General features: G+C 48.7%; 2 protein-coding genes across 21 annotated transcripts in view; one reads left to right on the forward strand and one right to left on the reverse strand.

Annotated features, from left to right (window-relative positions):
• The first annotated feature begins 17,069 nt into the window (after positions 1-17,069).
• Dbx1 (developing brain homeobox 1) lies at positions 17,070-29,518 on the forward strand. 2 transcript variants are annotated; one of them, XM_004851554.3, is made up of 4 exons: positions 17,070-17,454; positions 17,972-18,073; positions 19,879-20,081; positions 20,354-21,344. In XM_004851554.3, the coding sequence occupies exons 1-4, from the start codon at positions 17,070-17,072 to the stop codon at positions 20,747-20,749; spliced, it is 1,086 nt and encodes a 361-aa protein (XP_004851611.1). In that variant the 3' UTR covers positions 20,750-21,344. The 2 variants fall into 2 exon arrangements, 1 of the variants encoding a protein (XP_004851611.1); XR_002397144.2 differs by lacking the exons at positions 17,070-17,454; positions 19,879-20,081; positions 20,354-21,344 and adding an exon at positions 29,329-29,518 and having other exon boundaries at positions 17,833-18,073.
• Positions 29,519-43,929: 14,411 nt separating this feature from the next.
• The window catches only part of Nav2 (neuron navigator 2), a 665,125-nt gene continuing 638,466 nt past the window's right edge, over positions 43,930-70,588 (reverse strand). For 18 of the 19 annotated variants that reach the window (XM_087211232.1, XM_087211229.1, XM_087211228.1 and 15 more), the window contains 12 exons: positions 70,187-70,340; positions 68,986-69,148; positions 68,185-68,285; positions 65,814-65,909; positions 63,425-63,593; positions 60,750-60,985; positions 58,456-58,610; positions 58,148-58,219; positions 56,516-56,712; positions 55,602-55,720; positions 49,769-49,972; positions 43,930-47,296 (listed from right to left, as the gene is read on the reverse strand). In XM_087211232.1, the coding sequence (XP_087067358.1) occupies positions 47,171-47,296; positions 49,769-49,972; positions 55,602-55,720; positions 56,516-56,712; positions 58,148-58,219; positions 58,456-58,610; positions 60,750-60,985; positions 63,425-63,593; positions 65,814-65,909; positions 68,185-68,285; positions 68,986-69,148; positions 70,187-70,340 (1,792 nt within the window). In that variant the 3' untranslated portion in view covers positions 43,930-47,170. Of the gene's footprint in view, positions 47,297-49,768; positions 49,973-55,601; positions 55,721-56,515; positions 56,713-58,147; positions 58,220-58,455; positions 58,611-60,749; positions 60,986-63,424; positions 63,594-65,813; positions 65,910-68,184; positions 68,286-68,985; positions 69,149-70,186; positions 70,341-70,588 lie in introns of those variants that run through there. The other variant, XR_015451332.1, reaches the window with a different exon arrangement.

Below are 70,588 nucleotides of genomic sequence, written 5' to 3' on the forward strand. Positions count from 1 at the left end.
TTTGTATGTATCTAGATATAGCCCAGCTGGAGTTCTAGACAATACATATATGGTTTTCACAATCTTGTGTGGTAAATAAATATACCCATTTTAGACGAGACAGTTGGAAAAACTAAGGAATGGAAAGGCTAAGAAACTGGGCCCAGTGGCACACAGTTAGTAACTAGCGGCACCTTTATATCACACCGAGGAGAAAAGGTACAAGGTGATTGAAACTGGGTGGCCAGAAAGTCACATTTCAACTGCAAGTTAAAGGGAAGGATGAATGGAATTTAACTGAATGAAGCAAGCAGGGGAAAAGCCAATGTAAAGATACACTGCTCAGAAAGAGCCTGGCCCCTTAGAGAGAGGAGACTGGGCTGGCAGGAAAATGCTGGAGAAGGGGAGGTGAAGGTCAGCAGGGCCCTTTCTTTCTTCATTCCAAGTTACTCCAGTGTTCCCCACACCTGGAATAGCACCTGCCCTGCCAGGACATGGAGGACCCCAGGAAACATCTGAAGGAAAAGTGAGGTGCTAAGATCTGGTGTTGACTTTGAAATCTCTCTCTTGCTGGAAATGTGCCTCTTGCCTCTCTTTGGTTCCTTCCAGTGACATGGAGTTACTACTTGTTTTCTTCCTCTTGGCAGTCTTTCAGCTACTGTCTGTGGCAGTTATCTCTCTAGGCTACCATCTCCTCATGCCAATGGTCTCTGCTTCTTGGACTTAGTTTCTCATGTTCAGGAGCCCTCTTCAATGCTGCCCAGAAGAAATGCAATAATGGAAATACCAGGTCTGTGTCATCTGTTGTAGTAGCCACAAGTCGTGTGTCGCTATTGAGGATTAGAATTGCGGCCAGTGTGACTGAGGAACTGTATTTTTAATCTTATTTGATTTTACCTAATTTGAACAATGGGTAATGGCGCCTGAATTAGACAGTACAGCTTTACTTTTTCACTTTGACTTTGTTTTCTGATAGTAAGATGGACATCTCTGCATTTGCTCTGAGCCTCCCACTTTCCTTACATTTGTTCTACCAAAACAATTCCAATCCCCCACACCCTGTTGGCCTGCTGTCACCTGTCTATTGACTTAGTACCTACAGTCTAAGGGTTATTTAGAGAGCTCTTTCTTTGGCAATCAAGGGAAGACATTACTTTAAAAAAAAGCTTAGTTATAAAAAATATCATCTTTAGATCAAACAAGGATCAAAAAAAAAAAAAAAGTAGATCAAACAAGGATCTTGCTGGCCCCTGAACTAAAGAAAGACCCCCTCCAGCCCTACTCATGTCTGTGGGGCCAAGGGGACGTGCTTACCTGCAGCCTGCAAATTTCTGTTTAGACCCTAGAGTTCTTTGCCCAAATGGGACCAAGACTTTTTTCAAAAACTGCACATGTCCCTTCCCAGATCTCTTTTTCCAAGGATGGACAATGTCTCTGGGGAGCCCATCCTCAAACCTGAGGTGTGGCTAGAATGGCTATGCAGGGACAGGGGATGGATCTTGGATATTCAGACTAGATATCCACACTCCTGCATATATGGACATTTGTGATGTAGAGTGGGCCACAGGCTGCTGTCCACAGTCATGTCCCAAGCGTCACAGATGTTAAGAGGAGATCTGTAAGGAGGTGGTTAGATGGACATAAGGCTAAGGAAGAAGCCTTTGGAAAATGAGCACAATTTTAAAGACTCTACGGTGATGGGAATATCGAAGCTATGCAGAGAAGATAATGGAGAACAGGTCTCAGTCCGAGTCAGGGTGCCAGCAGCAGATATACAGAGCTGGTGGAAACAAGGGATATTAGTGCGCCCAGAGATTAGCAACAGTGGGAGCCAGTATATCCTACTGAATCCCTAGGAGCATGAGGATAGGAAGTTGGCAGGACAGAGTCCTTGGATCTTGGTAACCCTGACAAAAACACAAGGCAAGAAGGGAGTGGGAAGAATACATACTTCAACCTCTCTTTCATCCCTTCTTCCCTGGAGTTGGTGCCAGTGCTACTGGCTGAAGCCAACTGGAGGAACCCAGCCAGGAAGGCATCCTCAGGTCAGCACCGGCCCTACAGGTCAGCCCCTCCAGGGGGAAGGACTGTGATTAAGGAGGGAAAACAGAAAATAAATAACCAGCACAGCCCTCAAAATTCAGGAGTGGACTTAACTCAGCCGGGATGGGAGTAGAATGGAAAGGCAAGTTTTTCCTGCAGATGGAGGCCTAAAAGATACTTCTCTTACTGATTTGTAAAAGGAATATCACATTGACAGAACACGCCAAATCAGCCCGCTGCAGATAGGCAGTGACCTGGTTCCACACTACAAAGACGCAGAGGACACCAGACCACCAGACCAAGGTACTGAGTCCTGCTGCTCCCGGCCCAGAGGTAGGGGCTTCTGAGCCACCGTCCCACTGCTCCTGGTCCAGAGGAAGGGGCTTCCTGGCCACCATCCCTCCCGCTGCTCCCAGACCCTGTCCCACCTCTCCCAGCTCAGAGGAGGTAATCCGTGCAGGCGCTAACAGCCCCCCGCCCCAGTCGAAATGAGAAAACACGTAAATAAGTCTCAAAACCAGACTTCCAGATCACCTACAGCAACCCCAAAGGAAAATGAGATGGAACACTCTGATACTCAACCACCTGGACCCACTGAACTGGCAACCAAAGGGGATTTGGAAAAAATGAAATCAGAAATAATTTCTCAGATAACAGGAGAAATTGTGCCCCTAGTGCAAGACATGATTAATAAATCTAGAGAGGAGCTCAGGAACATGATGGAATCCCAACATAAGAAACAAATGGAATCCATAAAACAGATGCAAATAGATTTCCAGGACATGAAAAACTCCATTGAAAGTCTACACAGCAGAATGAGCCAATGTGAGGACAGAATTTCAGATATAGAAGATAAGATTGCAATTAGTGACCAGGAAAAGAAAAATTGCTTCAAAACTATAAGGGAACATGAGAAATCGATCCAGCAGCTGCTAGATGATGCAAAGAAGAATAACATAAGACTGATTGGGCTCAATGAAGAAACAGGAGAGAGTGGAGATGACATCAAAAATCTCTTCGCAGAACTAATGGGAAGAAAACTTCCCAAACAGGGGAAAAGAGCTTGACATACAGATAAATGAGGCATATAGGACTCCAAATAGCCTTGATCAAAAAAAATCTACACATAGGCATATTATTGTTAAGATTCCAGAAACACAACAGAAGAACAAAGTTCTCCAAGCAGTCAGAAAAAAGAAACAAATCACATACAAAGGAAAGCCCATCAGAATCAATCACAGCAGACTTCTCAACACAAACCATCAAGGCAAGAAGAGCTTGGAGTGACATATTCCAAGCCCTAAAAGAAAACAGCCTCCAACTCAGATTGATGTACCCTGCAAAACTATCTTTCAAAATGGACGGAGAAATAAGATATTTTCATGACAAAGAGCACCTTAGGATCTTCGTGAATACCAAACCAGCACTCCAAAGAATTTTGCACAATATCCTAGGAACAGACATTGAGGATCACAACCCCAGAAAGCAAAGCAGAATGAACCCATGTAGCATGACAAGAAATTAAATGTAAAGGGGGAGAAGCCAACAAAAAGAAAAAGTCATGGCAATGACAAGTCAATACGTTTCAGTTATAACCATCAATGTTAATGGTCTCAATTTACCAATCAAAAGAAATAGACTGGCAGAATGGATCAAGAAGCAAAATCCAACAATATGCTGCATACAAGAAACACACTTAATTCAAAAGGAAACTCATAGACAGAAAGTGAAAGGGTAGAAAACAATATTCCATGTGACAGGAACTTGAAAAAAAGCAGGAGTAGCTATCCTCTTTGCAGATCAAGTAGATTTCAAACCAACACTGATTAAGAGAGATGAAGAAGGACACTACATCCTTGTAAAGGGAAGAATCCAAGAGGAAGAGATGACAATCATAAATATCTATGCACCAAACACTAGTGCACCCAACTATATAAAAGGAATATCACATTCTCTGACGCCTTCTCCTCCCTTCCTGACATTGACCATGTAGAACTGCAGAGCTGGTAAGATTCTAAGGTTACTTCTGGTTCCATTTCCTGCATTAACCTGTAGGCTACCCTAGCCTTAGGCAAACAACCCTCCCACAACTTCAAGTGTGACAGGCTTTGAACTATTTCCCTCTTATACATGGGCTTATGGTTCAAAAAGCCCTTTTCTCTGCTAGGGCCCTTCTTGGGCAAAATCAAGACTCCCTACCTATTAGAAGAAAAACAACTTTCAGAACTAAGTTAAGCTATGTAATAGAGGACTAGAACAGTGATGGTGAATCTTTTAAGAGAATAAGGGCCCAAATTGCAACCCAAAGCCCACTTATTTATTGTGAAGTACCAACACTTCAATTAAACCTGAGTACTGAAGTTTTAGTTTAGAAAAAACAACTGCTATCTGATGCTCAGCTGCTGGGACAACTTGACTCGCATGCCCACTGTGGCACGTGTGCCATAGGTTGGCCACCATTGGACTGGAAGCTTTACCTCTTACCTCTTGTCAGTATCTGTCTGGACTAGAAAAATAACTTTGTTTCTAAAAGAGCAACTAAATTTTATTTTATTTATTTTTTTTGGTACCAGGGATGGAATTTGGGTCCTTGTGCTTGTGCAGCAGGCAGCGAAACCACTGAGCTAAATCCCCAACCCATGCAACTAAATTTTAAACAGAGACAAGTTGAACTGAAGCACTTTGGATGTTTGGAGGACCCTCACCCACTTCTCCAATTTACTGTCCTTTTCTGTAAATAACTTCCCTTCCCTTTATTTCCTAAAATGTATATGGTTTTCCTTTTTTTACATTAAAAAAAGTAAAAGGAGATGATAAAGCAATAATCTGGTTTAGAAGAGAACTTCAGGCCCTAAAGAAACATCTTTTTCCTTTATGTGTTCTTAAATGTTGGGAAGATCAAGGTTGACTATTAAGATACCAAGTATCTGGAGGTTACTCTAAAGATTGATATGATGCTGGAATATAGCAGCACAAAGAGGGGAAGGAGGTGGGAAGTGGATCCCCAGGACCCAGGAAGGGCCTGAGGCAAGAACTGAAGTCTACAGGGAGAGTGAAGAGAGAGACTTTAATGAAGAGGAGGGAGGTACCAAACAGCACTCTCTCCCAGAGCCCGGACTCTCCGTGAGGGAACGGCAGACCAAAACTGCAGACGCACAGTGACTACTGACAACCCCAGAGGCCTCCACGGAAAAACACACCAGTGGAACAGAGCAGTGGATGAACTGGACTGAAATGGCTGATGAGTTATCCAGATTCAGACCTCACCCAGGAGAGGGTGATTGGCTGATAGCCATCTTGGAGAGGGGCCAGCTGAGTTTGGAAGTTAGAACAGCTGTAGGGAGACTCCATCTAATGGCTTCTGGTCGGTACGGTTCCAAGTTCAAGTTAACAGGAGGTCAGGGAGCAGAGTTCAAGCTGGCAGGAGACACGTAGACTATTTAGGCTCAAAGAATCCAGTTTCAGCCTCATAGCCAGAAACTGCCCTGAACTTCAGAGGAGCTAAAGAGGCAGGGTGGCTGGGATTATCCACTACCCCATCCCAAAGCTGCAGCTAGCTTGCTGGGATTAATCAAATTGGCCCTGGACTCTGTTTCCCCACATTGCCTAACAGTGACAGCAGAGACACACCTTGAATTGGACGTTTTTCAGTTTTGTATCTTTGTTCTTTCTGTTTTTCCTCCTACTTCTTGTTTAGTTTTTTCTTGACTGTTTGAACACATTTTCTAGTTTTTTTTGTTGTTGTTCTGTTCTTGTTTTTATTTTTCCTTTTCTCTTTCCCACCTGTTTCCTAAAGTTTGTCCTCCAGCCTTGCTTCTGACCTCTTCCTCTTCTTCTAGTTCTGTTGATACTCCTTAACCTCTTTTAAATCTTCTCCCCTAAGGTTAAAAAAGCCATATTAAGGGCTACAGTTTATCATTTTCTAAGTTGTATTTGATTCTATTGTTATTGTTGATTGTACAACTTTAGCCAAGATGACATAATTTGCTAATCAATTGTTCCTCCTGGTATACCAAGACTAAGATTGCCTAAGTGTCTTAAAAAAAAAACAAAAAAAAAAACCCTGCAGGCCAATGCCAAAGAACTTGCAGCTGGGCCAAGTAGGCAGAAACTTCTCATCCCCAATAAATTGAAGAGGTAGTATCCTGCAAGAGACTCAAAACCCAAAAGCTAGCTACACCTGGAAGACACTTCTGAGAAGTAGTCATTTCCTAAGGGTTCTGAATACTGGCAATAAAGCTACTCACCATAAGCAATCAACTCAGGAATCAAACTTTAAAAAAAATAAAAAATAGAAAATATGAAGACATTTAAACAAGATGCAACCACCACAGACGTTCAGCTCACCAAAGACAAACCCCAGGGGACAATGAAGTGGAACAGTCTGAAAGCCACCCACCTGGGCTCTCTGAAGTGGTAACAACAGAAGTAACAAAGCAGATGAACAAGACTCTAGAAAAAAAATCAAAGCAGAGATAATTTCCCAGATAACTACAGAGATGGTGACCAGAATGAAAGATACAGATAAAAAAATAGGAGGAGCTCATGAACATGATGGAAGCCATGAATGCCCAGCATAGGAAAGAAATGGAATCCATGAAACAGATTCAAACAGATATCCAGGAGATTAAAAATTCCACTGAAAATATACACAGAAGAATGAGCTAATGCAAGGACAGAATATCTGATATAGAAGACAGGATTGTGATTAGCCATAGGGAAAAGATAGATTTCTTAAAAATAGCAAAGGACCATGAGAAACCAATCCAGCAGCTCCTAGATGATGAAAAGAATAATAACATAAAAATTAAATTTAAAAAGAAGAATAACATAAGATTGATTAGAGTCAATGAAAAAGCAGGAGATAGTGCAAATGACATTAAAAAAACCCTATTCTCAGAAGTAATGACAGAAAACTTCCCAAACAGGGAAAAAGAATTTGACATACAGATCAGTGAGGCATATAAGACTCCAATTAGCCATGATCAAAAAAGGTCTTCCCCCAGGCATATAATAGTCAAGAGTCCAGAAATGCAACACAAGGACAGAATATTAAAAGCCATTAGAGAAAAGAAAGAAATCACCTATAAAGGAAAGCCCATCAGAATCACAGCAGGCTTCTCAACACAAAATCTCAAGTCAAGGAGAGCTTAGAGTGGAGTATTTCAAGCCCTAAAGGAAAACAACCTCCAAGCCAGATTGATGTACCCTGCGAACCTATCCTTCAAAATTGATGGAGAAATAAGACACTTCCATGACAAAGAACACATGAAGAAATTAATAACCACAATACCAGCACACCAAAGTGTTCTGAAGGATATTCTAGAAAGAGACAATACGGATTACATCTCCAAGAACCCCAACAGAATGAATCCACCAGGCAAGGCAAGAAATTAAACAGAAAAGGAAAGAAGGAAGACAACATCAGGAAAATAACATGACAGAGATAAGACAACACATACCAGTTATAACCATCAATGTTAACTAATGGTCTCAATTCACCAATCAAAAGAAACAGACTGGGGCCAGGGATTTAGCTCAGTGGCACTGTGCCTGCCTCCCAAGCACAAGGTCCTGAGTTCAATCCCTGGTACCAAAAAAAAAAAAAAAAAGAAAAGAAAAGAAACAGACTGGCAAAATGGATCAAGAATCAAGATCTAACGATATGATGCCTACAAGAAACACATTTAATTGAAAAACAAATTCACAGACTGAAAGTCGAGGGATAGAAAACAATATTCCATGTGACAGGAAACCAGAAAAAAGCAGGGGTAGCTATTCTATTTGCAGACAAAGTGGATTTCAAGCCAAGACTGATTAAGAGAGACAAAGAAGGTCACTACATCCTGGTAAAGGGAACAATCCAAGAAGAGAAAACAATCCTAAATACATATGCACCAAATAACAGCACACTCAACTACACAAAACAAATATTAACAGACATGAAAAATTATATAAGCACTAATAGAGTTGTAATGGGGGACCTCAATGCCCCATGGTCACATATAGACAGATCAGCTAGACAAAAAATCAACAATGAAATATTAGAATTGAACCAAACTTTTGAACAAATGTACTTAGTAGATGTCTACAGAGTGTTCCACCATACAATATCAGAATACACATTCTTCTCAGCTGCACCTGGGACTTTCTCCAAAATAGAGCATATACTAGCTCATAGAACATGCTTAAGTAAATGCAAAGGAATTGAAATAATGCCATGCATATTATCAGGCCATAGTGCAATGAAATTGGAAGTCAACAGCAAAAGAAACCACAAGAACTTCATAATCACACGGAAATTAAATAACACCCTCCTGAATAACCAATGGGTCACAGATGAGATTAAAGAAGAAATCAGACAATTTCTACAACTAAACAATAATGATAATACAACATACCGGAACTTATGAGATGCAATCAAAGCAGTCCTACAAGGGAAATTTATAGCAGTGAATTCCAATGTCAGGAAAACAAAGTGGGCTCAAATAAACAACCTAATGCTGAACCTCAAGCTTCTAGAAAAAGAAGAGCAAGTCAAGCCCAAAGCTCGTATGAGGGAGGAAATTATAAAAATCAGAGCAGAAACTAATGCACTGGAGACTAAGAAAACAATACAAAGAATCAGGGAATCGAAGAGTTGGTTCTCTGAAAGATTAAATAAAACTGACAAATCCCTAGCCAACCTTATAAAAAAAGGAAAGAAAAGACTCAAATCCATGCAATTAGGAATGAAAAGGGTAAAATCACAATAGATCCTGCAGAAATCCAGAAGATCATCAATATGTACTTTGAGAACCTGTATTCTAATAAGATGGAAAACATAGAAGAAGTGGACAATTCCTAGATACATACGAATTATCAAAACTGAATCAGGAAGATATAGAAATTCTAAATAAGCCAATATCAGCCAATGAAATTGAATATGTAATTAAAGAACTACCTGAGGATATGGCTCAGTGGTTCCACTGTCTGCCTTGCAAGCACAAGGACCCAAGTTTGATGCCCCAAAACAAAAAAAATCTTCAAATAAAGAACTACCAATGTGTATTTTAAGTACACAAATATATGTATGAAACCTGTGTGAACATACAACATCAGCTGTAGCAAATGTGCCACTTGGTGGGGGAGGAAGTACTTGTGGGTAGGGTATATGCATAGGTGGGACAGGAAGTATACAGGGCTCCTTGTACCTTCTGCTCAATTTTTCTGGGATCACAAAACTGATATTAAAAATAAAATCTACTTTAAAAATTTAAAAAAACAAAGAAAAGACCTGGCCCTGATGGATTCACTGCTGAATTCTACAAGAAATTTAGAGAAGATATAATGTTGCTACTTCTCAAATTCTTTAATGAAATTGAAAGGGAAGCAATACTCCCAAATTAATTCCTGGAAGCAAGCATTACCTTGATTCCCAAACCAACCAAAAAGGAGAATTACAGGTCAATCTCCCTAATGAACATAGGTGCAAAAGTCCTCAATAAGATACTGGCAAACAGAATGCAGCAAATCATCAAGAAGGTTATACATCATGACCAAGTTGGATTCATCCCAGGGATGCAGTGATGGTTCAACATACACTATATTAACAAAGCCGAGGGCAAAAACTATATGACCCTCTTCCTAGATGCAGAAAAAAGCATCGACAAGGTCCCACACCCATTAATGATAAAAACCCTACAGACAGTTGTTCTAGATGGTCTTTATCTCAATCTGATAAAAGCCATCTATGACAAACCAACAGCCAACATCATATTAAATGTAAAAAACTGAAAGCTTTCACTCTAAAATCAGGAACAAGACATGGATGTCCACTTTCACCACTCTTGTTCAATATAGCTCTGGAAACATTAGCCACGGCAATTAGACAAGAGAAAGAAATAAAAGGAATAAGGATAGAAAAGGAAGAAGTTAAATTATTATTTGCAGAAGACATGATACTCTACACAGAAGGCCCCAAGAACTCCACCAAAAGACTTTTAGATTTGAGGACCAAATTCAGTGGCATAGCTGGATACAAAGTCAATACTTAAAAGTCAATAGTTTTCCTGTACATGAATAACAGATTCACACGGAGAGAAATTAGAGAAACAATTCCTTTCACAATAGCATCCAAAAAAAATAAAGTACCTAAGAATCAATCTAATGAAGGAAGTAAAAGACCTTTACATTGAAAGCTATAATACTCTGAAAAAGGAGATTGAAAAGGGTATAAGAAAATGGGAAAGACATCCCTTGTTCTTGGATAGGAAGAACCAATATAGTGAAAATGGCCATACTTTAAAAATTGTTATACAGTTTCAATGCAATCCCAATCAAAATCCCAACAGAATATCTCACAGAATTAGGAAAAAACAATCCTAAAATTCATTTGGAACCAGAAGAGATCTAGAATAGCAAAGGCAATTCTGGGCAACAAAGGCAAAACGGGGGTATCACAATCCCTGGCTTTATACTACAAAGCTACAGTGATAAATACAGCATGGTACTGGCAAAAGAATAGACCTGAGGATCAATGGAACAGACTAGAGGATGCAAAAACAACTCCAGACGTATTCAGCCACCTTATCTTTGACCAAAGAGCCAAAAACCTTCACTGGAAGAAAGATAGCCGCTTTAATAAATGGTGCTGGAAAAACTGGCTTTCCACATGCCCAAGATTGAAACTATACTCATATATATATATACTCACTTTCACCATGCATTAACCTAAAATTAAAATGGATCAAAGATCTAAATATTAAAACAGAAACACTAAATCTGCTGGAAGAGAGACTAGGTAGAACACTTGAGGACATAGGAGTAGGCAAAGACTTCATGGATAAAACCTAGACCACATGGGAAATACTACAAAGAACCAACAACTGGAACCTTGTCTTATTAAAAAGCTTTTGCATGCAAGAGAAACCACTAATAGAGTAAAGAGACAACCCACAGAGTGGGAAAAATTTTTTACCAACTATTCAGATAAAGGACTATTATCTAGAAAAAAAAATACATATATCTCAAAAAAATCAGACCCCCCCCCCCAATTTAAAGACCCAGTGGAAAAATAGGCACCTGGAATAAAACATTTCTCAGATGAAGAATTAGAAATGGCAAATAAATATATGAAAAAGTGTCCACTATCACTGGTCATTCGAGAGATGGAAATTAAAACAACACTGAGATTACATCTCACTCCAGAAAGAATGGCTGCTGTCAAGAAATCAATAACAAATGCTGGTGGGGCTGTACGGGGAAAAGAAACCTTTCTCCACTGCTGGTGGGAGTGTAGACTGGTGTAACCACTGTGGAAAACAGTGTGGAGCTTTCTCAAAGAACTAAAACTAGGGGTTTCATTTGACCCAGCTATTCCTCTTCTTGGTGTCTTCCTGAAAGAATTAAAAGAATCATACCACAGCAATATATGTACACCCATGGTTATAGCAGCACAGTTTGTAATAGCTAAATCTTGGAAACAGCCCAAATACCCATCAACTGACAAGTGGATAAAGATGTAAGGTTTTGTTTTTTGTTTGGGGGGGGTTTGGTACTGGGGATCAAACTTGATGCGGGTTTTTTATACAATGGAGTACTAGTCTGCCATAAAGAAGGATGAGCTTCAGACATTTATAGCTAAATGAATGGACCTTGAGACAATAATCTTAAGAGAAATAAATCAAACACACATGTTTAAATACCACATTGTTTCTCCAATGTGAGAAACTGAATGTGGAAATAAGGACTGAGTTGTATAATGGATATTTGGTAATGGGAAGAAAGTGTTCAAATCGGAAGGGGAACAAGGGAGGAGGGAGGGAGAAAGGAAGGAATGGACAAGAAAAAAGTGAAAATAGAAGAAAAATGGAAACAAAGCTTTCGTACATAGGGAGGGGAGGGGGCTTGGGGGGGATGGGATTTTTAAAAAGTTTGATGTAACCCTTGAAGCCACCTTCTCACATCCACTCAGTGTAAGCAAGACTGGGCTTCTCAAGTCCTCCGCTGGGGGTAAGGGGACAGAACATTCGTTTCTCCAGGGCCTGTCACCAATACACGAGTTCCTGGAATGACCGCACCTCCACCCCCATCCAGGCCACCTTGATCTGAACACAAACCCAGCCTCCTGAAGAGGCCTCTGGTTCCCATCCTTGAGACTGGAAAGATCAGAGAGAGAAGACTGAACTGATTTGATGTTCTTGTTTTTCTCCCATCTTTCCGCTGACAAAGCAGCAGCTTTTTTGAGGCCAAAGAAAGATCCTACACCTCACTATCACCCATCAGTGACCTTCACTTGTGTCCAGCCCTCTTTAACCAGAATGGGGGTGGGACTGGAGATCAATAGCTCCAGCTCAGCGTGAGAAGGTGGGGGTGGGGGTGGGATGATGGGACAGGGAAAGACAGAAAGGGGCAGTGGGTAATCAAAGCGGTTAAAAGTTGAGGCCCAGGGCAAGGGGAAGAAGCAGAAGCCAGAGAAGATCCTCCTGTTTTCACCTCATGCCAGCCACACTTCCAGGCAGGACGAGGGCTGCCGAGGCACTGTGGGCAAGTCAGCCATGCTTGGGCTAAGGTAGGGTGCAAGTGACACCAAGTGGATCCCGAGGTGGAGGAACAGAAGCCAATCCACGCAATCCTTCTGGGGCCAGCCATCTGCCCTGTGCCCCCCGGCCTGTCTTCCCGCCACCATGGCCATGCTCCTAAGATGGAGATGTGGTCCTTCTGGAGGTCACCCCAACCAGAGGCTGGGAGCAGCGGTGAAGTGTAAGGATGTATTGTTAGACCTTACAAGGTCAGATCTCAAAGGGCCCTTCCAGCACTCTTCAGGGAAACCCCACAGCCAAATGTGAGTGAAAATAACTAATCCTGCAGTCCGCAAAGAGCTGGCTGGGCAAGGTAAAGCAAAGGCCATTTCTTTTCCAAGGAGAGGGAGGGTCTATCAGCTTTGAAAAGAAATAATATGAAATTAATTTCCCAGACAAGGGCGCATGCTGGAAAGAAAAAGCACGCAAGTCCCCGTGCACCAAGATTTAATTTTGATTCATTTGAATGCACACCCAACACTCATCGTGTTAATGTAGCCAGTGTGGAAAGGAAGGCTCCAGGGGGACTCGCCAAGCCAGCACTGCGCCTGGCCTATGTAGCCCTACAGAGATCCTCTTTCTTCAGTGTAAAAAAAAAAAAGAAGAAGAAGAAAACACAAAAAAACCCACAAAAAAACACAACACACAGTTAACCACCTGTCAGGCCTGACGATACAATGAGGCCCCTCGAAAAAGAGCCTTTCATGCATGCGTAATATATTTGTTCAGCTATTCACTTAATGAAGCTGATAAATGTGATGCAAGACAATAGTCAAGTTAATCTATTTAGTAAAATGTTTTGAGACTTTCAGGCTACGTTAAAGAGGGGACATTTTCATTTAAATGCACTCATCTCCTCTCTTGGGCTGCACAAGGGGGTTCAGGCAATCTATGTGAATATAATTTCTTATAAATGTGTCTTTAATGGGTTTAATTCACCCTTGCCAGCTGTTTTAGGGGCTATTTTGTAAGAGCAAAACAAACGTTTCAGGCTTGGAAAGCTAGTTAAAATTAGTCTCGGTCAGCGAGGCCAAGCTATATTTCCTGCAAACCATCTGCTTGATTGGCACAATAGAAGGATTTTCAAGGAAAAAGAGGGGAGTGAGTCTGAAAGGGGTGGGGGCTGAAGGGGAAATGCTAGAAAGGACCGGGGCAGCCGGTAGCTCCTAGTGGCCTATTCTAAAGGTGAGCCCCTTGGAGTGGTCTTAATGGAGAGGCCGGCGGTAGGAAAGCTCCTTCAGCTGGCGCCTCGCCGCCCTCCTCCTCGGCCTCGCCGGTCAGCTCGTCTTTGCCCCCGGGTCCCCAGGAGCCCGGCCTCGGGCGCTTGTCGGCCGTGCGCCGGGCTGACCTTCCCCAAGCGCGCTCGGACTCTGCGGGCCGCTCCGGAGGCCAGAGCCAGAGCCTGGGGCTCTACGGCTTGCGGAGGGCGGCCTTAGGCTCAGCGGTCCCGAATCCCACACTTGCCGTCTTTTCCGAGGCCGGAAGTTCTTGTCCCGAGCTCACCTCCCCTTGTCCCTTGGGTAGCCCGCGCTGCCCGGAGCGGGGTGGGTGGGTCCCAGCTGTGGCTGTCGCCAAGCGCCCTCTCCACTGCCTGGAGGAAAGGGTTCTTGGCCCTTCCCACCGCCCCAAGTGAACCCCAAAGTTATTTCTGCAAATCTAGGCTTCACGGGGTCCCCGGAAGCGAGGGCAAGCGCCTGGAGGGTGGCCAGGGACTCGATCCCCTCCAGCCGCCGATCGGGCTCCCGTAGGCCAAGGAGTCCTGGCCCCTGGCCAGGGCCTCCCGTTCTCTTTTCTCCCTCCCGTGTCCTTTTCCTCGGAAAGAGAAATCGCCCAGAAAGCGCGCGGTTCCTTCGAAATAAACCTGAAGATAACGACATTTCCATGACTGGCAGGAGCAGGGAGCCCGGGCTGGGCCAAGCGGCGTTAGTCACAGGTCTTAGCGGCCCGAGGCTAGCGCGGAGTTCAAGGAGACCACTTAAAGTAAGACCCTCTCGTCCGATTTCTTGCTTCCTGGGGATTTATTTTTGCCTTTCCACGGGCGCCGAGCGCTCGCCTCCCCTCCCCCACCCTCAGTTTTCTTCGGTGCTTGCGGAATTCTTTAGGGGGTCATGGAGACGCCTGCGGGAAGCGGGGTCCACGTGGATGGCAGCAAGGGGGCGACCCACCGTCCAGAAAAATGCCAGGCCCGCCCTTTAAAAGCAGAGAAGGTGGCAGCAGCAGGTCCGCCGTGGGGCAGTGGCTAGGCTGGGTGGAGGGGCGGGGGTCGCGTCAGCCGAAGGGGTGAGAACTGTGACACCCGCGAAGGCCCCCGCCCCAGCAAACCCCAAACTGAGCCAGAGCGTCTGGAAAAGGCGCGAGTGCCTAGGCAAGGGTAGGACCTGGTGACCGTTAGCCACCCACGTCTCCTTCCACAAACTCGCAGGCTTCCGGGCTCCAGACTGCTGGGGAGTAAATGGGAGACACCGGAAGGTGAAGGAAGCCGGGAGCGAGGAAGACAGCCGACCCTTGGGCGTGGAACTAGAGCGGTTTAAACTTTCTCACCTATTTTATTGCAAAACTTGAAGGAGAGAAACCTTTGAAGTCCTGCGGCAGACCTCCTTCTTCTGTTCCAGGCACTGCCAATTAACTCTAGCTCCGCAGTCCCCCTATTTAAAAGGCCACTTACTTACACGTCGTTCCTTTTCTGATTGGCTTTCACTCCTGCCCTGCCTGCCGGCCAGGACTCCTCCGAAAACAGACCTGGGCCCGGAAACTCCTCAGTTGCGTCATCGCTCAGCGTTAATTCGCCTCCAGAGCCCGGTCCTAAATAACTTTTTAATTTGAATCAAGGGAGAGCTTTAGCGCGTTCGGTTTCAGGTTTAATATGATACAAATCGCAGATGCACTTTTATTGAATAGTTAAAGCAGCGACATGGAGATCATCAACACAAAACGCCCTGAACAAAACTATCGAGAGAAATAAAGCTAGTTAATAAGATTTTTGAGAAAGCTTTGTGTTAAAAGCAAAAAGGAAAACCAGCTGAAGGTGACAGTTAGTTCATGGTTAATAGGATCAGGGCGCCCTGGCCGGGCTGCACACTTCTCTTGGGGGAGGTTCAGCCACACGAAAGAAATGAATGGGACATTTAACACATCTGTTATCTCGGCGAGCAGCGCAACGGGGTGGAAGCTCAGCGGCACCTCAGGCCCAACCGGGAGGACAGCAAAGGGATTGTCTGAGACTATTCTCGTGGGAAGTGCGTCAGATTTAGGAGAGGCTTTCCTGGCACGCATCCACATTTGGGGGAACCTTGTCCTTCCCTCTGTATTCGTTCGTTGCTATTAAAAAGCTGCAAAACCTAGACCACGTTATGCACCCGGGAACAGGTAGGGTAGCGTGTTTCAATTTAAAGCACCTGGAGCTCCTGGAGGTTGGAAAAACGCTGGGACGTCGCTGCAGGTGCGGCGTCATCTTGCCAGTGGTAGCCTGTGTGCCCCAGCTAGGGGCAGCCCCCCCCCCCAGTTCTTACCCCAAGAGAGCCGTGTGCATTCGTGCAGGGACTGCTAGAGAAACTGCCTGTCCGAACCCGTTTGCCAAGGTGCCAGGAGTTTGCAGGTGTACCCACTAACTCGGGCACTCGACGAGTCTTCCCAAATGAGATAACCCCAGGCCTTGGCATCACATCCAACTGCCCCAAGCATCCATTTGCAAACCTCCCAGGGCCTGGGCCGTGAGAGTGGAAGTTCTAACTTTGATTTAGAGCAGCCCTCACATCTGCCTGAGGCTTCAGCAGGAGGGACACACAGGGCTAGACGCTGGGGAGGGAGCATATTTTCGTGATTGAGGACTTGAAATTTTCCACACCCTCTCTGCAAGGGGAGAGCTGTTTTACTGGTAGCCTGGAGATGTATTTCTATGAATATTTATTGATTGATTTTCCGGGCTCAACAGGGGAGCTGCAAATAAATTTAGTGCGTTCTTTAAATAATTCTTTTTCTGTGAGGCAAGATGTCATCTGAAACTTCTAAATAGGCATTTAATTAGCCCGGGTGTTGCTTCGGAACAAAAAACCCCCCGGCAAGAGCTTTGGGGGCGCACAGTATTGCAAAGAGGCGGTCGATATGCAGAACTGACGCGCGAGGGCCTTTGTTGGCGGCCCATTGTGCGGGCCTTGCTTATGAAGACTAATCCAATCATAAATTGCACCTCTGCGCCAATCAGAGGGCCCGGAGCCTGCAGCGCATGAAGCTCGAGTGGAGAACTTTGTTGAACTTCATTGTCAGAGCTGTCACTTTTCAAAGCGCTGTAGCGGGCGGGCCGCTATAAAACCATCACCTCGGCCAGAGGGCCCCGGAGGACTCGCGGGCGCCCAAGAGGGATCGTTACTTGGAGACGTTGGCTAAGCCCGAGAGAAGGGCACCCGGGAGCTCGAGGGGCGGGAAGAGAGGCCTCACCCTCCGGCCGCGGGGAGAAGGGTTCTGCCGCCCGCCCGCCCCGCTCCGACCATGATGTTTCCTGGGCTCCTCGCGCCCCCCGCGGGGTACCCGAGCCTCCTGCGGCCCACGCCCACCTTGACGCTGCCCCGGTCCCTCCAGTCGGCGTTTTCCGGCCACTCGAGCTTCCTAGTGGAGGATCTGATCCGCATCAGCCGGCCCCCCGCCTACCTGCCCCGCAGCGGGCCGGCCGCCAGCCTGTCGCCCCCCAGGCAGGGGCCCCCCGCGGCCGCCGCCGACACCGGGGCCTCCGACCCGGGCTCCCCAGGCACCCCGGGCACCCCGGGCACGGGCAGCCGGCGCGGCAGCTCTCCTCAGACCGCCCTCTCCCGGGCCAGCGAGCCCACGTTTTTGAAGTTTGGGGTGAACGCCATCCTCTCCTCGGCGCCCAGAACAGGTAGGCGAAGGAAGAACACCGCGGGCCCACTTAGGTGCTTTCGGACTGAGTCTCCTTCGGGAGCGAGCGCCCGCGCGCACCTCTGTGCACACCCCGAAACCCCGCGTCTGGCAGGGGGAGCCCGAGATCCACGCAGGAGGCGCGGGCAGAGCTGCCCCACCCTCGGAGTGGACCTGAGCCCGGGATCGGGGCGGGGGGCGGCCCCGGCGCTGGGGTTTCTGGGCTCCGACTTCCAGCTGTTTGCCCGTCCGAGAGGAGGCATTTATTGAATTAGCGGGTGCTGTGGCTCTGCCAGTTTCTTTCCTCCCACTCACTCCAGCCCGGTCTGTCTCCTCCGTGGCCAGGATGGAGGGGAGAGGGGGCGGCGCAGAGGACCCGGGGGGAGGAGACTGCGCAGGAAGATTCGGTTTACTCGGCCGGCGCGTTGGAAAACGACGCGCGTGGAAGCCGAGGCCCCGCTAGATCGCGCGCTCAGCGCGCTGTGCGTAACCATTCTCCGCCTTCCTCCCGCTCCCAGAAACCGCCCCCGCCCTGCTCCCGAGCCTGCCTCCCAAGACGTTCGCCTTTCCCTACTTCGAAGGCTCCTTCCAGCCCTTCATCAGATCCTCGTATTTCCCAGGTAGGCCTGGCCCGCGTCCTGCGCGAGGCTGCCCCGTCGCTCCCGGCCCGGAGCCGCATTTCTCCGTCCTCCCCTCGGGGTTACGCTCTGGTTCAGAGGTTGCGAGGCGTACAACATTCGCGAATCCGTCGCGCCAATTTGATGCCCTATTTAGCACAAGCAGTGACTGCTTGACACTTTGCACCAATTCCCTGCTCTACAAATTAGCAAGAATTGTCATGGTCCCAATTTGAGGCGGTTCCCTTCCCGGCGAGGAGCTGTTGGCATCCCTTCACGCCGCCGTTTTCCCACAGAGTCGGTGCACCGGGCCACGGTTCCTCACAAAGGTTTCAGCACCATGACCAATCGGTCAGCTCCTCCGGGCAGCCACACACAGACCGGCCCTCGCCCTCCGCGCCGCCCGCCGGAGACACCTACCAGCCGGGGCTAATTTCTCTTTCGGACTCATTCAGGGCTGGGGCTTTTCACAAGACCACATGGGGTGCCCTCTTGTGTGGGATGCCAGGGGGAGGAGGCCTAGATCCTCCGCTCACCCCGCTTTCCACTTCCTACCCGATTTCCCAGCCCCTTCTCATACCCCGCCGCCCCACCTTGCCGTATCTTTTGAAAGAGCTTTGGGCCTGCAAAGAGGCACCTGGAGAGGGTCCCAGTGAAGGGCCCCCGCGGGAAGGAGAAGCAGAAGGTTTTCATCCTGGACTATCACTGGCTCAGAAACCCTGCAGCTGCTGAAAACTCCGAGGGAGAAGGGAGAGACCCCGGAGAGAGCGAGGCCCGGCATGGTCGGGGGGATGGGTAGCACCGGGCCCGCTCCCAGATATCAGCGAAAGAAACGGCGCAGTTGATTTTTTAAAGGGGGAGAGAGAATTCCCGCCCCCCCCCACGCACACACACCCACGTTCATGCTCCTTGCTGATAGAGGAATGTGCTCCTTTTCTCCCTCATCCCAATGCACCAACAAAAACAACCCGAGCTTTATAAATAGCTTTTCATGTCCATTTAATGAGAACGATTCGGGCCGGAGAAGCCTCTGGCATCAGTATTCTCCCAGTGGTCTTGGCCTGCAGTTGTGTTTAGTTTGAAAGTGTAAATCTCTTTTGTGCCAGTAATATATGGCTTTCGCTGCTTGTCCACAGTCTTTTTCTGTTAGTTCATTACTACACAATTACCATTCACGCTTCATTAGGGTCTCTGTTTCTTTTTGGTTTTCTCTTTCTCTCCCTTAAAGCGAAACTCTCCCCCTCTTTACCATGCCAATACCCAGTGGGAAGCGGTCAGTGTGCTAATTAGCTGCCACTTTTCCTGTATTCGGGCCGAATTCTTTACGTTTTGTGGGGGAGGGGAGGAAAGATTACTATTAAAAAGACGAATACGGATTAGACTTTTTAAAAAAAGAATCCAAAAGCGGATTTTCCCTCGTTCTCTCTCTCAAATCAGCGAAGTATCCTCTTTGCACTGAGAGAAGGCGGAAGCTACCAAGGTGATAGAGGTGTGGGGTGGGGTTTATTTTTAGTTTAGGGTTTCGTTGCTATTCTGAGGAGTCCACACAGGTTACTTTCCCTGGTACCCCGAATGGAGAAACGCCACAGGGCATGCTGGGGGCTGGTTTCACGGTTTTCCCTAATCCGGGGCTGCACGGTTGAAAGGAAAAGTTATTTGGGCGGAAAGCGGCTTTCACTGCCGCAGGCTGCAGGTTTGTGGCCGGCTCTCCAGGGGGAGGGGAAGGAGGGCTTTGAAGAGATGAAGGCGTCCGAGGGGAGGGGAGGGGAGGAGGGGAGCCTCGCTCACCGGCCTCGCTCCGCCCGCAGCGTCCTCCGGCGTTGTGCCCATCCCGGGCACGTTCTCGTGGCCGCTGGCCGCCCGTGGGAAGCCACGCCGCGGGATGCTGCGCCGGGCCGTGTTCTCCGACGTGCAGCGCAAGGCGCTGGAGAAGATGTTCCAGAAGCAGAAGTACATCAGCAAGCCGGACCGCAAGAAGCTGGCAGCCAAGCTGGGCCTGAAGGACTCGCAGGTGAGGGCAGGTGCTCCGCAGCCCCAGTGGGCTGCACGCCCTCCCCAGGCCCGGTTGATCCACTTCTGCAGAGGGGGAAATTGAGGCCAAATGCAGGGTGCGTGCTCGCGTGGGCAGGGTGTCCCTGGAGCAGAGAGGGCCAGGGAGGTGGCAGATCAGTGGAAGTCACTTCCATGGGTGCAGAGAGAGCGAGGGCTGCGCCCTCCCGCGCCACGGTCCTCCCCGGGCCCTATTCACTGGCTCCGCGTTCCTTTTGCCTCCCTGCGACCCAGGTGAAAATCTGGTTCCAGAACCGGCGCATGAAGTGGCGAAACTCCAAGGAGCGCGAGCTCCTGTCCAGCGGGGGCTGCCGCGAGCAGACGCTGCCCACCAAACTCAATCCGCACCCGGACCTCAGCGACGTGGGCCAGAAGGGCCGCGCGGGCGACGAGGAAGAGGACCAGTGCCCCGGCAGCCCCCGGCCGCTCCCGCTCCCAGCCTTCGGGGCGACCCCCGAGCCCCGGCACCCGCGGGATCCCCGGCTCCCAGGGCCGCTGCCCGCCTCGCCCGCACGCTCGGGCAGCCCCGGAAAACCTTCGGACTTCTCCGACTCGGAGGACGAGGGCGAGGAGGAGGATGGCGCGGAGGAGGAGGATGAGGAGGAGGAGGAGGAAATCACCGTGTCCTAGACCCCTGCAGGCCTCCGTGCGGTCCGCAAGGGCCCGGCCCTCCGTGTCCGGTCCGGAGACCTTTCATCACCCCACCCCGCTTCCCAGCAGCCCTCTCCACGGCTTCCCGGGGTGCTTTCCTCCCCCGACAGCCAGCGGCTCCTCCTCCTGGAGACTCCAGACCCTGAGTCCCCCGGCTGCTCCCCTGGAAAGCACAAGAGCTGCAAAACAGAATGAGCCCAAGCGAGCCTGTGCCTTCTGGTCCAAGGGAAATGCAGATATGGAGTCTTTTTTCCACACGCTCTGTGGTGGCAACAAGTGAGTCCCCTAACTAGGAGGAAGAGTTCCTCTCTATTTCTGCTGTGTATGTTTTCATTTTTATCTTTTGGTGTTTTTGAGACAGGGTCTCACTATGTAGTCCAGGCTGGTCTTGAACTCACTGTGTAGGCCAGGCTGGCCTCGAACTCGTGGCAGTCCTGCCTCCACCTCCTGAGTCCTGGGATCTCAGGTGTGCACCACCACACCTGGCTGTTGTGTGTTTTAAAGCTTTTTCTTTTTAACTTCTACATGCATAGTATATGCACCAAGCACTCTATCTTGAGCCCTTTTATTCTTTTTTTTGGGGGGGGGGAAGTGTCCCTGAGCAGCAAAGCCAGCAGTGGATAGCAGTAGACAAAGAGCGACTCTTGGACCTCTTTGATTTTTTTTAACTGAATTCTGCTGTCTGCACAGCTCTATGAACTGTACTCTATCTTGTACATTTGTTTTGTATGGATATTTTATACCAAGGTTATTGTGAATGAATATAAAGGATTGTCTAGATTTTTCTCTCCTCTCGCTTTTCGCAATGGTTTTTTAACTTTAAAAAGGTAGCTGTTTAATTGCATAACTTATAAAGAAATATTTTGTATTTTTACCATGTACAGATTTTTATATATGTGTATATGTATCAAATGAACACATGCCAAATAAAAAGTAGAGTGACTACCGTGGTCATTAATTCACAGAAGGTGAGAGCTGAAAGAAACAGCTCGTCTTGTCCAAGTACTGGGTTTTACAGAAGGTAAACTGAGGGTCAAGAGAGAGACGCTTGTCCAAAGCTACCTGGCTGGTGGGTAGCCATGCTGGAAGTACACCTTATCTCTGGGCCTCAAGCCAGTGCCTTTTCTGCTTTGCTGTATCATAAAATAACTATATTTACTATGTGACCCGTAAAGTGGTACCAAAAGTGCAGTTTGCAATTACCCTCCCTTTCTCCGAGACTGAAAGCATGGGCCAAAAAGAAATCAAGGGAGGTCAGTGTAATGGCTCAAGTTGGCAGTGGTTTTCCCTTGTCCCTTTGCAAACACATTTCCTAGTCCCCGGTAAGCTTCAAAATTGGTGGAGTCTTCCTTCACTTTTTGTGTATGACCAGGTTTTGGTTTTTTTGTTTTTGTTTTTGTTAGTGGGATCGAACTCAGGACCTTGCACTTGTCAGGCAGGCGCAGCGCCACTGAGCTACATCCCTGGCGTGTATGACCAGGTTTTATCACAATATCACCTACAGTCATTGCATGGGAGCCCAGATACAAACTCTGGGGTCTGTAGGTGAAAGGAAAGCTCTTTAAAGACGACTTTATTCAGTAGGAATGATTTATGTAGCCAGCAGCCTCGGGAGTAGAGAACTCAGGGTAGAATTTTGGTGAAGGCTTTTCTATTTTTTGAGAGATTGGTCTTTGCCACATTAGCCACACAAAACCATGCTTCTTTGTGATCCTCGCACACACAGCAAGAGTAAGAAAAAAATTTTCAAGCTTGAATTTAGATAGTATGAATTATGGTGGAGATGTGAATGTAGTCTACTTAGAGGATTCTTCTTTTCATTAAAAAAATCCTCCTATTACTAGTTCCTGCTGGTGGAAATGCTTGTTGGCTCTATGCATAACAATCCTACTGACCTTATTATTTGGCCCATGTATTTTTTTTTGTACCAGGCATCAAACTCAGGACCTTGTGCTTGCAAGGCAGGTGGCAGCGCTACTGAGCTAAATCCCCAGCCCTGGCCCATGTATTCTTAACTATTTCTTCAGCGTTGTCTCCTTCAGACTCAAAGCTATAAGCCTACCCAAGATGACAATGCCTGGCACCTATCGAGGGCCTTTAGATAGACTCTGTAGAGTAACTGTTCACTGCTGATCACAACTCTGAACCTCTTCAGCCAGAAGTAGCCAGAACGGTCTTCACCCACGACAGTTAGGGGTATTTCTTCAGAGGGGAATATTGTAGATAGGTAAGTTAATTAGACATCTTGTAGGCAGTTAGACAGGGCCAGCCTTTGTGGAATCAACATGGAGGACACTCAGAAGCCAACATGGAGGACAATCAAGATACATTCACTGGGGGGCCGGGGATTTAGCTCAGTGGTTTCGCCACCTGCTGTGCAAGCACAAGGACCCAAGTTGATCCCCGGTACCAAAACAAAAACAAAAACAAAAACAAAAACAAAAATGATACATTCACTGAAGGCCAGCATTGTAGGAGAGAAACTACCACACTCACGTAGGATAAATAGCAGTGATTGATATTCTAAATAGGTATCAATCACCTGGCTGGGGGACCGAGAGATCTTCCAAGATCCCTGACCCACCCCTTACTGAAAATCCTTGCTCATTCCTTGCATACTTGCTCTATGACTTGCCTCCCCACTGGATCCCCATTTAATCAATATTACCTAAGTGACTACACTTGTCATAATCTTATGGGTTGTTCATAGTTCTGTCCACCTTTGTGATTTCTCATTGGCTCAGTATTACCTAAGTAACTGTACTTGTAATCTTACTAGTTGACTATAGTTTTGTTCCACCTTGAACCCACCTCACCTTGTGGCTTTGTCCCATAAAACACCTTTGAGAAGCAGGGTGGGCAGGTAACCCACTTTCCAGTCCCCCTTCTGTCTCTCTTAGACAGAAGCTTTCTTTCTCAATAAATTCTTCTTACTCTAAAAACAAAACAAAACAAAATCCTCTTCCATAGGAAAAGCCTCTTGCTAGGCTTGTTCCTGACACTGGTGATACTGTTTTCCTTGAGGTTTATACATGGTCCTGAGAAACTGGAGGAATAATTTTTTCTCATTGTTTTCATAGTGACATTTTCCTAATGTATGGTGAGAATTCAACACAAGCTCACGCCTTCCTTATAGACAGGGGCTTCTGGGCTCTGAGTTACCCTGCCAGTTTCCGCTTCCCTGTGCCTACACCTGGGTATCCAGAGACGAGGCTGACCTAACCCTCACCCTCACCCTCACGTCGGCCCTCATGGCCACCTCTCGCTCAGCTGTTTCCTGGCATGGGTATGGGTCAGTGTCAACATCTAGAGTCCAAGTATGCTGGAGATACCCCCGTGTCCCCTGCAGCAACCCAAACGTCCATCAGTGGATGAGTGGATAACAAAGGCACTGCTTACTCGCGGTGGAATATTATTCAACATTTAAGAAGGAGGAGGCCCAGTCATGTAGATTTCCTTGTGGGCATTATGCTTATCTTTGTCTTACAAAAAGACAAATACTGTATGATCACACTATGCAAGGTACCAAAAGTAGTCAAATGCCAAAAAATGAAAAGCAGAATGTGGTTTCTAGTGGCTGCCAGAGGGGGAAATGGACAACTGCCATTCAATGGGTGTAGAGTGGCAATTTTGCAAGATGAGAAAATTCTCCAGATCTGCTGTACAGCAATATGAGTAAGTTAAAACCACTCCACTGTATACTTTAAAATGGTTACAATGGTTAGTTGCTGTTTATTTTTATACCATACTAAATTGTTTTTTAATTTTTTTTTTTGTGGTACCAGGGATCGAACTCAGGACCTTGCACTTGCCAGGCAGGCATGGTAACACTGAGGTACATTCCTGGCCCTATTTTTTAATTTTTAGAAAGCAAATTGGAAAACTAACTCACATAAAAATCAAGCAATAGGGCTGGGGGTTTAGCTCAATGGTTTCAGCGCCTGCCTCGCAAGCGCAAGGACCCGAGTTCGATCCCCGGTACCAAAAAAAAAAAATCAAGCAATAGTTATAGGTGTGGCAGGTGAGCAATATCATTGTAAGATAATATAGAATCCAAGCAAGAAGCATTAAAGGATATAAAGTATTTTATGAAAGCTAAGGAAATCTGGAAAAGGAAAATACTCTGAAGATCTTTTTAAAGTGTCTGCTATTCCTACATATTCAAAAAAAGGGAACCTACCTACAACTATTGAAAATCTTTCTCCTAACTCTCTTGCCCTGTGCATGCCCAGACCTCTTCCATATGGTCTAAACTAGCAATCCTCACATTTTGGTGTGAAAAGCATTTTACACTCTTAGATATCACTGAAGGCCTAACCACTTTTTGTTTCTATGGGTTTTTAAAAAAAACAATATTTACTGTATGAAAATTAAGAATGAAAACATTTTAAATATTTATTCATTAATTCATTTAAAACAACAGTGAATTCATTGTATGTCAGTAAAATACCATATTAAAAATAAGTGCAAGGAGCCAAGTGTGGTAGTACATGTCTGTAAGTCCAGCTACTTGGGAGGCGGAGGCAGGTGGATTTCAAGTTTGAGGGTATCCTGGGCAACTTGGAGAGACCCTACCCTGTCTCAAAAGCTAAAAAAGGGCTTGGGAAGCACCTCAGTGCTTGAGCACTGGCCTAGAAAGTGAAATGCTCTGGGTTCAATCTCCACTACTAACAAAAAATATGTATTGCAAAACAAAACAAGATTAGTGAGCGGAGTGTTTTACATTTCTCCAAATCCCTTTAGTGATTGGCTTAATAGGAAACAGTGGGATTCTCTTCTGGCCCTGTTCATGCAGTCCATTTCAATATGAAGAAAATTTGTCTGTATAGAAATATGCAGTTTAAAGAGGAGTATTTGTAGAACATCTTTAGATGATTGTGGCTTTTTTTTGGTATAAAAGGTAAACTTCATAACTGGTAGGATTTTTAAAGATTGAAGGCAATTCAGGGGCTAGGGATTTAGCTCAGGGGTTCCGGTGCCTGCCTCGCAAGCGCAAGGTCCTGAGTTTGATCCCCAGTACCAAAAAAACCCAAAAAACAAACAAACAAAAAGATTAAAGGCAATTTACAATCTAAAAGCCAATCAATGAACTTTTCAACTCTGTTTGAACCCATTGGCCTGCCTTGAATCCTGAGTGGAATTTTCTCCATGTGTGATTTTGTAATATCATGTGCTGCTGCTCCTCTGGAAACTACTGGTTCACTGAGTTATGTAGATGTTCTAAATGTTGACCCTTTTCACATGTCATAAAACATCACATTTGTTAATATCGCCCTCCACCTCACCATAAAAGTCTTTAAATATTGAGAAACTATCAAGCTCATAGAAGCAATTTCAAGCTTTCCAAAGTTCAAGTTTTTATTTGAAAGCTCAAATTTTATTATTGAGGAAAATGCTCAGCTTTGTTTTTCAAGTAGCAAGCTCATTTCATTTATTTTTGAGAAAACAAATGATACACTCAACTCTGAGAAACTATGGATTTCCTGTTTGCCTTTTTTTTTTTAATCCAAGTAAAAATGGTGTGCCAAGCCCAGCATAGTGGTGCACACCTGTAATTCCAACACTCTGGGAGGCTGAGGCAGGAGGATCATAGTTCAAGCCCAGCCTGAGCAACTCAGTGACTTAGCAAGAGCTGTCTCAGAATTTCTAAAAAGGGTTGGGGACGTAGCTCCATCTGAGTTCAACCCTCAGTACCACCAAAAGAAAAACAATGGATTTCCACGTGAAAGTGGCTGGTTCAAACAATGGCACAGATGCCTTTTCTTTTTTTTTTTTTTTTTGGTTTGGTACCAGGGATCGAACTTGGGTCCTTGCGCTTGCGCAGCAGGCAGCGAAACCGCTGAGCTAAATCCCCGGCCCTCAAATGCCTTTTCTTGACACAACCGTCACACCGCAGAATGCAGCAGAAGGGTTTTGCACACTTTTCATTTCGCCATAAGGAACAGAGGGTCGTATGCTACGACGCACTCGAGGTTGAAACTGAATACCATTCGTAATTTTTACTGCCTCGTCAAGCACATTTACATGTGAAACTGGACATGTGTAGGTTTCATCAGGAGGGCCATAGAGAACACAGGGACTGCTAGTAGAGCTTTCTTGATTTGTTTTTAGGCGTGCTAACAATTTCACTGACTTATTTCTGCAATCCATCAACGCAGTTGTTCCGGGATAAAACATGAGATTCAAACAGGCACTCGGCACTTTAAATATTTCAACGTCACTTGTGTTTGTCGTCAAACATTCACACGGAAGAGGCTCTTCTCTGATGATTATTTGGTACAAATACTAAACAGATACAGCAGAATAGAAGTAGGCTCTGTGTATGCAACCATTTTCAAACTCGAGGTCCGGTCTTGCAGACGGGTTAGCGCCTGTCTCTGGTGAGCTCCTCCTTACTGACTTCCTCCCTGGACTTACTCAGCCGGCCTAGGGCAGAGGGACCCAGTGGGGCTTTCTTGGTCTCCACAATAGCACCTGCTGCCCCAGGGCGGCCCACCCTGCGCACTTACTCTGCAAGATGCTGTAGTGGTCTTTTCATTTCTAGTCTGAAAGTTGTAACAATTTTTAATTTTTCAAGAGTGCATCACATCTGTGTTTCAAAAATTCAATTCCTAGGGCTGGGGATTTAGCTCAGTGGTTTCGCCTACTGCTGCACAAGCGCAAGGACCCGAGTTCGATCCCCAGCACCAAAAAAAAAAACCAAAACAAAAATCAATTCCTTTCAACTCTGAACGATTAGTCTCAAAATGATAGTACTGGGCTGGAGGTGTAGCTCAGTGGTAGAGCACTTGCTCAGCATGCTCAAGGCCCTGGGATCTATCCCCAGCACTGCAAAATAATAGTCATGGTAATAATAATAATAATAATAATAATAATAAGCATTAACTGGAGCCATAATATGATCCAAAAAATTTCTTGCAAAGCAATAAAGGTAAATTATTAATGTCAATAAAGGCAGAGGAAAGATAATTTTTGATATAGCTTTTTTATAGGTTTCATATAGTTTTAAAAAATGTATTTCTCCCTTCTATGAGTCAAAGAATTCTCTGATATAGCATTTTCTTTTCTTCTTCCTCTTCCTCTTCTTTTGCAGCACTTGTGACTGAACCCAGGGCCTTGTGCATGCTAAGCCAGTTTTCTTTTTTTATTTTTGGTACCGGGGATCCAACTCGGGTCCTTGTGCTTGCTCAGCAGGCAGCGAAACCACTGAGCTAAATCCCCAGCCCTAAGCCAGTTTTCTATCACTGAGCCACACCCCTAGCCCTTTTTATCTGAGACAGGGTCTTGCTGAGTTGCCCAGGCTGACCTTGAACTCATAATCTTCCTTCCTTAGCGCCTGAGTAGCTGGGATTACAAGTGTGCGCCATCATGCCTGGCTTCTTTTCTTCCTTCCTTCATTTCTTTCTTTTTAAAATTACCTTTAGAAGTAGACACTGTAGTTTGGGTTAAAATATTAAGCTTCTAGTCTCTTTTATAAATGCCAATAATCGGGCTGAGGATGTAGCTCAGTGGTTCTGCTGTCTGCTGCGCAAGTGCAAGGACCCGAGTTCGATCCCTGGTACCACCCCCCCAAATGGCAATAATCTATCTTTAAAGCTAGGAAAAATTATATAATAAAATATAAAATTCTAAAATATAGCAAGTTTTGAGTCTTGAAGTGTGACCATTGTCAAAAAGTTTAAAATATTTCTGAACAAGACAACAACGTTTACTTGTGTTTTCGCATGGACTCAAAGAAAATTTGGAAATTTCAAAAGTAGCATTTATAGGATAATGAGTTCTTGATGTTATCGAGATGTTACTGCAGGAAGGAAGGCAGAACCCAGTGAAGGTACTTCGGGAAAAGAAGTTAATCTCTAAAAATACAAGAATCGTGGAAAATGCTAGGAAGACAACAGTAGAAAAGCACACATCTGATCAACAGCTGTCAGAGGGAGACATCACCACACGCATGGCCTCTTGGAAACTGCTGTACAAATGTGGGCTGGCTTGGGGACTCCTAGAGGTCACCAGACCCCCCCGCCCCCCCACCGAGAATCACCCACGTAAACACACGGACTGCTTTACTGAGACAGGGATGGAAGGGACTACCCGGCACCTTCCCACCACCCCACCCAGGAACTGAACTTCAAACACAGGTCTTCTGACCCTTCCTCCTCTCTGCTCTTCTGTTCCCGGAAGCAAGACCTGCGTCCTCCTCCATTGTGCATTGGGTGGTTCTCACTAGCAGCTCCTTATCAGCATAGAAACACGGCCAACTCTGCCCTCCCCCAAAGGCACCCTCCTCCCTTCCGTTCCCCTCTAGCCACAGCCCCAGGTCTCTGGGCCTCTTCAAGGTGTCTGAGCCTCAGCCCTGACCTCCATGTCTCCCTGAAATGCCAACGTCCTTCCCTTTCGCTCCTTGGCCCTCACTGCTTCTCTCTCATAGTTTTTTTTGGTACCGGGGATCGAACTCGGGTCCTTAGCTTGTGAGGCAGGCGGTGGAACCACTGAGCTAAATCCCCGGCCCTATCACTGGTTCTCTCTCTAAGGCCTTCTCCTCTCCTTTCTGGTTTCAGGCTACATCTGCACCACAATGAACCCCAACCTGCCGCTCGCTCGAAAATCTCTCTTCTTAGCTCCAGACCCAGATGATCAGCAGTCTTTGGACTTCTGCCCTCGAGTGTCCTCAAAACATGCTAAACCCCAGAAGCCCAGGAGCAAATATCAGTTGTAAAAACCCATTCAAATAAAGCAGAAATGACTCGCCCCCCCCCCAAGCCCATCGAATGTTTTTCTCCCTCTTGCTCGCAAGCTAGAAACCCACATGCCACTCCTAAGCCCCCCTAGTTGCACAGCCAACCTGCCACAACTGGTCCCTGCATGTGGGTCCTTAGACGTTCTGTCCTTCTTACTGGTCAAAAAGAAAAGCTATCCTTTTTTTAAAGAAACATACCATGTGCTAGATGGAGTCGTTAATAGCTTACAGACATTATTTCCTTTGATCCACACTATGACTATTTTAAATTCATTCCATGGATGAGCAAACAGAGCCCAAGATCTTGCTGGTTCTCCCCAGCTCCAAAACTCATCCCCCTTCACCAGAACTTCAAGGAAGGCTTTGGAGGATGGTATGGTTTTTATAAGCCAGGACACGGAAATCATATATTGTATTGTTTCAAGAAATACACAAAAGGGCCGGGGATTTAGCTCAGTGGTTCCGCCGTCTGCCTCGCAAGTGCAAGGTCCCGAGTTTGATCTGCAGTACCAAAAAAAAAAAAAAAAACCACACAAAAGAAGGCAGAGGAAAGAATGTCGTTGAGGTACATCTGTGGACAAGGGTAACGTAGATGTTTTTACTAAAAGGGAATATATTGAAACAAACAGGCGCTAACCAAACATTTCCAAAATGTGTTTTCTTTCCTTAAATGGAAAAGAATAACAATATTTGCGACTAATTGCATCATAGTGCATGCTATCTAGGGCATGCTAGACACGTGTTAAATAGAGCTTTAGTTTCTTTTGCATCTTACCTTGATTATAAAGCTACATGGAAGTATCAATCCCTCCATGGGTCAGAACAAGGAACTGAGGCTAACTTTCCCCCAGTTACTCGAGGAGGAAAGGTTTGAGCACGTTTTCTTTCTCCTAAGAGCAGAGAGACGGTAAAGCCCGAATTTCTGCCCTTCTCCCCACCTGTCTAGCAACTTCAGGCTCCACAAGGGTCAGTTGTTGTAGTGAATTTGCTCTCCTTTTTAAAAAGCTGAGTGACACCATCCAAATTTGAAAAGACAATGTTAAATGAATTTAGAAATGGTTTTCCCGACAGTCACCTGGATAAGCCTGCAACTTTACACCATGCAGAAAGAAAATATCTCCTTAATTTTAAGATTATGGTTTTATTTTAAAAGAGAAAAAAATGGCTTATTGTTGTTGATGCAAAAAAGAGTCCCCCATTAAAGCAATGTGGTATCCCATCCAGATATTGGGACAGAAAAGGGACATTAGGGAAAATCGACGTGATCTGAATGAAGAACTGACTGCAGTTAATATGCGAAATCCTCAGCATTTCATCAGTCGTGGTAGAGGACGTCCCACCGTAATGTAAGGTGTTCGTAGTAAGGAAGTTGGCTACGATATAGGGGAGACCGTAACATTTCTGCAGCTTTTCTGTAGGTCTAACACTACCCCAAGATGAAAACTTTATTTTAAGGATTCCAAATGTGTTTATTTAGATGCTGCTAGGGAGAAAATATGACCATTCTTTATAGCTGTAAAGGCAAGGGTACTATTAGAAGAAGGTGCTTATTAAAAGGAGAAGGGAAGCTTCAATTTGTTCTTTGGTAAACCCAAAGTGACAAAGTGTCATTGTGTGTGTCAAAATGACAGTGGACCCCACCCCTACCACATTACACACGTGCGCGCGCGCGCGCACACACACACACACACACACCATCAGGGAGAAGTCTCCTGGAATTTCTTTTGGCACAAACATCTTGTTTTAGGATCATGTTTGGACTGCGATTAAAAGAGGATTATTTGTACCACACAGGCATTTGGCACGTGAAATGCTGGGCCACCCCTTACATTTTGCTAAACTTTTCTGCAAACACCACACACCAGGTGTCACCAACAAACTCAGAAGATCAGAGCAAGGGGCAGGAGAGCCGAGTTTTGATTGTTCTGAGCCCAAAGTCGCATTTCAACCAGCAGGTGCCACTAAACGCCTCCATCTCCAGTCAAAAGGGCTCACTTACAGGTGTCAGGACACAAGTAGTGTGAGGGTTTGTGTCCCAGGAAAACACCCCTGTTCGAGCCATTGTCACGGAAGGACATGAGCAGTAGATCGCTATTAATGACAAGACCTCGGGGAGACTGGGTTACAGACACCCACTGCTGGGTGAGTCACGTTCTCACGTTAATTTTCTTTGCCTCAATAGTAAATTGACACCTCACATTTGTGCAGTTTTACAATTTTACCTTACACTACCACTGTTTGGTTTCCTCAGCCTCCAGAGAAGCCGGAGAGGTCTCATTTTCATGTTCCAAATAGGCTCAGAGAGGTTGACTGATTTCCTCAGGGCGGCATACCCGGCCAGCGGGAAAGATGATACTTGAACCAAGGTCTTGAAACTCCAAGCCAAGAGTGTATGGATTGCCTTCTCTGTGTGGGAGTCCGATTGTTCCTGGAGATAGAACAATACCCGAAATAGCAGAGGCCTGGCTCTCAGGATGAGAATAAGCCCGTGAAGGAATAAATGCACTCCTAAGCACACACTGTGGGGGGGACATAGGAAGATAACAGGGTGCAGAGCTAGCCAGGAGGGTCTCTTGAGAAAGGCCAAGGTGAGCTTTGGGCAGTGGAAGGAGCCCGTGGTGCACGGCACATGGCTGGGGTGGTCCTGACCCCTCACTCAGAGTCTGCTGAGTGAGGTGGGGCGCCAGGAGGTAGCAGGTGGCTAAGAGAGGCCTGGCCTGGGTCAGATGGAGCTGAGAGATGGACAAGCACTGGACCAGGGAGCTCTGAGGCCCACGGAGGCTTCAGTGTTGTTCCCTTTGGGACTGGAAAGTACAGAGCAATTTCAGGCGTGGACGGGTGTGGCTCGACTAGGTTCTCAGAAGCCCCCCAGGACCGTGTGCAGAACCCAAAGGAAGCACCGGCTCTCTCTAGGCAGACGGCAGAGCCCAGGGACCCTGGGCCCCAGTTGGAACCCAGGGGGCTTGGCAGGGAGTGGCTGTGAGGGAGAGAAATTAAGTGACTGAAAAGTAGACTCAGTCAGCTGTAGGAGTAAAGTAAAAGAGGCAGGTGAGGGAGATGGATGGAGGGTGGTGGTGTTTGGTAAAAAGTCAGTCGGGGAACAATGCAGGGACTTATTTATGAAAAAGAAAAGATTATTTGAAAGATCCTAAAGGCCATGTAGCCTGAGCTAGATAAATTTGGAGTGTGAGGGAAATCCCCAAATGACCACGGTTCACCAAATTCTGTGTGATTCTCTCCCTGGGAAAGCACAGATTGGAACAGTGGCTCCAAATCATGCACAGCTCAGCGCGACTCAGCCTCCCTCTCTCTTGCTCAGTACGAACCTCCTGCTCTGTGGTGCTGAGTGGCTGCTGTGGCTCCAGCTATCACATGGTGGGAAGGAGGAAAGAGAGGAGAAGAGTCCGCCCTTCTCTTTGAGGTTGCGCACACCAATCTGACTTTTCAGGCAGAATCAGAACTCAGTTACAGAACTGTGCAGAGCTGCAAGGCAGGGAAACACAAGCTGACTTCTAGGGTTTGTGTGACAGAGGAAGAAGGGGAGAGTGGATGTTCCGTAGCCCACATATCCAGCTGAACACAGTGCCTCCTGGGGACAGGACATGTGAGGGCAGAGAGGAGAAGACCCTCTGGCTTCCTGTCATGGTTATGCCTCGCCTCCTGTGTCCACCTTGGGAATTGTGCCTGTATTATTTGCACATGCAGGGGGGAGGGAAGAGGGGGAGGAGGAGGAGAGAGAGGAGGAAGAGGAGGAGGCAGGAGGGGCCGCACGGCCTGGTCCACGTCCAGTCCTCCTCCGCTGTGCCCAAGGACAGGCACCACGCCCTGCTGAGAAGAGTCCTGGAGGCCGGAGCAGTGCTGACAGAGCTGAGTGGTGGCCGTCAGGGCTCCAGACAACGTGGACGGCGGAAGTGGAAGCCTTCTCCGTGTCCACGGGAGGGGAACTTGGAAGGTGAGAGGGGCTGATGGCGGGAGGTTAGAAGAAAGCGTGAAATCAGCCCTCACATTTATCCAGCCCGGAGAGCTACGCCAGAGCTGAGCCGAGCTGGGCCGGGCCGAGCGGGGCCGAGCGGGGCCGAGCTGGTGCGATCGCTAGGTGAAGACATTGGTGCACTGACTGAGGGGCTTCTCATCCTATGGGGGCGACTCGGGGCGAGCTGCTCGTGAGAGTTTGCCCCCCCGATTTCTAAATAAATGGGTGATCTTATTTGGTGCTAAGTGACAAATCAAACCGTATCACTGGAGCCAAGGAAACAATCTCATGCCCTCCCGAGAGCCCCCAATATTCCGCGTCCTTAATGATGGACACTGAAGCCTCAGATATTAAGAGCCTCAGCCAAGCTCCACACAGCAGTAATCGGCAGAGCTAGGACGTGAACCAGGGTCCGCCTAGCTTTCCTCTCGTAACAACTGCCTCTTAGCAATGCATCTGAGCCGCTCCTGCACAGGTTGCAAGCCTGTAACAGGTACTTCAGCGCCGTAACCAACTGCAGGTGCATGGCTTGCACGTGGTAGAAGCTCAGTAAATGACTCACGGAGGAACTCAGGCCCTACAGCGCAAATTGAAGGCACGACCCCCTTTCAGTCATTAACTGAATGCCCACCTCGTGGCTTCTGCCAGAAAGCAGCCGCCTCTCGGTGGCACAGGCCAGGCGAGGTTAAGATTGTGGCCTCAGGAGCCAGACTGCCTGAGAGTGAAGCCCCGCTTGCTTGGCCGCCCCTAGCTGAGACATCCAGGCGGTTTCTGAGCACTTGGGCACCGGCACTGTGAGTAACCGTAAGACAAACCTACAGCGTCTCGTCTCGTGGGATGAGTCACTAAGGGAGCCCTCCGTTATTTGCAGGGTAACTAGCAGCTAGCAAGCTGCCCTGCGGCAGGCGTTATGTAAATGCGGCCTCTGCCTGTGCCTGGAGCCTGAGTGACAGCTTCAGCCCTGCGCGTCTCCTCTGCCCCCCTTTATCCACTTCCTGTTTCTTCCCGTATCCCCCAAGTGCTGTCCGGCTCTGCTGCCTGCCATTCAGTGTCTAAATCTGAGTTCACCACGAGGTCCGTGTCCCCTGAGAAGCCTCACCACCTATGTCAACCCGCCCTTCTTGGTCCTGGCCCAAGTTGCCTGCCGTCGCAGCCCGCCTGCCTGTGTGCCTGCCAATGACCTCATAATAGGTAGATGAACCAGGTAGAAATATTACAGGCCGTCAGGTAGGGCTGAGTCCTCGAGAGGCCCAGGACAAAGGTGAAACAGCACAGCTGCACATCGGCTGAAAAGCAGGCCTCAAGATGGAGACAGGATGGCCAGACCCACACGCTTCTCCAAAGAACTGGCTTAGTGAAGTACAGATAGGGTGACCGGAGACCTCTGGACCCACCCCCCCAGGAGAAGCCTTGTTCTCTCCATCCACGCTTGCCACGTGACTCGCTTCCCAGTTGGACCACCGTTACTAAGTGACTGTACTTATAGACTCATTCGGTGTTCACGGCTCTGGCCACGTTGTACCCACATGGTTTCACCCTACAAAACTCCTCTGTAAAGTGGGGTCCTTGGGCTGCCCACTCGGGACCCCTCCTGCCCCTCAGGAGCTGTCCTATCAATAAAGATCTTCCTACTTTTTGTGTTTGGTCCTGGGGATTGAACTCGGGACCTTGCGCTTGTGAGGCAGGTGCTGGGTATCTTCCTACTTGTAACCTCCGTTGTTCCTAAAACTCATTCTTTGATTTCTAACAAACAAAACCTCAACATATCATACAGTTAAGAGGTTGAGAGATGTAATAGTTCATATTCCATATTTCCAGTGACAACCTCATCTGTGTGGCCACCTTGTCACATCCTACAGACTGTTGGCATGGCCTGGGGTACAGGACACACACACACCCTCGCCGGAACCTGCCGTCTGCTCTCTGATCCTCTCCCATCTTTCTCCCCTTCTTCACCTACTCCTGAGATCTGTGCATCACCCTTTCTGGAGGCGGAGCCACCCAAGTGGGAGCCACCCACGTGAGTCTGGTCAACAGTGGCTTAAACGAAAGAGCCAAGAACATCAGATGCAAAGGGGCCCTGGAGCTGGCCTGTCACTGAAGAAGGGCATCAAGAGCCAGGCTCTTTCGAGGCTTCTGCTCAGCCTCCCTCAGCATGTTGGCTTTGGAGTCTTGTTTTGTGGTGGGCAGAGGCCACGGGAGCCTCACAGATCTACCCTCCATGTGGCTGCTTCCAAAGAGGGGGGAAAGGGGACAGTGCAAGGGGACTGGCTCACATGATGGCAAATGCTGAGTTAGTCACTGTCACCGGCGCGCGCACACACCCTGACAGCTGGTCTCCTGGTGGCTGTGGTTTCAACCAGCAGTCGCACATGCTGATGCCTCCAGGGCCCAGGTCAGGGCTGGATTTTAAACAAGCCTGGATATCTAGAACTTTAGGCAGTTTCCCCACTCAAGACATGACTGAGTTGGTGGGACTTTAAGCCACCAGTGTTCGAGTTCAACCCATCGTAAGGAAGACAAAAACATGCCATAACACTTCATCTCACCAGAGGTCTCTACCTCATAAGGCACACAGAGCGGTTCTTTTCCTTCATCTCCCCAGCTCTTCTCGAAAGGCCCCCTTTGTGGCTGCCTGGGAAAAGAAGGAGGCCTGGGCTTGGCAGTGCGGTTCAGCACAGTGGCACGGATTACCAGGTCGGCCATGCTGTCACCACCATGCGGCCTGAGCCCTTCCTTAGCTGGACCCGTGACGGCGACCCAGGACACGAGCATGTGAACCCTGCCCCACTGGAGGGGCACCTCTCCCCACTGAGACCCCTCTTCCTGTGGTGTGGAGAGCGGCCGAGCTTGGAGCCCTGCTCCCTCCCGGGGGAGAAGTCCCCTCTGTGCAGTCCAGCCATCTCAGCTTCCCTGCCTGCAACAACTCCTGTTGCCCTGGTGCCTGCCAGTGCTGGGCACTGCCCTGGGCCATCTGCACAGGTGGCGTCAGTCCCCCTGGACCTGCCAGATATGTGGCTCAGGGCCCGGGATGGAGGAGGAGGCTCCGTTTCTCCTCTGCCTCCTCGCTGCTGCTGCATCTTCAGGCTGATGGCACCAGGCCAGCGTCACCTCTCTCTAGGAATCTGCCTTCATTCCACTCCTGAGCCCAGGGAACTAACTGCACCCCTAGCTGCTGGGGAAAGGCAGCAAGGCTACTGGTTTCCTGTCCACGCAGCCCCGTCAGCTCAGGTGAGTTCCAGGACGGCTCCCTTGCTGAGCCTGTTTCCTCCCCTACCGACCTCCACTCCTGCAGGGCCCCCGTGGAAGGGCAGGGAGGTCCCAGATGCCAGCGCTTGGGCGGCAGCTCCCGTGGGCGGTGCAGTGCAGTATAGGAGTAAGATCCCCCCTTCGGGATCAGGCTCTGGGTTTGAATACATCCTTCCCCTGGCCCTGACTAGCAAGACCCTGCCCACAAACTGTAGCCAGTCATTTTATAGACAGAGAAAGGAGGGGGGGGGGGGGAGGAGGAGGAGGAGGAGGAGGAGGAGGAGGAGGAGGAGGTCCACTCCACACCTTTGCTACATGGGTCACAGGAGTCCGCGAAGGCAAATGATTGGCTTAAGATGCCCGATGCACATGAATCCCTTTTCCTATTCTCTTTCTATGGACGATAACTCCAGCCTCCAAGCTTGGGTAAAGGAGAAATTACTACTCTCAATTGTCTGAGGGCTGTGCTCAATCCTTTTTTGGGGGGGTGCGGAGACAGAGACAGAGAGACAGAGAGGCAGAGAGGCAGAGAGACAAAAGAGAGAGACGGTGGGGGGGGCCCTGCGTTACTTGTGGTTTGCTGCCCCCTTGTGGCGCCGTGAGATAATTAGCGCTGCCCTTGCAGGCCTGGCCGGTGGAGTTGAGAGGCTGGGGTTCCAGGCTTTTCCCAGAACACTAGACCCGGCAGCGGTAAGGGGAGGTTGTAATCTGAGTTTCTACCGTGCTTCCTGGGCCAGCGGTGGTCAGGCACGTCAGGACCACCGAGCGCATGTAACCCCTCACAGACAGATGGGAGAACCATGGCACTGGGCGGGCGGGACTTCTCTGAGGACAGCAGCACAGGGCCAGGTCCTCAGGCTGCAGCCCCTGGTGTTCTCTCTGCTGTGCTCCATCCCTGAGGCAGTCCTGCTGGCTGCACCAATCCCGAGACAGCTGGCACAGCTGCCAAGGAGGGTGGGGCCCCGTCCGCTGCTCCTATGCCTCCTGGTCCTGCAGCCTTTGCCTGTGGTGTCAGAGTGCTGGCTTGTACAGCAGCCTGCTCCTGTGACCTTGAACTGGGCCCAGGCGCATCTCTCTGCATCCATCTGACCCCAGTGACTCTGTCCTCTGAGGACCCAGTGTGTCCTCTGACACCCACAGATGGTGCAGACAGTCAGAGGGGGGAGGGGGAGAAAGAGGTCACAGGCAGGGCCCAGTACACTATGGACACATGGCTGCCCTGTCCTGCACGATGGGTGTGGTCAGCTTTGCTTTACTTAAGAGGGCATTGAGGTTTAAGGCAGTGACATTAACTTGTATAAGCTCACATATGAGACAGATGAAGACAGAATCCTCAGTTTATGGACTCAGCGACAGGCTGGCTTGACATTTCACACAGGGGTAGGTCATGGGGTTGGGGTCACACCCCAGTCTGTGTGCTCTCACACCGGTGCTGCCCCACGCTGGCTTCCACTGGGTCAGCCTGGGCTGGTGCTGTTTAAAAGCCTTCTTAATTTGAAGCACAACAAAGACCTACGTATAGCTCAGTGATCTATGCAAAGGCAATGCTTGTGTGATCACCACCTGTCATAGTCCTTCCGGCTGCAGTAACACACCATAAACTGGTGGCTATCTATTCATTGAGCAGTGCTGGGGACTGAACCCAGGGAGTGCTGAGTTACATCCCCAGCCAGGTCTCAAATGCACAATTCTCCTACCTCAGCCTCCCAAGTGGCTGGGATTATAGGTGCTCGGAAGCTTATAAACAATAGAAATCCTCTACAGCTCTGGAGGCTGGGAAGGCCAAGGTCAAGGTGCACAGGCAGGTCTGGGGTCTGGGGAGCACTTGCTATCTGCTTCATAGGTGACCCCTTCCCTCTGTGTCCTCTCATAGTGGAAGGGGCCAGTGGGCTCTCTGGAGTCTCCTTAATAGGGCCCCTAATCCCATTCACAAGGGTGCAGTGCTCATGACCTAATCACCTTTTGGGACCCCCACCTCCTAATACTACCCCATTAGGGATCATGTTTCAACATGTGAACTGTGTCAGGATATAAAATGTTCAGACCGTATCATCTAAGTCAAGAAATAGGAGGACACTTGACAGCAGCCCAGAGCCCTTTTCGGCCCTCCATCCTCCTGCTCTGTCCCTTGTTACTTTTCTTTCCTACTCTCCAGCGTGTGCACACACCCATTCCTAAGCATTGCCATAAACCCACACACGGACTCTTAGACTGGGCGTCCCTTGGTGTCTGGCTGCTTCCACTCAGCATTAACTCCATATCCATTCACAAACATTTTCACTGCTGTGTGACAGTGACACATCACAGTTCTGTCATTTTACTGCCAGGGGATGTGTAGATTGTTCCAGATTGTTGTGAACATTTGTGTACATATTTCTTGGACTATACATTGTGCATTTCTGTTGGGAGTGTAATTGTAGCAGCTTCCAAGGGCGGCCACAACTAAGCATTACAAATTGGGTGACTTAATAAGGCCAGAGGTCTGTGATCAAGCACAGAGGTCTGTGTCAGCAGAGCTGGGCTCCGTCTGAGGCTCTGGGTAGAATCCTGTGGTGGTTAGAGTGGAGTGTTGACTTGATTGGCATTGGAATCCATCCAGGGATTGGTGGAACACACTTGTAGGCATGTCTAGCTGGGTGGGTCATGGAGGCACTGCTTTGAGGATCTGTATCTGGTCCCTTCCCTCTTCCTTTCTGGAGCTCTTGTCCTCCTCTGCTTCCTGGCTGCCATGAACTGAGCAGGTTGCTCTGCCATAACCTTCCACCATGATGTTCCTGTCTTGGAGCTGGCCAATCACGGAGGAGGCAAAATGTGCCAAGGAAGGGAGAGAAGCCAGTAAAGTTCCCCTAATTTCCACTCTGGGCAACTGGGCTCATGATTTTCGGAGATTCTCAAAAGGACCCTGTGAAATGTGCCTCACATTTGCCCCTCAGAAGGGTGGGGAAGTTGGGGGCCCAGTTGTCTCCTGGGCCACTAAATATTCAGACCCTGCAGGCTGCACTGCATTTGGGTCAGAGAAGCCTCTGGCACTGAGAAAAGTCTCAGGGAGAGAAGCAGAGACACAGGTACCCGTGGCTGCCAGTGGACCAGAAGGGTGTCCATGATAGGCTCAAGTAAATCAGATGGAGGAACAGACGGAAAAACCAACAGCATCTGCCCATCCCTCCACCCTGCAGCCCTCATTTCCTGTTTGAGTTCACCTGTAGCTGAGTCTTCAGGGTTATAATCTCTTTTTAAAAAATATTCAAAATGGGAGCATTAGAACAAGCTATTGTCTGCATTGCTAGCTACATCTGAGTCTGAGGCCAGACTTGATACTCTCCCTTTCCTTTCTTAACTTCCATTCTGCCAAGCCACTCTTCAGCCGCACTTCATTGTTTGGCCAGAGTGGGGGGCGGCAGATCTTCATTCTAGAAAGTTGTTTACCTGGGCTGTGGTAGCTGCAAATGCCCATTCACCGCTCTCACCAGGCCAATAATGAATAATGGCTGATGGTTGAAAGTTTATCCTGTTTCCTAAAAGACATGCTCCAACAAGAAAGGTCTTTCCCAAGCTGGAACCTCTGTAGAGCCTTTAAAATGAGAGTCCGAGCACCAGTTTCATAGTAGGAACCTGGGGCTGCCATTGTCAATGTGTCCTTTGTCACATCTCCTCCGTAAAATAAGTCCTTTGGTCTGAGACATTACCCACAATTCCATGTAGCAAAGCAACATGCATGTTGAACTTAGGAGGGACATATATTCAGTTCTCTTAAACTGTTTGCCAAGTTTTGCACAAAATTAATGAATAATCAGAGTAAGTCTTGCTATTTGGTAGACAGTCTTCTCTTGATGTTCTTCATTGCTATGCTCCACCTTTTGCATTTTCCCTATACATTTTAGAATCATTTTGCTAATTCCACAAACTATGTTGGTTTTTTGAATGTATCCAATCTACAGTCTATGTTGGAGGAGCTGACATCTTTATAACTTTTTAAATTTATAAACAACATTTTCCTCCATTCACTTGTAATTTTGCTAATATCTTGCAGCTTGTTTTATAGATGTCTTGTCTGTGTAGAGGTTTCTCTATTATATTGCATTTATTTTTGCCCTTAAATTGATATTTTACAAATTCTTTACCATTTTGCTGCATACAGATGCTCAATGGATTTTGAAACTTATTAAACATACTTATTTCTAATAATTTACCTGTGCATTCTATTGGACTGAGTATACACTGTAATGTTAACCGTAAATGCAGTCTAACTTCTTCCTTTTCAATTTTCCTAATTCTTCTTGCTTTTCTGGATCGATAAGTATTTTTACCATGATGTTAAGGGTAAGAGGAGTCATCTTTACCTCGTAATCTGAAATATGATGCTTTCTATGGTGACTGCTTTTAAATGTTCCTTATAAATATTTAAGAATGATGATTGTTGCCTTGTGAAAAGTGCAGAGGCAGACAGAGTGCCCAGGAAATGCGGCTGGCGTCCTGATCCACAGAGAGTGTGCGAAAATGTTTGTTGCTTTCATCTGTTGCTTTGGGGAAATTTGTTAACACAGCAACAAATAATGAAGACAGATGGGATCCATAATCCTACCCTCAAGGTGAAGCCTAGTGGACTACAGCACAGTGTAGCAGAAAGCATTGCAGTTTAGAATCAAATAAATGGAGAATTCCATTTCGACTGTATGTTACTTATCATCACTCAACTGTAATCTCACATGTTTTTCACTTACAAAATGGAGATAATAATATCTACTTCTCAGAGATGCTGTGATGACAAAGCAAAACCTTCAGTACAAAGTCTGGGACCAGTAAACCCATAGTTCTGTTTCTTTGGATTCCTTTAGTCATCCTAGCCCATTAAGCCCTTTATGTATGTGGGTCCCATCCCCTAAGAAACATCAAAATATATCAAGTGGCATGGAAAATCTTGGGATTCAGGACATGTAGCTGCAACACCATGGCACCACCCTCCTCTTCTTGTTGTTGTTTTTGGACAGGCATTAAAAATTGCTTATGCTTAACACCTGGATTCCCTGTCTCCCCCTGGCTAGGCCATCACTGTGCATCTTAATGGGTTAGGCTCTCATGTCACTAGCAGTTGAGCCAGCTGCGTGGGATCCATTTCACTGTAAACCTCAGGACTCACTTCAACCCTTTCAAGGTCTTGCTGTTGCTCTTCAAGCGAATGCTAAGATGTGACGCCATCTCCCACTGCCGGGGTCTGCTCTGGACATAGACACAACCTAGAATGAGGCCTCCTACATCAAGGGGAGACCTGGCCAGGCAGGGCCTGTGGCCAAAAGATGGGGCTGAAATCCCAACTCTCCCTTCTTACCTACAAGTTCCTTGGCAAGTTGTTTTCTCTGAGCCTGTTTTAAATCACTTGTAAAATGGGAGGGGGTAAAAATATCTCCCCATGGTCATTTTGGAGATTGTGTTGGAGATGATGCAGGTTATGTGGGAAAGCACCTGACAATCAATCAGTAAGTACTTGATACATTAAAAAAATCCTAATGCTAAATGGCCAACTCAAGGGCCAGATGGACTGACATTGCTTGCTACTCAAAGTGTGGCCCAGGGAGCACAGCACTGGAATCTCCCAGGAGCTTGTTAGAAACTGAGAATCCGAGATACCATCTCACCCCACGTAGAATGGCTATCATCAAAATGACAAAAAGTAGCACGTGCTGGCAAGGAAGTGAACAAAGGTTAACTCTTATACATTACTGGTAGAAAGTAAATTAATGCTGGTATTCTGGAAAACAGTATGGAGGTTCCTTTAAAAATTAAAAATAGAACATATGATCCAGCAATCCCACTACTGGGAATATATCCAAAGAAAATGACCTCAGTATATCAGGAGACCCCTGCATCCCCATGTGTACGACAGCCACATCATGGAGTCAACCAAAATGCCCACTGACAGATGAGCAGGTAAGGACATGAGGTAGAATGTTACCAGCCGTAAAGAAGAATGAAACCCTCTCATTTGTGGTAACAGAGGAGAGTATGTTAAGTGAAATACGTAAGCCAGACACAGAGAGGCAATGACTGCATATTCTCATTCATATGTGCAACTTAAAAAGTTGGTACCAAGGTCGAAGAGAGTAGAAAAGTGATCGCTAGAGGCTGGGAGGAGTACTGTACTGGGGAGAATGGAGAGAGGGAGATCAGAGAATGGGTACCAAAGTAGATGGGAAGCACAGGTACTTAGGGTACCGGGAACTAGTGAGACAGGAGTTAGGATCCTATTAGGCAGTAAGGACAACAGCCCCCAAATGGAGTCTGCTGTCATAACCCTCAAGGGATTTTACAAAATATCTGCCAAGTGTCCTTCGGTTGTCCAGGACCTCCCCAGAGGAGAATCAGACAGGCCATTCGCTCAAGGGCACCACATGAGCATGGCATAGACTGGGCCCTAAAGTACGAGTCTCCTATAGGACAGAGATATTGCTTACCCAATAGCCTGAGCTCCCTTCTAAACCCATTAACATATCCTGGGCAAAGAGCCCTCGTAAGTATCCTACTCAAAACCTCCTCGTGGCTAATGGGAGCTTTACTTCTTGGCCTTTATATATTTTATGTTCTTACCTTTGTGTCTTTTAAATGAATTTCCTTGCACCTTACCTCCTCCATCCGCGGTTTCATTCTTCATCACTGTGGGACACAACCCCAGCACTCCAGTAACACTAGTGGTATGAAAGAAAGTAGAGTGACTACAGTTTGCAATTGAGCATTTTATAAAGATCTAGAAGAGTCTGAAGGTTCCCAACACAAAGAAATGACAAATGTTTAAGGAAATGGAAATGCTCATTATCCTGGTTTGACAGTTACACATTGTACACATGTATTGAGTTAGCACACTGTATTAGATAAATAAGTAAAACTAAAAATAGTTTTGAATGAACAAAAACAACCGAGAATCTTGAGGGCCACCTGGATCTACTGGATCATCACCTATGATTCTACAAGATGTCCCTGATTTATAAAGCATGACAGGATCTGAACCCTGCATTTCTCACAAGCTCCACATGAATCGTGGCAACTTTGATGAGACACTGAGAAGAGGTGGGGTGTTGAGGGCACACTGGCATATCCAGGTTCGTATATGTTTTGTGGTTCCTGTCTCCAGACCAGAGTGACTTCCTCTTGGCATGACGCTGAGGTACAATCAGGTTTTGCTCTAGTACAGACGGGCCGAGCCATTCATTTGAATAAATAAGCATCAATTTTATTGAATCATGAATAATTTAAGACTGGTACAATCATCAGCTTTATTTTCTATGACGTGGGGCATGATCTCCAGCAGATCACTGGCAAATCCAGAAACCTCATGACAAATGAAAATTAAATAGGGAAGGAAGGCAGGAGGAGTGGGAGGGAGGATGGAAACATACCGTACACAAAATACTCAATTCCTAGTTTTCTCTTTAAAAATGGCTAGAAAAAATTCATCAAAATGCAGCACTTTAATCAATTATTTACAATTTCTATGTTACAATGAAAAAATGTACATCTTATAGAACATATTTCATAAACTGCTCCACTGGAAACACCTAGGTCAAAACAGCAAACCTTCCATTTAATATCCATGAAGTTAGATTATTCTTCCTTTTGAAGTAGATTCACCACAATCAAATTGGAATACACAGAATTTGGAAGTTTGAGCATTAAACAGGGAAATAAAAAATGTCCCTAAGATATGACAAAGGTCTAGGCAAGTCTTGTTCCTTGTCCCACCCTACCCCACCCCACCCCAAACCTTAAATTAAAAGTTATTCCCATCTCATTTATGGCTGGCCTGTATAATTCTTGGCAGTTTGGGAAGAAAACTTTTGGCTTCCATTAGTAACTCAACTTACATGTTGCATAGAATTTCATACTTTTCAAAATTAGCCTAACAGTAGAAAAAGGCAAAATGGAAGCATTTCAGACAGAGCCCTAAATGAGTACAAAGTCACTTTGTCAAAGGTGAGTGACACGAAAAGTAAAACTATGATCAAAATAAGAAATAGGCATATTTGACAACCCTGCTTCCCGAAGCTTTAAGAAGGGCACTGAGTTGTGAAGTCACACAAGGGCCAGTACATGGGGTCGCTGTTTGCCTCTCGGGCAGCACCAGGTACACAGGTCTTGGTTCTGAGTCTGGACCCAGTGGGAGGGAAGTCTGGGGTAAGGGGATAAAGAGAAGAGAGGGTGTCATTGAAAAAAACAAACCCCAAAGTTTCAAATAACATTTGCAGGTGTCTACTCGAAAGGTGACTGGGAAAACTGCCCATGAGGAGGAGGTCAGCTTCATTTCCTCCCAAATTCACAGTATGAGAGTGTAAGGTCATTGCTGGGAGATACATTGTCTGAGAAGGGCCAGCCTTCGGGCTTACCAGAAGGCTCAGGGTTTGGCTCCTGGCCACAGGCTAAATATGTGGTTGAAAGTTTTATTAAAAACAAAAACAGCACAAGACACACTCACACCCAGATGACTCATGAAGGCTGAGCAGAATAGAGTCTGAGTTGGCCGAGACGTGAGCAGGAACTGTGTGGAAAGGTTTTCTAGTCACCAGTTAGTGGAACACGATCCCCGGCTCCTCTCGAAGAGGAAGAGAGTAGTGTCATTCCAAGTGATGCTGAGCAGTTTCGGCCAAGATCTTATGATGAGAAAATAAAGAAAAATGCCAAGACACAAACCTTCAGAAACAGAAAGGCAAAAAATGGAATAAAACCCTGATCATTAATAAAAACACCCTCACTGGAGCCCAATAAAGATTCTCTTTATAAAGCAAAAACAAACTAAAAGATGCACCACACTCGGTGAAGAAAATCCCAGTGAGCCAAAGACCGGGCCAAAAGAATCAGCAGGGTTCTGCACACTGGGCTGGTGACGAAGGTCACTGTCCTATCAGGTTGTCAGCTGGAGGTGAGAAGAACCTAAAAACATGGAATTTTTTTTCCTTTTTCTTTTTCCCATGCTCATGCATCCACACAAATGAGTCTTAGATGAGAAAGGTCACAGCAACTTGAGGAGTTCCCCTAACGAATAGATGACTCTTTAGCCCTGTTCATTGTGATGGGGAAAAACAAAACAAAAACATCAGGCAGGCACAACACTCATGTGAAGGAACACGGTGGTTAGGACAAACCCAGTAAGGCATCGCTTCGGGAAGGGCAGCACCGAAGAGGTCAGGCAAGGCTGGCCAGACGGAGGACAGGGCTGGGCTTCCGGGAGGGGTGGCCACCCCGCCCGCCCCGCTGAGCTGGGCCACGTTGGTCGTGGGGAAAGTGCAAGTCTTCTGCGAGGTGACCTCACCACCCAACCTGAAGCTGGGGCTGGGGCTGGGGCGCCCGAAGTGTGACCTCAGCCCTCAAAGATGAGAAGGAAAGGCAAAACTCCAGGGCTCACCCCCAGGAGGAGGACATGAGCCGCCTAGCCCCAGCAGTAGGAGGCGAGTGTGTAGAACAGTGAAGAACTCAAAACCACAATGGGGCAGGACCGACCAAAGCAAAACTCAACTCCCGAGGCCCTAACTTTCACCAAAGGAGCGACTCTCACCAAGAGCGGAAGGAGAAAAATCTTCAAAAGCAAGTGAGTCAGAAAGGGAGAAACTCAACCTCATTTTACCAAGGTCATCAGGTCCCCGAAGGAGAACAATTCTCAATATACACAGTGTTTGCAGAAAAATAAAATAAAAACCAACCTGATTCATTGACACATAAAAAAAGGAACAGATACGTGCTGTTCTGCAAGGAGAGCCACACCCGCACGCTCACATTTACTCAGTCACTCACTCTCATGGATCATGGGGGGCCTGAGGGACCTGGAACGGGAGGCTGAATAGAACAGGCGAAATATCTCTCAGGCAAGGAGAGCACCATTTAAAAAACACAAAAAAGCATGATGCGTTTCCTTCTCAGCTTTCCCTGGCCCGAGCTCTGCAGTGCGGGGCCGGTGACCAAAGCCAGTGTCCCGCTGCTAGCACCAGTTCTGTGACAGGCTGGGTGGGAGGTCGGGGTGTGGCTGCAGCTGCGGGGAAGCCCTGCTGTCAACGTCACCAACTTGGCTCCTGTCCCTTCCATCTCTGGGCAGCTCCTGGCAGGACGCTGTTTGGTTTCAGAGCTTCCAGTGGGTTCTTTTTTGAACTATTTTCAACTTATTTCAATGGCGATGATCCTTTCCCGAGAGAAGTATCGTCAGTGTCTTTAGGGAGGTCACAGCAACAAGGCAAAACAAGGATTAAAGTCAAACAGAAGATAGTGCAGTTCTCACTGTGGAGGGAAGCGGACCCCAGGCAGTTGGATGAGGGACACGAGGACTCGGGGACTTGGGGCTCCTGCGGCTCGGAGGCTGCGTGTAGCCAGGCTGGCTCAGGAAGTCCTCTTCGGACGATGTGGAGAAGGATGCGGTGGAATGGGGTGAGGCAAGGAGTGGAGGGTGGGCCCCACGGCCGGGCCCCTGTCACAGAGTGGACTCCAAGGACGAGTCTAGGATGTCGTCATGGTGGCTGTTGCTGTTGGAGTCGCTGTCGTAGCTCTGGGGGCTGGAGTAGTTGGCTGCTTCCTGCAGCCGCATCAGCATGTTCATCTAGGGAACAGCAGAGAGGCATGAGCTGCAGTCGGTGTCCTCGGAGCCAGGTTCCTAGGGTTCTAAGCCTGGCCTCCTCTCTCTCCGGCTACATGACCTTGGGCAAGAGACTTAACATTCTGAGCCCTTTCCTTTACTGGTCCAGTGCAAATAATGGTAGTACCTGCCCTAGAATGTCCTAGTGCAGACAGAATTAATACGTGCGCACTATTGAAAACAAAACAGAAAGTCCTTTGTGAGTGTTACATTTTTTCCTGGGGAGGGGCACACCTTACCTGGGCATTACCCTTCGCTGGGTGAAGATGCCATCCCAGCAGCCTTGCTCTGAGAACACGGGCACCGTCTTCACTAATGTCTGGAGCACACGCCCACCTGGTGAGCAGGAAGCCCTGCCAGGGCCCTGGCTTGGACCCGGGCCAGTCTGGAGCTGCTGCCCAAGCCCCTGGGGGTGGCGGTGGGGGGAGCAAGGCTAGGAGCAGAGAGCAGGTGTCTGGATGGGGACTCTGGATACCAAATGCATTGGAGCCACCAGGCCCTCCTCTGCAGATGGGAGGACAGCAGCTTGTGTCCTGCAGGGCTGATGGAGGGGGTGGGCGAAATGTGCATTAGGCCCTGAGGAAGGGGCCGCCCTGGCACACTGGCTTCCCCCAGCTCAAAGGGAAGCTCTTAAGAGACCGAGCTTGTCGATCTTCCCTCGTCTGCATCCTGTTGGCCATGGTTTGGGATAGGAGGAATTACAAGCAACTCTTATTTTATGTACAGCTAGGAGTTGTGTGTTTGCTATTTCATACAGCAAAGAAGTCAGGGAGACAGCGCCTCCCTGGGGTAAGGCCAAGCTGTGGTGCAGCTGAGTATGAAACTCCGCTGCCCCTCAGTTGCTATGCAGCTTCCCCCAGAAGGCAGGCCAGAAGACATGACCTGGTATCCATCTGCAGAGCCACAGCAAGGGAAGAGGCGGTGCTGAAGTACAACAGACAACCCTGGGCAGATGGGATTAGCTATTCACTCATCAAACATTCTTGGTGCACCACAGCATGTGGGGCTATAAAGCCAAGGCTGTCCTCAGAGGGACTTCAGGGCCATGAGGGAAGGATTATGAAATAGAGTTATTATGGTCCTGGGCAGAGAGGAGGTACTTGGGAGAGCCCAGCACCTAACTTGGTATGTGAGGGTGGCTGGATTCCAACAGCTCACTTCTGGGGTCCTGGATTTGGAAAAGGAAGTGTTCTTCAAACGCCAGATCTTACCTAAGCACCTTCTCAGTTCAGTGTTACAAATACTTGGCTAAGAAAAGACCACTGGGGGCCAGGATTTAGCTCAGTGGTTCCGCCACCTGCTTTGCAAGTACAAGGTCCCAAGTTCAATCCCCAGTACCAAAAAAAAAAAAGACCACCTTGCAAAGTCCATTCTTTCCTCTAGATGTCCTAAATTCTGTTTTGATATATATTAAGACCCCATGAGCATGACCACACCAAAAAGACCCCTGTGGCCTTGGCTTTGCGCAGTAGTTTCCTTACAGATGCCGTCCAAAGTGTGCTTCCTTCCTCCAGAAAACCACCGTGCACACTATAAGCAGGTTGTGCTCGGTGACACAAACATGAAATCTCTTAAAAATGCAGTTCCACTTGAAATCCTCAAGGGTACCCACCTACCTTGCCTCTCTCCATAGGCCAGCACACAACACAAATCACCTATTATTATTACTTTTTAATATAGCAAATCAACTGGCCGGCTGGGACAGAACAGTGCACCAGCTGCCTTTTAATCCTGCTGCATTGCTGATGACTGTTTTCTTTCATTGGGTAATGTAGTTAATATTCTCTGCTGTGATTTTCTTTTTGCCATTGCTGCCAAAGAAGCTTGGGGCTAAATTTCAGGTATGATAATAGCCACATAACCGTGGGAGGTTTGGGTATATTCACTTCCTCCTCTTTATTTTATGGGGCTTAAGAGTGGGCAGGGCTAAACCAGCAGGATGACTATGTATGGTTCTTCCATGGGTAGAGAATGACAGTACTGATTAGCAGTGTGACCGCACCTCTCTGGTCTATGGTCTATGTGCTTTCTCATTAGGCTGGGGCTCCTGGTCCTAGGTGTGCTCGTCCTCTGTTAAGTGTTCAGAGGAGCGATGGCAGGAATGGGACAATACACATTAAGGGTGGCATCTCAATTCAAAGGGCAAATAGTAGAATAGAGACAACAGGTGTAGGGACATTTAGATGGCAAAAAAAAAAATCAAACTCTTAACCTTTGATCTTATACCAGAAAAAATTTCAGGGAGTATAAAGGCTTTGGTGAAAAACTAAAACCATGTTAGAAAATATTGGTACACATGTCCCGAGTCTTGGGGTGGACCCAGCCTTCCAAGGCTAGGCCGGGCTTAGTGACCTCAGTCCTTCTGGAGTGCCCAGAACTGCGACCGACATACAGCAGTGCCCTGGGCGCTGAGCCCTTGGGGAACAGTGGACTCACCAGCGGGTCTCCTTCAGCGTCGCTGGGGGGCACTTGTTTGCTGGAGGATCCCTCCCGCGGCACGGCGTAGCCATCGAAGCCAACATCCTCAGGTCGTAGCTGCAGCAGGGGAGGCCACTCGTGCTGCTGGGGGCTGGCTGCCCACGGGTAGGTGTCCATCACCCACTTGGCAGGATCCTCCCAGGGCGCGCGCCGTCCATACAGCTGAAAACGGGTGAAGAAGGACTCGGGCTAAGACCTCTCATGCAGCCCTGAGGTTGCACCATCTGCGAAAACTTCCCAACCCAGCATCATACTCCTGCCAGACCTCCAACCCAAGGAAGTCACCCAAGATGCAGACAGCACGAGGTGCTAAGAGAGCAGGGCCCAGGGTCAAAATGCAGGCTTGGCTGACCTGGGCTTACTCTCCACTCCGACTCACTGTCCAACTCTAACTGCTGGGCCTTTCTGGGCTGATTTGAGAAACTGGCTTCTGGGAGAAAAATAACCAGATTTGAAGCATGCCAATTTCTGTGGTGTAAATACTTCCACCATGGCCAATTTAAAACATGATACGACTGAACACGGAATCACAAAGAGGTGCCGTCAGCTTTCGTGAGGCAGCTCATGAACTCATGGGTGCACCCATCTGCGGAAGGAAGGCCTCCCACACAAGCTGGGTGCTGGGCAGTGAGAGGTCACTATGGCCTGATTCGATGCAGCCCCATCCCTCTGAGCGAGTCTGGTTCTCAGAGCCCCTCCAGTAGCCCTGGACCCTTTGCAAATCCACACCGTGGATGGAGGAGGCTGAGTGTGGGGTGAGGTTCTGAGTACTTCTCCCCATCACATGACTCTCAAAACTGTCCATAATAACCAGTTTGCTTTCAAAACAGTGAAATGTATTGTTATCACTTAGTTTTATAGGACCAACACACTATGCCTCCAAGTTCCTTTTCTTAAGACTTAAGATCTAGGGCCGGGGCTTTAGCTCAGTGGTTTCACCACCTGCTGCGCAAGCGCAAAGACCCGAGTTTGAACACTGGTACCAAAAAAAAAAAAAAAAGAGACTTAAGATCTAAAGATAGAAGGATTTGAGTGACGATTACTGGCCATTTTGAGAAACCCATACATTCTTTTTTTTGTTTTTAGGTACCGGGGATTGAACTTGGGTCCTTGTGCTTGTGCAGCAGGTGGCGAAACCACTGAGCTAAATCCCCGGCCCCCACCCATACATTCTTAAAAGAACAAAAATCTAGGTTGGAAGGAGGGTCCAGGTGAGGCTCCGTCTATTATGCAGCCTGCTGTGGTCTATGCAGGGTGCTGGGTTGCCCTGCCCTGGCTCTGAGAGGGGCATCCTGATGCGTCTTTGTCTTGTGGATGGGGAGACAGCCCCAGGGAAGAGAGAAGCCGGAAGTGGAAACCAAGCCTGTTCACCTCCATGGTCACTGATGTCCACGTGGACGAGGAAGGAGATGCTCACAGCACTGTGTTCTAAAGACACCCCCACTAGTGGGACCACAGGCGCAGAGACTGGAAGCCCCTGCACACGGGCTGCGAGGGCTCCATGCTGCAGGGCCAGCTGGGCCTGTCCAGGTGCTGCCTCTGCCCCCCGGGAATCCCACAGGAAGAGGCTGAGGACCGCAGACCAGAGGCCTGAAGTGACAAAGCCACAGCTTTCTGAGGGAGCTGGGGCCACCTCGCACTGGCCCTTATTTACAAGATAGGGGACAGGGCCCGAACAGCAAGACCAGTTGTGAAAGGTTACAGCACAGAGTGGGACTCAAACTGGAAACCAGCTTCCTTGGGTAGGCCTGCATCTCCCTACCACCGAGCAACTCCTCTCTGCACTACTATGTACTGGCAAGAGCCACGGAACTCAGCAGACCTGAAGTGTGACCATGCTGTCCTCACACATCAGCCTGGCCCTGGCTGGGCTCCCTGTTCCCTCCGTACCCGCTCTCTGAGCTGTCCCAGGCTCTCGTCTGATTTCTGTCTGGGTCACCACCCACTCTGTCCCATCCCAGATGGGCCCATCTGTGTCAGTGGCTGCTTTCTCCTCAAGACACCCAGAGCCTCCTATGACCAAGTCTTCAACCACCTTGCTGACCCAAGTACCAGCACCTTTCCAATTCAGCCTGGCATCCTGAAGGTGATGGACAGTGTGAGCAGAAAGGGTTCCAGGAAGGGGTGTGCACATGCATCGTGTGTCAGGATGGAAGAGAACAAGGAGCTCTAGGGCATATTTAGAGCTGAAGGAAGCTGCTTTAGATTAGAAATGTTCAGCTTTTCGAAGCTTCTCCCTCCAAGCTCTTCCCACTGGATCTGGGCTTCCTTTCCCCATCCTCGCCTCACTTGTGGAGCTGAACTACCCTCCTTTCTGACAGCTCCTGCTTCTGTCTCCACCCTCAGCTGCAGAAGGCTCAAGGCTGCAGAACCCCAGGGTCACAGTTCAGCAAGTCCCCAGAGACTACAGCCCAGTGGCACTCACTTTGATCTCTGACCCTAGCCCTACGTGGTCTGAGAGACTTTTGGGCTTCACAGAAACCAGACTGAAAAAGCAATCTTCTGGTCCAACTTCAGTGTACAGACAAGGAAGCTTTGGCTCAGGGAGCGGACATTGCCAGGGTCTTGGGGCAGTCTGGTAACTGACAGATGGCCCATCGCGCCCTGCCACTGGCCCCCCTCCGGGGCACCAGGTGTTTAGAGCTACTCTGCAGACTTCAGACACTTTGGCGAGTGTTTCCAATGACAACTCCAAAGGGGAACGGGACTGGGACTGAGTCATAAGACAAATGCGTATTAGGTGCAGTGAACATCATCTGTAAGAACAGCAAATATTTTTACAAGCTCCCTGCTTGCTCCTGGACATGTCCAAGTCCAGGTGATGAATGGCTGAGTAAGTACTATGGGAGCAAAGGAAATTCCATAAAGCTCCTCGACTCCACTGTAGAGCCCTGAGGGCAGCAGCACAGACAGCTGGAGAGACAGATAGACAGATAGGCAGATAGGCAGACAGGCAGGCAGGCAGGCAGGCAGGCAGGCAGGCAGGCAGGCAGGCAGGCAGACAGGCAGACAGGCAGACAGACAGGCAGGCAGACAGGCAGGCAGGCATTCATTTTCCCAAGGCAGGGAAGGAGCCTGGCATCTCCACTGGGTGAGGAAAAGGGGAATAGCAAAAGAAATTAACAGTAGAGAGAAGAGACAACTCACAGAATGGGAAAAAAAATTTTTCCAGCTGTTCCTCAGACAAAGGACTACTATCCAGAACATATAAAGAACTCAAAAAAATCAGACCCCCAAAATTAAAGAACCAGTCCAAAAATGGGCATCTGAAATAAAAAGATACTTCTCAGATGAAGAAGTAGAAATGGCAAATAAATATATGAAAAAGTGTTCAAGATCACTGGTCATTCGAGAGATGCAGATGAAAACAACACAGAGATTCCACCTCACCCCACAAAGAATGGCTGCTATCAAGAAATCATCCAATAACAAATGTTGGCGGGGCTATGGGGAAAAAGGAACCCTTTTCCACTGTTGGTGGGAGTGTAGACTGGTGCAAGCACTGTGGATATCAGTGTGGAGATGGCTCAAAAAACTATAAGCAGAGGTTCCATTTGACCCAGGTATTCCCCTTCTTAGTATCTTCCCAAAAGAATTAAAAGCTTCATACCACAGTGATATAAGCACAGCCATGGTCATAGCAGCACAGTTTGGTAATAACTAAATCTTGGAAACAGCACAAATGCCCATCAACTGATGAATGGATAAAGAAGATATGTTTTGTTTTGTTTTTTGGAGTACTGCTCTGCCATAAAGGATAAGCTTGAGATGTTTCTAGGTAAATAGATGCACCTTGAGACCATACTCTTCAGTGAAATAAATCACACTGTTCCTCCGGTGTGAGAAACTGAAAGCATAAATAAGGATCAAAATGTATAACAGATATTGGGAAATGGGAAGAAAATGTTCAAATGAAAAGGGGAATGAAGGAAGGGGAAGGGGAAGGGGGAAAGGAAGGAAAGACAAGAAAAAAAGAACAGAAGGCAAAATGGAAACAAAGCTTTTATAAATAAGGAGGGGAAGAGGGTTCAAGGGAGGGAAGGGGAATGGGAAAAAAGAGGAAGCAAGATATGCCATGTACAGGTACAAATTCCCTACGATGAATATCATTATGTATATCTAAAATGTACCAATAGAAACAAAAGTGAAGGGGAGGGAGGAGAGGGGAGAGGAGAGAAGAGGAAGAGAGAAAGAAAAGGACCAGGGCTATAGCTCATTATGAAGGCTCTGGGTTCAATCCTCAGTACTGGAAGAAAAATAAAAGAGGAGAGGAGCTTTGGAATGAAACAGACTAAAACTGGCGGTGGGAACTGCTTCTGTTGGCCAAAGGAAAGGGGAGTGGCCAGGCAGCTATTTGGGTGTGGTCCTAAGAGACTCCATTAACAAAAGCAACATTTGGTAGAGTGCTGCTAAGCAACGATTTCGAATAGGGCAGTGACTGCCCATTTGTATCTCTCTGCCTTCATGCGACACCTGTCTCAGCATGGTCTCTTGATAGAGCCATGTACAATCTCTCCTTCAATGAAACACCAGTCCTAAGAAGTACTGTGGTTTCTCTTCCAAGTTCTTTTTGCCCTGAATGCCTCTGAAGACCATGAACGCCACTACAAAGTCCAATCTTCTCCAGAATGAGCCAAATGTTTGGCAACAACAAACCCTGATGGAAGCCTTTACCTTGCACTGTCACACACATGCTCTGGGTGCACCCCACCCCTGCACCCTCCATAGTCCTGCCACTGCCCAGGGCTGGAGGAAGCAAGGCAGCCCTGGGGAACCTGGCTGCAGAGCTGGGTGTGGCATCGACCCTCTGTGCATGGTGCCTGTTAACCACTCACTGCAGGCACTGAGAGAACTTCTAAGCTGAACAGCGTAACTGTGCCACAGTGCAGTGAAACAGCAAGCTCCTGTTTAAACCCTGAGCTAAGCAAGATGTGAAGATTTTGTGCTTTCCAGCTGCTGCCAAGCAGGAGGGAGTTGGAGACTTGTGAGCCCCAGACCACCTGGGAGGGGTCCTGACATCAGGTAGCACATGCCTAGGGTTGAGGGGAAGGCTAAGCACCCGGATGGAGTTCAACTGGAAGGCACAGATTCAAATTCTAGGTCGTTCTACCTTCACTTTTGTGACCTTGGGCAAGTCACGTATTCTCTCTGAGCCTCAATGTGAAAGATAGATCAAAATAAATAAATAAAGAACTCTCAGCCTAAGTCATAAAACTAATCTGGGGCTTGAACCAAATAGCAGCTGCAAGCATACTTTGCAATCTGTGACCAAGAAACGGAAGGAGAGAAGGAAGGGGACATAAAAAGAATTAAGATATGTTCTAGGGCTGGGGCTTTAGCTCAGTGGTTCCACCGCCTGCCTCGCAAGTGCAAGGTGCTGAGTTTGATTCCCCCGTACCAAAAAAAAGGTATGTTCTGTGCAGCTACCAACTCACCACGATGAATGTAATCATTGTATACTGCACACATCTACTAATAAAAATAAGAATAAAAAAAAACTAGAAGCACTTTGCACATTTCCTATGTGAAGGGGTTCATCCATTTCTCCTGCACTTACTGTGCCGAGCACTGTACAGCCATGATTTCATTCACTCCTTGCAGCAGAATTGTCATCCCCTTGTATGGAGGAGGAGACTGAGGCACAGGGAGGCTAAACAACTTGCTTGGGATTACAGAGCTACTGAGCGGCCGAGCCAGGACCTGCAGACGCCTGGAGGAGGTGATGGAGCCACTCATCTTGTGCCTCCCACACCCAGGCAGCCTGAGGGAGCCAGAGGGCCATGCCTCTCACCTGGAGTCCTTCTCTGACGGCTTCTAGGAGGTAGGGGATGATGGAGTAGTTCCACAAGTCAGTGAACCACACTCTTGAGCCATCCACGTCGATGGGGCATGACAGGAAGAGCCGGGGGCCTAGGGACCACAGGAAAAAGAGATCAGAGCCAAGCAGCGGGTGGGGTGGGTGTCCAGAGAAGCCATGGCCTGAGCAGCGCTCACAGGAGGGTTCCCGGAGTTTCTAAGCACTGGCAGGGCTGGTGGCAGAAGCTGCTGGTGGGGGCTCTGATGGGGACAACAAAGCCCTCAGTCAGGAGACCCCTGAGAGGGGAAGGCTTCATGGAGAAGATGTGCTCTGTGGTATTGGCAACCTTGATTTGAAGAATGGAAACACACTCCGTGTCCAAGAGAACAGAACTGGTTAAGCAAACAAGGAACACTTATGTGTGATGGATTTTCAACCTTTAAAGATCATTTTAAAAACTGCCCCGACAGGGAATGCTCGAGAGACAAGGAGAAGTGGGAAGAAAGGGATACGTGGTAGACGCACACTGTGACTGCAGTGCCAGGAAGCATGGGCACATGGTAAAGGCCACAAGAAAGAAGGGGAGGGAGGCTGAACTGGTGCCAGGATGGGTGCATGACTGAGGATCTCTCTCTGCTAAATCCCTACCCTTCAGAAATGCTGACCAAACTTTTTTTCTAAGCCAAGCCAATATAACAGCATGGTGTAGGTCTAGGCAGGCCTTGGGTGGTGGGCTCATCTCTGAGCCAGTGGTCTCTGCATCAGCCTGGGCAGGACACCTCTCCTCTCCTCATCACTGAGGTCTTGGGTCCAGCCCTACCCTGAGGACAGTCTTGTGCCCTATGCTGTGCTGTCCTGGCATTGCCGCCCTCCCATCAGCCTGTTCTATCCGCCAGCCTCCCACCTACCGATGGTGACGTCAGAGGAGCTGTGAGCCTCCAGGAAGCGGTTGAGGTGATGCCAGACCTTGGGGATCCAGTCGATGATCTTGACCAGCTCCACATTCCGCACCCGCCCACTGATCTCCGTCTCCATGAGCTTCCTCCTCAGGAAGCGGCCGAGGAAACCCTTCACTGGCTCTGTGTGGTTGGCACAGAGCACCCACCTGGGGGAGGTCAGGGACAGGAGGGTCACTTTTCAACAGCGACAGTCAGCAAACGACAGCTACCCTCAACAAACAGGAAGTGTATATGCTACAACTAAAACAGGGCTCACTGCAGCACTGCCCTCACCACTGGACACTGAGTGAGCTCACAGCTCCTCACAGCACCCTACGACATGGACAGCAGCATCCTCATCTTACAGGTAGAAAGCTCCGGGCCCTGACAGGTCATGTGGCTTATCTGGGGTCACACGGCTGGTAAACAGAAGGGCCTCAATGAGAACCTGCCAGACTCTGAGCTCTACCCAGTGAGAGGCACTGCCTCTTGTGCTGATGGCGAGCCTTGAGCTGGGCTGTGGAACTCTAAGGGCAGCTTTGACACAACCCTGGGCTCCCTCAAGCTCACAGGTTAGAGGATTAAGGAGAAAGGCGATGGAGAAATGAAACAGGACAAAGCCTCAGGGAATCGGGAGAGGCTATCTTGGTGGCGAGACAGGAAGGAGCAGCCATTTAGGGAAAGGCCGGCATGGGTGTGGAGTGGGAGGCCACTGCAGCCTTTGCAGCGGCGTGGGAGAGTGTGGGCTGAGGGGAACTGCCAGAGCTCTGGGTGGCCAGGGCTCAGACCTGCCCTGCCCACTTTGGGAGCTTTCCAGATGTAGACAGAGGCAGCCCGGGAAGGGCTTCCTTCCTGAGGCTCTGTGACCTGAGGAGCATCTACAGTGCCCAGCGTGGCCTGCAGGGGGCAGAGCCACACCCAGACACACTTGCTAGGAAATGATTGTGACCGTGTACTGCAGTGTGCCAGGAGACCACCAGCACCACAGGGCATGAGAAGGATGAGCCTGTGTGACCGTTAGCAGAAAGTGTGGACAAGCCCAGGGTGAGAGGGGAGCCATGTGCTCAGCAGCCTAGAGGAGCTGACGTTGTTCAGATAGTGATAATTCACTTCTAGCAGATCCATAGAGGCTGGTGAATACCACCTGGGGGTCCCAGCCTAGGAGCTGAATTCTCAGCCTCATCTACAGGCTCAGGCAGGGGAGGCTGAGTCAGCTGGGGTGCAGGGCAGGGTGCAGGCGCTGAGCCATTCCAAGGCTAGCATGTACACAAGCTCAGAAGAAGGGCTCGATGGTCCCCACTTCCTGCTATGAGGGAGCCAGGCTCATACACGGGGACCCAGCTCTGTGGGGACATTCATGAGAAAGAGCTGCCGCTGTTCATGTTCACGTGGGACAGAGATTCTCATGCTCCTGTGGGACAGAGATGGACCACTGAGAACCTGCAGGGGCGGCAAGGAGCCTAGAGCCCTCCACGGTGGCCTCTGACACTGCTCCAGCTGCACCGGGAGCTGAGATCTGGGCTCCAGTTCCAGCTCCACCACTGCCTGGCTGCGTGAGGTCACACGAGTCCCTGAGCTCCCTGGACAGGGGGTGACACCTACCTGAAGTTATGATGCAGCTGCAGGTTGGGAGTAGAAGAGGTAGCCTGGTTCATTGTGCCAATGATGTAAGGGCTGTGGGGACAGAGGACGAGATGGGCATGAGTCACAGGCCAGCTAGAGAGCAAGGTGCTCACTGCAGCAGCCGGTGGCACCAGTGTTGAGGCAGGTGGGCCGGATACCTCCCCTCTCCGCCCTGCCGGTCGGTCTGCAGCACTTCACTACTGGCTGGCCTGGCCGCCTGCATGCCCAGCAATTCCTCAGACAGCCACGCCCTCCCCTGGGCACCTGAGTTCTGAAAGGGGCCTTACCATTTATGGTACTTGCAGTTGAGCAGCCCGTTGAAGATCTCGCCCAGGGAGCTGACGTGGTGCAGGTTGTCCAGGATGATGACGAGGGGCATGTCCACCGCATTGTTCTCGCTGTTGCACTGGTCGGCAAGGTTGGACAGGTACTGGCGCAGTTCCTACGGAGGCCGGGAGGGCAGGAGAGCAAGCTGGTGAATGTGTTTCTAGGGAGACGCTCGTGCTTGGGGCCTTCATGCACCTTCATCGAAGGTGCCACGCTGAGGGCACAATCCGAGCACCGCCTGCTACAGGCCATTGGCTTGGTGCTCAGGGGAGGCTGGGTGGGCAGGGGATGATGAGAAGGCCCACACCCTGCACAGGTAAGGCCGCGAGTCCTTCCAGTACCAAGCAGACAACTGCTGCACAGGCACATTTTAAAATCCCTGTTCTGACACTTCTCTAGAAAAATGACTGCTTGTTATTCCTTATTACGGCAGCCTCCCAGCGGGTTCCTGCTGGGTCCCTCCTCCACCTCTACATCCCCACAGCACCCGCCGAGGAGCTGCTTACATAGCAGGCTTCGATAATTCAGTGCATGAGGCCCCGGCTCACATGAGCAACGCTGACTAGTGCTGGGCAGACACTCGATCCCCACCGGGTGAGATGAGAGGGTGTGCCCAGGGGACCTTGCAATGTCCCGGGAAGGGCAGGCTTCGAGGGTGACCCTGCAGGCAGGCGGGGCCTTGGCTCAGCTGGGACTGGAATGCGGTCCAGCTGGGGTCAGGGACACTCATCAGGAGATGCGGAGCGAGAAGAGGGAGAGAAGGGGTACCAGGGCGGAAAAGGCTGAAGGATGAGTTGAGGACATGCCGGAGAAGCCAGAATGGCTGCATGTTAGCAGCGGCCAGCATCATGTGGGCACAGACATGTGACCTTCTGCAGCCGCATAAGCTCGTGAAGGGTCCACGGTAGAGATGGAGAAGCTGCTGCAGCACATGGGTCAGGTGACGGGCCTAGCACTGCACTGTGGGCCCGCAGTGGGCGGGGTCAGACTCGGGAGCCTGTCCTGGTGCGTCTTCACCACACCGTCCTGTTCTAGGCCCTGGTCTCACTGCTCACAGGGTGGTGCCTCCTCTATCTCCTATACGTACACACTCACCCCAGGCCTCCCTTTTAAGTCAAAATGTGGATTTTGTGAGTAACAGAGAAAGCTCAGCTTCTTACTCCTTCTTTCATCCCTCTGCGCTGAAGGTTCTTGGCCCCAGGCACCAACAAGCATGGAGCTCCTGGCTCCCCAACCCATGGTGCCCTTGCTCTGCCCTTCCCCACTGTGCCAGTGGGGCACAGCTGGGAGAGCGCCCTGGCCAGGGCAATGCAGGGGACTGAAATCCAGCCTGGGCAGCCATGGCAGCTACACACCTGGGTCCCCTCCCGACCCATCTGCTGAGGCTTTTCAGCTAAGAGCGCCTCTCGCTGTCCTGCCCTTACTCCAAACCCACACGGGGAGCCTGCGCATGGTGCAGGGTCTGGGCCCCACACAAGCTATGGAAACAGAGCACCTGGGAGTGAGGTCGAGGACTCGCAAGGCAGGGGACCCCTTCCTATTTGCTTACGGCTCTCTGGTGCCTCTGCACAAAGCCAGCCAGAATGAGTGACCCAGCTACACTCACTGCAGAACAGGGCTCGGAGGACACTTCACAGCCCGGGCTGGGCCGGGTCCAGTGCCATCCACCCTGGTGTCCACTGCTTGCTGGGGAGCAGGATGCAGCCTACTTGCTGACTGCAGGGCTCTGGACCCAAGTCCAGCTTCGCCACTTAGTACCATCTGAGTGAACTGGGGCACCAGTCTGCCTCAAGCCTGTCTCTTCCCTTGTAAAATGGGGACAGTGACAACTGCTCCCTTGAAGGGACCACTGTGAGAAGGCTAGTGTGCTGTCCTATTTTCACTGCCCACAGTGAAAATGTGAGGTGTTTGTTGTTATGATTGGTATTGAGTTATTGCTGTGTCACAAAACGTTTTGTTTTGGAGAAACAGTAACACGTGATAGGCACATAATGAATTCTTGGTAAATGGAGGTGGACAAGTCTGGGGGAGCTTCAAGAACTCGTAGCCTGAGCATCGTAAATGAACTAGATAAATTTCCCCACGGATGGGAAGATCTGAGTTAAGCATTTTCTGCTCACCCCATTCCATCCTCCATCCCCTGGCTTTTTATACAGGGGAGCTTGTAGGAAACGCTCTTTTCCTATCAGGACAGAAGTAGCTTCTTGGTTCTGAAAGGGATCAACATGCAGCAGCCTCAGAGTGTCCTCCTCACCTTGCTGGATTTATGGTCCACGTTGAAGGTGGCGATAACCCCATCTGTCAGCTCCCGTCCCTCTCGAAGCACCACGTACTCTGACAGCCGGTTGGCCAGGTAGGTTTTGCCTGTGCCGCTGGGGCCAGAGAGGATGATCCGCCGGTGCTCTACCAGCAGGGACACGTAGCGCTGCAGGATGGGCTTGGGGATCAAGGACTCGAACACCAGCGAGTCCAGGCTGTTTTCCGCGAGCCCTGTGTTTGAGAGACAGGACGTGTTTGAAGCCCGGTAGAAAGGGTAGCTCTGTACGCGCCTAACTGGGACTGCCGAGCCCGAGGTGATCCTTTCCCTGGCAGCACACTCACCTCAAGTGGCTGCCCCTGCAGGTACACATGGCCACCACTCCAGGAAGCCACCACCCCGGGCATCAGTGACTTGCGCTTCTGGCCCATCTTGTAACTTTCTCAGCTTCAACAATACTGCCTCTTCCTCTGTTCTCTCCCGCCCACCAGACACCCCTGCCCCCCACACTTAGACGACAGTGAGGAACCGGACAAGAGGGATTCATTTGATTTTGGAAAGTGAATGCTGGCAAATCTGGGCGGAGATGTTGCATATGGAGAAGTCTGATCCTCAAGATCATCCAGAGGGAATTTATCCTTCCCCTGTCCTGCCTGGGACCACTTCCTGAACCAGGGTTGTTGGCTTTAAAAAAGAGCCATTTTCTGGTTATTATTCTCAACAGAAGATCCATTCAAGGGTCCGCTGTCCAGAACCTAAGGTAATTCTATTTAAAAAATCCCCTTCTAGGGGGCTTCAATTCTGTTTCATAAGAGCATCTTCCTTATCCAAAATTACTCACTGTAAGCAAATGTCCACGAATACATTTTTGTACTGATATCTAATTCTCCCCCAACCAAGATTATAGATAGCACTAACATAGATAGCACTGACTGCTCCATACTGTCCATGATGAAAGCCCCCAAATGCCTTATCTGCTGGGACAGGCCAAAGATCTTTCTACTGTTGAAGTCAATCTAGTCTCTCCTGGCTCAAAGCTGGATGCAAAGTGTGTAATGGGGGGTTCGGAATCTAAATTTAATAACGATACTACTACTAATAACCACAGGGACTAATTACTAAGATACTCTCTGCATATGTGCTGCTGTTTCCTTCGCTCTTTAGCCCTAATACCCTCAGGGAGTGGCGATCTTGGAATGAGAAGTCACCCCCTCCCTCTGGTTCCACTGAGGTGAATCGCTGCAGCCCACAGATCTCTTTCAGCTCAAACTCTCGGGTGGTTTTGAGTGCTCTAAAAGCCTAAGTTTCAAGCATCACAGGAAAACACAAGAGTCAGGTGTCAGTGAAATATAAACCTGAGCTGATTCCTCCAGATGCTCAAACTTGATGTGCTGACAGCCAGCAAATAAGGACCAGGCTCCGGGGAGAGTGGCACGTTCCTCCAGAGGCAGAGAATGGCGTCACTGTCATTGTTTTTTACCTCTCAGGGCTTGTAATGCCCACCTGGAAAATGAGTGAGGAACAACGCATGTCTGGCAGCATGGGTGAAATGCAGTGTGAGCCTGGATGTAAAAGGCTGTCCTTTAAGGACTGTTCAAGTACCTAGATCGAGACTCCTAGATTCCCCAGCTCTCTGAGCCTATACCGTACATGTCGCCTAATGATACAGCTATATTTGAGTTGGTTTCTGTCACTTGTAGTTCAAGGGCACGACTGTGGAATTTCACTTGCCAGCAGGCCTGGGTGAGGCCTCTGCTGCAATGCACCACTTGTAATCAGCAAAATGGGATCTTGATCCCTGCCGATGGGCAGACTGGGCTGCTTTTGGAAAACCTACCAGCCAGAAAATAAAATTCCTATGGAACAACTCCAAAATCACAGTAAAAACTGCAGACGAATCAGTGCCTTCCGAAGTTGTAAGAAATGCCATAATCCAAGGCTGCGCCTAGTTCAGTGTTCAGCAGTCTGTAACTCAGGTGGCTCATAACACACGGAAATAAATGCGTCTTGCAGCCACACATATGTGGAGCAGACTGGGTTACAGAGGCTTTTTAACAGCAGGAGCCGGGATATTAAAGGACCAGTGTACATAAGCCCCTGGCCCCAAATCCAAGTGAGGATAATGACGCTGTTTCCCATACGCATTTGGCTGTGAAGTATTTTTCCCCCTTGTGCAACTTTGAAACTCAGGGTTCTGTGGACCACACTTTGGCCTGGGGCTTCACATCCTTGGGCAGGGAGGCAGCGGAAGCTTAGGGAGCACCAAGCACGGGCAGGAGGTCCACCAATTTGTTAGGATTCTCCGAGTGGTAGCTCGTAGCCTATGGCACGTCGTGGTTTCCTCATCTACAGAGCGGGACTGCATCCAAAGCTTGCTAGCAAGAACCATTTCAATGGGGTTATGAAGGTTTCATCATCTCACAGTCATAGGCTAATGAGACCTTTTGATATTTAATTTCAACAATAAACTGATTTGTTTCTGATGGTAGTTAAAAAAGCTAAAGACATTCAACTTTCTTAGGTAAGAGTTAATTGTGGTCGAAGGAGAAAAAAAATAACCAACCTACATAGACACGCACAAACAGAACCACGTCCACAATTTCCTGGGCCACGTCACAAAGCTCCTACATGATTCCAGAAAGCCCCACCCTCTGCCACCACCAGCCAGGTACCTCTGACGCTCACGGAGACGGTAGTGTTCTCGCCCACCAGGTAGCCGCAGGGGAGGAGCTCGGGGGTCTCAGAACCGTTGCTTCGCTTGATTTCCCCAATGCTGTAGCCGAGGACACTGTCTGAATTCAGCCCCAGCTGGCTCACGGGGTCCACGTGGATGATGTACTCCTGGGAGAAGTAAAGGAGGTGGCACAAGGCTGCCTGCGACTCTCGCTGTCAGGGGGTGATTTGCGACCACACCCCCTGTGTCAGCTCAGCCCTGGGACGAGAGCAGAGCACCGACTCTATGGGGATCGAGCCTGGGTATCCATCCCAGGTCTCTTCCAATACAAATGCATCTGGTTAGGGCTGAGGGGGGAAAAAATAAACCCCCAACAAGACTGCAAACGTTTAGTCTGGAGGAGCCAAGCATGGAAAGGCGAGGCTTCTTTTCCTAAGTTCAGCCAAAGTCTTGCAGGCATCAGGGCGTGCGAGGGTGCTGGGAAATTCCTGAAAATGTAATTCTGACAGGAAATCTCTCCACCGGCCTCTTCAGAGTAAAAGACCATGCTGATAACTAACAGCAACACCCAAGGCTGCTAGACAAAAGCAGTTGTACCACTGTTAAGGGGAAAATGTGCGCTGTATTTGCACAGTGTTCCCTTGTGGATGACCAGACGGCTTTGGGTCAGTGGGCATGAACTAAGGCGCAGGTACCCAGATAACATTGGAGGTGAGTCCCAGGAGCAGGACAGAAAGGTCTAGTTCCTTAGGTACCACAGCGATGCCCCAGAAACCCAGGCTGTTCTCTGTCTGGCTGGCTGTCTTTCTCTCTTCTTTGCAGCATTAGGGATCAAGCCCAGGGGTTCTCTACCACTCAGCTACATCCCAGCCCTTTTTTCGTTTTGAGACTTAGTATTGCTAAGTTGTCCAAGCTGGCCTCAGACTTGGCATCCTCCCGCCTCAGCCTCCTGAGTAGCTGGGATTACAGGCATGCACCAGCACAACTGTGTTGTCTTTCAAATCCATGGCAGACTTAAAGGCAAAGCTAAGTAAGGTTTTGGCAGAGGTAGCAGAATTGTTCTGTCCTAAGGCATTCATGTCTCTTGCCTGGTCACATTTCTAGAGCCCTGCTGGCCAAAATAGAGAACAATTTTTGGTCAAGGAACAGAATTTTCTCCATGTGAAGCCACCTGGATCTACTTGCTACAGAGTCAACGGTGAATGGGTCATGTTTTAATGTCAGACTAACTATACTAGACCCTCGGTCTACTTCTTAGATCAGTGCCCTAACCTGAGTCTCCCTTTCCTCAACCTTTTTTTTTTTTTGGTACCGGGGATCGAACTCAGGGCCTTGTGCTTCCCTTTCCTCATCTTTAAATGGGGGAAATAAAGGGCTCAGCAAGGTTGCAGGTGCAGAAAAGTGGGCCACTACGACTATTCAGGCGATCTGATGAATGAACACCGATGGCTGCTGATGTACTATAGGACAACAGAGAAAAGGACAGGCACCTGTGTCCTGAAGACTGGTAAGGGGCTCTTCAGTTAGAGCCCTAAGCATCGCCAAACCCCTAAAGTGACCATTCCTCTTCTCCCCCATTCTCCAGATCTCTGGGAGGACACCTGATTTCCCAGGCCCTGCAGCTCCAGGCCGGGTCCAGTCTGCTTTCTGCCAGGCTCACGTGTGTATCCCAGTGACCTGAGGCTTCCATGTAACTATTTTATGTACGTATGTGAATACTTACATGCCAGCATTTTCAATAATTCGATAAAGTCTTTGTGGCCACTCAAACAAAGAAAATGGAGAAAAGGACCCAAAAGCTTCTTCCAAATCACCTTTCATTCCAAGGTTTGCCTTGGTATTTATTAGTCGTTGCCCCTGTGGCGGGCACCCAATGCACTGTGACTGACAAGATGAGCAAGATCATCGCCAGCACCCTTGACAGTGGTCATTGAGGGACATGACTGTCCTCTGTAGCACAAACCAGAGTGTCCGAAGCATCGGCACAGGGTTCTGGGCACAGTGGAATATGCCAACCTCTGCCCCCAAAATGAAGCACTGAAATGTGCTTCTCAGCTCTGGCCACAGGTGACAGACTCCAAAGCAGATTTAAAGCATACAATTATAGGGTTAAAGGGGAAAGGGGACATGAGCAGTTCATGGGAGAGGCTGGAATCGCCGGCCAAATGCCACTCATGAGCTGGTGAGCCACTGCCGAGAGCAGGCAGCAAAGCCTGGCCCATCAGTCTGTACTGCCCACCGCCCTTCAGAGCCAGCTACACAAGGACACGAAGGAGGGGCAGGACAGACGCATGGCCAAGTTCAGGACGGAGCCACCTCCTCCCTCCCTCCCCAGCCCGGCCTGGCCCGGCCCGGACCCACACTGCAGCTTCCTCCTTGGCACTTACTTTGAAGAGCCGTCTAACCACCCCGTCCAGCACATCCCACTTGGTCTTGCCACTAACACCAATGCAGCCGATCAGAAAGAGGTGTGGCCTGGAATCCTAAGGGCAAGGAAATGCAGGCAGGTGAAAAACAGCGGATCCTTCTGACACGGTTCAGCAGAGGACTCAGGCTGCCTTAGGCGTCCACCAGTGCTGAGAGGGGAATGAAAGCCCTACTTGTTTCAACACCAGGCATAACTTAGACGGAATGCAATTCCCTTAAGACCTTTCCTCACTCTTCTGCTAAAACTGCAATGGGCCAGGAAGACAAAAACATCTTGCCTGGAACCTGGAACCCTCTGTTAAGTGCATACCTTGCACAGTGCACAGGTCAGACACCCGTTGTCTGGAATCCTCTCTGACCTCTGCCAAGCCTGGTTTAAGAACTCACCTCTTCCAGGAAGTCTTCAGTGATTAAATCACCTGGCTCAGAGCTTATGCTGCTTCACAGGTTCTGGACACAACTCATACATAATGATATCTTCTGTATATATTTATAACTCATATATAATGAGTTATTCTGCTTATATTTAGTTTGGGCTATTTCTGTCTTTTTTTTTTTACATATATATCAAGTTTGGGTCCTTGCTAGATTTTGAATTTCAGAACATAATGTGTTTTTATTTCCATTTTAACTTTACTTTTCTCTTCTGGGAGGCTTTTAAGTAACATTTATTATTTTCTTCTTATTAAAAGTTAAAACATGTTCAACTTAGAAAACGAGTGAAGCTCTGGGAAGACTGCCAAAAAGTAATCCTTTTTTCTACTTCTTTTGCATCTCTGCCTACACATCGATCATTGACAAGCGGACAGAACATTCCATTCTGCTGATTTTTTGAGTATCTCCCATGCTCATAAGGCCAAGGTTAGGAAAGGGTGGGGTGGGAAGGGAGGTAGAGGCATACAGCAGGTAAGCAAACTCAGCAAAGAAAAGAGCACCAGCCTTTTAGCAAGGTGACCTGACCTGGGCTTGCTCTGCGGCCTCCAATAAGTGATATTTGAGTCCTGAGTTTTGCAGCGGTAAGATGCAGCTAATAACTCCTGGTCAGCCAATCTCACCCGGATGCTGTAGTGACCCAGACCTGTTGCAACTGTTTGAAACTTTGGAAAAATGCAAGCTCTATGGGTTCATGCTGATGATCCCTAGAATTGGTGACATTCCCAGGTGTCTCCCACATTTACTGCAAGAACACTGCGGGAGTGGAATTCTCCCCGACAGCCCACCACTCCTTTAGCCAGGTTCTGAGACTGGAGCTATGTGGTGTCTCTTTCTAGGCTAGATGACACGAAAGCCCCAAATTCTGGACTTCTCCCTTCAGCGAGGCTAACAAGCTAGCCACACGGGGGAAATTGTGGCAGAGAAAAGCCTGGCTTTTTTTTTAGACACTGCGCCTATGGGCATTGCAGGTTCCTCAGCTGCTGGAAAGGATACTAGCATATTGGCTAGAAATGCTAAGAAATAAAAAACCAAAAATAGGAAGGGACTTGAAATCATGACTGGGGTGGGCACCTCCCACTTACTTATTAAGCCAAGGTAACCGAGAGCATGTTGGGATTTAATCTCTGACTAAGACACAACCCCATATCTACTGTGGAGCTCAGCACGGGCTTGGGAACATGGGGCGCCCCACCAGCTCCAGTCAGCCCTCCGTGGGAGCCCTGGAGTTGTGGGCCTCTCTAGGTGCCCACTGCCCACAGCCTGGTGCTCTTGACCAGGTGGGATCAGTCATCGTATTCCTGTGCCTTATGAACTAAATGCGCTTAAGCTGCCTTGGAAATGCGTGGGGAATAAATTAAATTCAGAAAAGCCATCTGGAAGGATGCTAGTGGCCTGTTAATTGCAGGAAAGTGTGACGCGGGGCTGTTTTTAGTGCGCTTTATTAGACTCTCAATTCAAGAATAAAGGAAATGCCATCCGTTCACCTCAACCGTCAAATGGCTGCTGGGATGAGGGCTACAGTAGTCTCCGCTTACCCAAGGTTTCTCTTTCCGTGTTTTAGTGGCCTCGGACATCGCAGTATGTTCCAATTGTTCTATTTTGTTATTAGTTGTTGTTAATCTCTTAAAGTTCCACATTTACACACTCAATTTTATCACAGATATGTACATAGGAAAAGACATCACACATGTTGGGTTGGTGCTATCCGATGGTTCAGGCATCTGCTGGGGTCTGGGACTGTGTCTCAGATGAGTAAGGGGGGACTACTGTATTCAGAAAAGTATTAGTAGGATTTCCAAGTCACCTCAGGTGAAACAGTATCACGAAGAAATCACTAAGCTAGTTAGTTCTACCTGGGGAAGGGTCAGGCAGAGCAGGGAGAGGGATCCAACTAACCTCCTTCCACTTCATTTCCTCCTGAAAGCTGACAACTATCTTAACATGCCTGCCTCCTTCCTTCCGAGCCGAGCATTCACCAGTGTCATCCAGCAACATGTCTGCGAATGGAAAACATCAACAGCCTTAGGCACATGGGGACAGCAAAGCCGGCTTCCTGACGCCCCCGCTGCCGGTGGGCCCAGCAGCGGGACAAACCAGGTGTGGGGGTGCAGGGGAGGGGGTGGGGAGGAGGGCAGAATGGAGGATGATCACAAAAAACCACAGTGGACCAACCAAGGAGCCAGCAGGCTGACGATGCATCTTGCTGAATGGATGTGTGAGGGAGACTCAACCAAAACAATAATAGCAACAGCAGCATCATGGATAAAAAAGAAAAGCATCAGCCTCGATATGCTCACAAAGAAAACCCAGCTCATGTTGGCTGATGATGGAATCCATCCTGAAGGCAGGAAGGTCACGGGCCAAGCCACTGCCCGACAGGGGACCTGCTACCATGGGGAGGAGTATGCAGCATTCTGCTAGCGGGTCAGCTCTTAAAATGGATCAAACAGAACTCAGCGTGGTGGGCGGGGTTCCAAGCACACGGCTTGGAGAACTGGGGTGCTGGAGCAAAGCATGAGAGTGCTCTCGCGGCTGGGCTTATGTTGGTAGCAGACGCACACCCAGGCACACACACCCCAGCGCACACACGCCTGCTGCCTCTGTGTCATCTGCTGATCCTTTTCTCCTGGGCTCCTGCCCCGAGACCAGAGTGCCAACTGCAGGTCCCAGCCTGCCCCAGCTCCGCGAGCCACTCACCCAGGCTGGTCGACTCGGTGAGGTTCAGGCTGTGCTGGGAGAGGCCCAGCGACTGGCGAGGGGACACGGAGATGGATGCCTGGGAGGGTGCCCGGCTGCAGCCGCTGCCCTGAGACTCCAACTTCAGCCGGTCATTCTCAGCTTTGAGCTTCTCGATTTCACTCTGCAAAGAGTAGAGGTGGAAACTCTTGGTAAGTGGATGTAATAGGAAAAAGGAAGATCTAAAATTCCCTGCAGAAACTAGGGGTCTTGCCCAGCCGAGGTAAGTGACATGCACAGAGATTCGCCTTTTGCTGCATACACAGATGGGCCTGGTAGGCCAGTCACCGTCATCCTTCCCGGAGAACTGGGCTTTGAAAAGCAGCTCTGAGAAGCTTGGCATTCCCAGCATCTGCTGCATGGAATCTAAGAGTTTGTGAAACTGGGTTTGCCAGGTTTCTTTACTGCAGGACTTCTCAGAGCCTTTCATGAGCTGTTCTTTGAGAATCTAAGAGGCACTTATTTCTCAAATGCATGTGATGAAGGAACTCTCCTGTCACAGATCCTCCCATGGAAAGAGCATTCCAGGGATCACCTTTGGGAAACGCTGCTCTCCTGGGAGGTTCCTGTTAGCACATCCCACAGGAGTCCTTCATTCTGTGAATATTTATAAAGAACTTAGTGTGTGCAAAGAAGATGTTATAGCCAGAGGATACAAAATATATCTCAGAAGATCTGGACATCATCTCTCCATGACAGATGAGGGAGAGCCTGTAAGAACAAATCTACAGTCATATTCCGGGGAGGGAATGACCTGCAACTGCAGGACCTGCAAAGGTTTTGTATGGGCAGAGGCATCAGGCTCGGCTCTGGGGAAGAGTCCAATACAGAAGTGCCCAGGGCCTGCAGAGGGAGCAGTCTGGGCTACACCTGGCCCAGGCAGAATGTAAGAAGCAGAGCAGGGGAGAGCAGGGTGGATGAGGAGTGAAAAGGACCCACAGAAGGCTCGAAGGCCGGCGAAGGGGACCACGCTCCAAGCAGGAGGGTCAGGATCACTCTTGAACATTCATGAGACCAGTCAGAACAATATGTGGACATAACTGAAAGAGAAAGCGGAGGGGGCTCCCAGATTCTAATGCAGCCCTGGGGCCTGGCAGAGAGCAGCTGCCTGGGGCTCCTTCCTTGAAGTCTTTAGGGTCTGTGCCCTGTCCCTGGCTCTTACCTGCATCCTATTCATGGCATCCCGGAGCTGGTCGAGCTGGTGGGCAGAGCTGAGGGCTTCCAGGCGGATGTCTGTCAGCTTCATCTCCTTGTCTCTCAGCTCGTTCCGGAGCTGCATGACCGTCTCAGCTTCACTATCCATGCACTCTGAGATTCTAGGGCAAGGGAACGTTAATGACTTAATGACAACAGTGGTTCCGAGTTCATCTCCTTTCAGTCCCCTCCTGAGCAGTGGTCCACTCTTGCTTTGCAGATTTGGCAATCGGAATGGCTGTCATGTGCCTTTCTGCAAAATTCAATAATCGAGAGATAAGCGGGAGACAGCAGAAGGTAGTAGTAGCCTTTAGGGTTTGACACCCCACCCAGTGTGTACACAGCTGGGGCCCTATAATGATACCATATG

This window comes from Heterocephalus glaber, unplaced genomic scaffold, assembly GCF_053883595.1.
Source record: "Heterocephalus glaber isolate CG9 unplaced genomic scaffold, H.glaber_assembly_v1.0 deba00001428, whole genome shotgun sequence".
Classification (NCBI taxonomy): Eukaryota; Metazoa; Chordata; class Mammalia; order Rodentia; family Bathyergidae; genus Heterocephalus; species Heterocephalus glaber.

Coding starts and splice junctions, on each gene's coding strand:
- Dbx1 (XM_004851554.3), top strand. CDS start 17,070: ATGATGTTTCCTGGGCTCCTCGCGCCCCCCGCGGGGTACCCGAGCCTC. Junction 17,455..17,971: donor CTCCTCGGCGCCCAGAACAG/GTAGGCGAAGGA, acceptor TCCCGCTCCCAG/AAACCGCCCCCGCCCTGCTC. Junction 18,074..19,878: donor CAGATCCTCGTATTTCCCAG/GTAGGCCTGGCC, acceptor CTCCGCCCGCAG/CGTCCTCCGGCGTTGTGCCC.